Here is a 61,748-nt window from a genome sequence, read left to right on the forward strand (position 1 = left end):
GCAGGAGAGCAATAGAGATCCATTCTCTATTGAGTATCTGATCATGATTCTGTTCTACTCTATGCTCTTGAACCAGATGGGCAAGCTAAGATTTATCAATTAAGACTGTTTGTCTTGATGTAGGCCTAATGAAGGTTCAAAAACATGGGGGGATTCTACAGCCTAAGAGCCATCATGATAGAGCTCCATTCATATAACTTTTTTTAATGCTACATGCTGTACAGTATTTTTTTTAAGTGTTCATTATAATGAGAACAAGATGCATGTTTGTAAGTTAAATGTTACTGTATGTTTATCTTGCATTTCATAACCTAATCCGCAAAACTCCATCAGCAAACATGCTCTCAAATAAAGTTACATGAGCTCATTTGGTTCAGTAAGGAATTTTGCTACTTCCTCATGTTTTGTCTAAAACTCATAGGCGTCCCTTTCTTGTCTGTGCCAAGTCTGTGTCAAGTAAACAAAAAACATACAATTTCCTAAAGCAGAATTAATTTCATGTGAGGCAAGATTGTGTCTTAAAGTATGGATGTGATGTAATGTAAATACAATACATGAAGGTAGAGGCTTTGTGACTGAGGCCAGAGTAGGCTACTTTATTAAAATATTACCAAAAATGTGATGGATAGACATACAGTTATTTTAATTTAATTTTTCAACAAAAAAAATCCAGAGGAAATTATGGGTTGTGAAAATCGGATGGAACCTTAAAACAATAAAACCCACTGAATAGACTATATGTTTATCCCACAAAGCATCACTGTCATTCATGTAGAATGAAAAATGCCATCTACCACTGCAACGTTTCAGAAGCCGTTAGAGATGTTATTTCTTTTCTTTACGGCAGAGGGGGCTGTTCTTGCTAACAACCTCTTCCAGAGCCACATTCTGCTGACAGTTCATTATATATTTTATTTAAATTCTTAGGCTCAGCACAACATGTATCTTGGTTTTTCTATATGTACGTGTTTATATGCATTTATATGATACAAAGAATTACCATGATTTAACACTTCTGCCTTTTACCATGTCAGTCTACATTTTGCATAAATCTTATAGATCATCAATTCAGTTCAATCTTGGAAATATAAAAGTCTCCACTTTTATATCGCTCACTAAATTCAAGATTTATTCTCAACACAAGGAACAAACCAAGCTTCAGGATGTGTAGTATTTTAGAAACCTGCAGGTAGATCTTTCTGAACGTAGTTGTGGCTTGGGATTTGTCATTTTCCCAGTCATGAATAGAAGCCCCTGTATAAAGAAAATGCAAATGGTTGAACCATTTTACATGCATTGCAAAAGAATCTAACTTGGGCAAACTTAATCAGAGTCACCAGTCTAGAATGAATATTTTTTTCCGGTTGAAATAACGTCATGCGATAGGCACTTTTCCTTCCATGGTCAGGCAAAGGCAATAACTTTTCAATTTTCAAATTTCGTTTTGTGATGCAAACATCGATACTTGTATGACAAGTATGCTACTAAAACAAACTTGGAACACAAGTTTGAAACCTGTGACCATTATGCTGATTTAAGCTTTAACAATGTTAAAAGATTATGCTGTTTCAAAGAGAACTCTGAGGTGGGGTTGAAATATTTCACTGGCCCTTCCCATCCCCATAGTTAATTGGACATGTGATAAACACAGCAGTTTGATTTTCTGCCTGAAACTGTTCAGCTCCAATCCAACTGGACTACTACATGCTGCTGAATCAAGTTCAGGTAATTTATATATATATATATATATATATATATATATATATATATATATATATATATATATATATATATATAGTTGTTATCAGGCTATATAAATACAAAATCTGTATAAAGGTCCTGTGTACACTTTATAAGTGTAAAATGATGATTTTGCAGCATTCCTCTAAATCCTTAAGTGTCTTGAAGCAAAGCTTGCCATAGCTATGTATCAGGTAGTACTTCTGTTAGGCTATATATGAAGAAAATACCATGCCTAGAGGGCTGCAGCATTATTTCTTATAGCTTAACAATAAACCAGTTTTCCGTTGTATAAAGACTTTAAGGGCCAGCAGTAGGATATAAGAGCTTAAGCGCAGATGTTCAGTGGAATGGCAGATACAGTGTGAACCCATTCCAATAAATAAAATACTATAATTTTAGTTTGTACAATGTTACAAAATGATTCTACATCACCTCAATTATTATTTTTTAAATCATTTTAATCATTTCCCTAAATATTATGTAGGCTAATGCAATGGACTGGATAATAATATATTTTTCCACAATATGTGTGTTTGAAACTGTGCTTTTTATGCAAAATGTCAACAACCCCAACCCTTTCCTTTAGCAGAATGGCAAATCAGGTGGAAAGACTCCTTGTTGCTTTAATGTCATGAACTATTCAGGAAAGGCAGAGAACTTGAAAACAGTATAACTTGTAGAGCACTGCTGATTAGTTGCCCATGTTGCAGTTGAGAAGGAATTAATGCTTCTTTGAATTAACATTGTTTAACTGAGCATTTTCAACTCATCATTGTAAAGGGAAGATGTTAACATCTTTCTGATAATTATGTCATTGGATTTAAAAATCATTTTCAGCTGCTCGTGAACAGCTAGTCACATGGCTACATAGCGATTCAAGTGTTTAAAGGAAGGACAAATTAAATGACTGATTCTAATAGGCTGATTTGTTTATACCATTAAACAAACTGATGTTGTTTTCTTTTAGGAGGACTAAAAACATCCCTTTATCTGCAAATAGACAATGTCAGACACTTTTTTACCCACAAGCTGCACATTAGTAATAATAATTCTAAGGTTCAGAGATAGGGCGTAAAATGTTTATAAAAAAAATAAACAAAAAATAAAAAACTGTCTGATAATTTTTGTTTTAAACGATATTAAAACCGATATTACATTTTTACAATTTTCAACATTTTAAGACATTTTTACATTTTACTTTTTAAGTTTTAAAGTAGAAAGTATTTTAGGCAGTAGATTCAGCCCATGACAGTCTAATGACAGAATGAAAAATGCAACATAACCATTCCGTTAACAAATAAGCTCACTCCCAAATATTGTTGTATAATAAACCTTTGAAGTGGCAATTCATTCTTAAGCAAATTATCTTAAAATAAACTTTGCAACCTGTGAGAAGTAAATTACTTGTTTAAACTAGCTGGGTGCTAGCATGCAATTAATGAGGCAGAATATTTGTTCTGTCTCTGAAAACTACTCTACACGTTTGGTAACAAAGTGGCACTGTGGTTTGGTTCACTGGCTTCCTGATTCTACCAGATGAGATTCAAGATGATGCCCAGCAGCAGCAATGGGAAGAGTTTGGATCTCTCCAGGCTGACAGATGACGAAGCCAAGCATGTTTGGCAGGTTATCCAGAGAGACTTCAGCCTGCGACAGAAAGAAGAGGACAGACTAGGGTGAGACACCCATAATCACATTTATATGGCATTAACATCCAGTACAACCAACTGTAAATATTTTTTTACTATATGCATGCTGTACTGTATCTTGGACATTAAGAAACAGAATCATTGATCTCATCTTCATATTGTGGATCTGGTAAACCTTAAGTCGTGTGCTGGTTTTTGCTTACTAAAGGTCTTCTGCAGTCTGTTCATCTGTGATTTATAATTTAACTGAATCTGTGGAATGTCTGTCATTAATTTATTTCTGCTTGAAAATATTTATCTCAGGAACAGTTCCACAGCACTTAGCCTTATGTGAACCCATTTAAAATAAATCTGAAATCATTTACAGCGGATAACTTATTATGAAGAGAATATCTTTAAGTACTGTAGGTTACTTTACTGTTGATACTTTATTAAAGAACCTTCAAACCACCAAAAACATGTATATTGGTGCAATGCTCAAGTATGATTATGTTTGTGTAATGTCAACAACAGAGAAGGATATGAGTACACTTCATCTATTCTGGAAGATCAACTGGCTTTAACCTCTCTATAGTGTGAAAAGTGATTCACTAAAAACATTCACTAAAGTTCAGTTAATTGGCCTTTTTTAATCTCTTTTAAGAAGTGACTTAATGACTCAGCTAGCCAAGAAAATGTCTTGTGAATGCAGAAAGTCGTGGTTATATAACGTACATCCTATCTTGTGAGCCTTCTGTCTGGACCATAACCATCCGATTTTTTAATCCTTTTATAATAAGGTCACGGATGTGATCCACAGTCACACTTACAGACATGTGGTACTACTTGTTCACGCCACTTGCATGTCTGTCAAGTATTACATTTATAGGCAATGTTGAAGAAAAAAGCATGTAAAAAGCTATTCCTGTGACAGGCATGATATTCATTCCTATGCTGTCTTTAATTTGTTGTGATGATTACTTTATGTTGTTTGTAAAAAAAAAAAAAAAAAAAGCAGAATTTTTAAGCTTTAGACTCCTCAGACACTTCATCAACAGGCTGAGCCCATGTATGTCTAAATTCCAGTCATTTTAAAATAGGTAATAGGATTTGTCTCAGAATTTTGAATAACATCACATGACTGACATTTTTCTCTCAATTCTTTAACAGTTGGAAGGCAAAGGCTATAGCTCAAAATAGTCCCGTGGAGACTTTGTTGTAATTTGGGGATGATAAAAACCTTGGAAATAGGATGTGGTAATGCAATGTTACATTCACTTATGCATTGCAAACTTCGATTTCATTGAATGTTTAAGAAAAAAAACAAGTGCTAATCTAAGCAGATTAATTGTTTAAGGCAATTAGAACTTTCATAATAATTATGTTGTCTGTTACTATGTTTCTGTTTCATGTTCAAGCACTATGGCTTAATTAGATCTAATTCACATATTCAAAACCAATAACATGATTATAAAATAAGGGGAAATGTGGGGTGAAATATGCATGGGGAGAAATATTATTGAAAAAGATACAAAAAATATATATTTTTTTACAAATTTTAAAAATAGTTCTTCTCTAATCTTCTCTAGTTTCATGTGTCTTTTATGAATTGATTATGCTGTAATGTAAGATATTTGACTTACATGTGGTGCTTTTAACTTTTGCCAAATAAAAGTTGAAAGAGCCACAGGCACATAACCATTCAACATGTGGAGGAAAGCTCTTAGCTGGTTTCTTCTTAAGAAGAGCAGCTTTAGCAGAAATTACTTAAATATCCAATTTTTAATGCTACACAGCTGTGATACAGAGAGGTCATTGTGCTAGAAGGCCATCACTTTGGCCATAAAGCTTGAAACCTGGCACATTAAGAATGGAGGTTTTCAAAAGAAGACTAGAGACCATTGGATAGAATGTGGAGTCATTTCCTCTCTCTCTCTCTCTCTACACTGACTTGTGCTGATGATCTAAAGCAATCTGGGCCTAGTTGTTCAAAAGAAATTCGATCGGATTGATTTCATCTATCGGATTGAATCAAATCTTGAAAATGGGTTGTTTAAAAGGAAGAAAAAAAAGGTTTTTGAAATCGAATTTATAATAAAGTCTTGGTTTCTGAATAAAACTTTCAATATGTGTTGTTCTAAACATTTTAGTAAGATTGGGATACCTTTAAAAAAAAGAAAAAAAAAAAGATTATCCTGAAGGTAGATTCAGAGTGGATTTTAGGAACAAAATGTAATAAAACATTAAAATTGGTCCAATATAACAACATTTGTATCATGTATATAGTCTGTACACTTTTATATTTTGCACTTGATTTGTTATAAAGTGATAAAGTCGATAGACATAGGTGACCTTTTATTATTTCAGTGCAGTAAAGTATCAAACAAAAAAATAATTATTTAACTGTAATTTATTATTACTAGCCTCCAAGCACCACAAGCTACACCCCAAAGCAGAACATCAGAGCGTCGGATTTTGTGGCCTGCTGCCAACAAAGAGTCAGTGTGGCGACAGTTTGATGAAGATGTTGATGCAGCCCTTGAAGCAACAGCCAAGGGTGGTGTGGACCAGAGGCTCCAACCCATGAGCACGTTAATAATCAGCATCGCTTCAGTAAAGTTTGGCGGCAAAGAACAACGCGCCACCAAGACGTCTACTGCGGCATCAATTCCGAACTGACGAGAGGTCAAGATTACCCAACACAGACAAGAGCTGAGGACACTCAGGAGCCAGTACCGAAAGGCAAGCGAGGAGGAGAAGGTAGCGCAGTGCCTTCATTGCAGATCCATTCGGTTTTACAAGGAAGCTGCTGGGAGAGAAACGCAGTGATCAACTCTCATGTCCTGAGGAGGATATCAACCGCTATATCTGCAACACCTACAGCGATGGCATGAGGGAGCAAGACTTTGGTCACTGTGCAGCCCTTATATGCCCACCTGAACCTAGCACCCTCTTTAACGTCGACGAACCCACCCTTAAGGAAGTCAAAGATGTCATCAAATCTGCCAGAACATCAGCACCGGGCCCAAGTGGAGTCCCATACAAGGTCAAACACTGCCCCAGGCTTCTGGAACGTCTTTGGAAGATTCTAAGAACCATCTGGAGAAGAGGGAGAGTACCTCAGCAGTGGAGATACGCAGAAGGCGTGTGGATTCCCAAGGAGGAGAATGCAAGTAACATCGAGCAGTTTAGGACAATCTCCCTCCTTAGTGTTGAGTGCAAAACCTTCTTCAAGATTGTTTCCAATCGTCTAATGGGATTTCTCCATAAGAACACCTACATAGACACCTCGGTGCAGAAGGGAGGAGTCCCAGGGGTCCCAGGGTGTATGGAACACACAGGGGTGGTGACACAGCTGATCAGGGAGGCACAAGAGGGCAAAGGGGACTTGGCAGTGCTGTGGCTGCACCTTGCCAATGCTTATGGATCGATACCACATAGATTGGTGGAATTGGCCCTGAGCAGATACCACGTCCCAGAGAAGATTCGAAATCTCATCCTTGACTATTATAACAACTTTAGTCTTAGGGTGTCCTCTGGGACTTCAGTATCGGAGTGGCATCGTCTGGAGAAGGATATCATTACAGACTGCACAATCTCTGTGTCTCTGTTTGCACTGGCCATGAACATGCTTGTGAAGTCTGCGCAAGTGGAATGCAGAGGTCCACTGTCCAGATCTGGCACCCGACAACCACCGATTAGAGCATTCATGGACGATCTCACGGTTACCACAACCACAGTGCCCGGATGCAGGTGGCTTCATCAAGGCCTCGAACAGCTCATCACTTGGGCAAGAATGAGCTTCAAGCCCATGAAAACCAGGTCCTTGGTCTTGAGGAAATGAAAAGTAGCTGATCAGTTCCGCTTCATGCTGGGAGACACCAGAATTCCATCAGTGTTAGAAAAACCAGTGAAGAGCCTGGGCAAGCTCAACCTGAAGGACACCACTGCACGGCAGGGTACCAGCGATGACCTCAACACATGGCTCTCGGCAATGGACAAGTCAGAACTTCCTGGTAGGTTTAAGGCCTGGATCTACCAACATGGCATCCTCCTTCGTCTCCTCTGGCCACTGCTAATCTACGAAGTCCCAATTACCACCGTGGAGGGCTTTGGGCGGAAGGTCAGACGATTTCTGCGCAGGTGGCTGGGCCTGCCATGGAGCCTAAGCAGCATTGCTTTCTTTGGCCATAACATCCAGCTACAGCTTCCCTTTAGTAGTCTGGCAGAGGAGTTCAAGGTCACCCGAGCCAGAGAAGTCCTGCTCTACCGAGACCCTGGTGGGCACGGTGGCTACTGGGCGGGCCGGGCTTGGTAGCAATCCCAAGCCGTGCTTCAGCAAAGCCAGAGGAAAGGAGAAGCGGAAGCTTATCCAGGAGAAGGTACGAGCCGAGGTGGAGGAAGCTCGTTTCAGCAGAGTGGTGGGCATGTCCAAGCAGGGGGCCTGGACCAGGTGGGAGCATACAGCTGGCTGTAAGATCACCTGGGCAGAAATCTGGAAAGCGGAACCACACCATTTTAAGTTCTTGGTCCAGTCAGTGTATGACATCCTCCCTAGCCCTGCCAACCTGTTCACCTGGGGCCTGGTGGACTCACCTGCTTGCCAACTCTGCCAGAAAAGGGGATCATTAGAGCATATCCTCAGCTGATGCTCAAAGGCCTTGGGAGATGGGCGTTATCGTTGGCGCCATGACCAGGTCCTGAAGGCAGTAGCAGATGCCATCTGCACTAGCATTAACATCAGCAAGCAGCATCATCCAACCAAGTATGTAATTGCCTTTGTCCGTGAAAGAAAGATAGAAAGACCCAAGGGGGCCTGCTCGCAACAGCAAGAGACTGGCACCTCCTGGTGGACCTAGGGAGACAATTGAGGTTCTCAGAAACCATTGCAGTTACATCACTCTGACCGAACATGGTCTTGATGTCCGCGTCAAACAAGCAGGTGGTGTTACTTGAACTAACTGTCCCCTGGGAAGATCAAATGGAGGAAGCCCAGGAAGGGAAGAGGGCCAAGTACGCTGATCTGGTAGCTGAGTGTCGGAGGAAGGTCCGCTGTGAGCCTGTTGAAGTGGGATGCAGTGGCTTCGCAGGCCAGTCTCTACACCGGGTCCTGGGACTCTTAGGGATTTATATTCAAGTACTTACTGTGTATTAGTTTACAAAGACAATCATCAGAGATGAACCAGTAAAGAAGTTTCTAACAACTGCATCCCTTATTATTGCATGTATATTTGTTTGTTTGTATTTACTTGTCATGGGTCAGATGAGGGTCTGACTGTTACGCCTAATAATAAATTGAAAATGGAAGGGGATTTGGGTGAGCCATTCCATGTTGCTTTGAAAAACCGGAACAAAAGTTAAATGGTTTACCTAAACTAAAATGTTTACCTACACCGGTAACACTTTATTTTACAGTGTCCTTGTTACATTATGTTACATATACTTACCATAGTAATAACAGTCAATTATGCATAATTACATACAAGTAACCCCTTAACCAAATCCTAATCCTACCCTAGCCTTTAGTAAGTACATGTAGTTGCTTAATATTACTCAGTACTTAAATATATAATTACACTGTAACAATGACACCTTAAAATAAAGTGTAACCCCTAGACCTACTGATTTCCAGATATATTATTCTAAAATTACACTTTTTAAGAATTGGGCCTTTATCAGCTGAAACCCCACTTTGCCCATTTACAAACTAAAAATCTGTATTTGATTCCAAGCAAAATTTTCCATGTGATGCTGAATTTACAATGCCATTGTTAAATATTTATGGCACTGATTGAATATTTTTAGACAACTGTAATGAATATTTAACAAAAAAAGTTATGTTATGACTTTCAATTACTGATTATAACAAGGATTTTGGATACTTACGATGTTTTCATTTTTCCCCTCTGATCTGAACTGATTCAGAGACTGATTGATTGGTTGATTGACTGATTGATTGATTGATCGATCAACCGATCCAATGGGTGCCGCTAGAACACATTCACACACACAGCAGGATTTTGAATCGCCACAGGTCCAGATATTTAGCATGCCAAATATCTCACATGGGTCGGCAATTCTCTCAGATCGCGTCTTTGATAATTCACTATGTGATTGTCACTCACATGAACGAGCACTGATTTGCCTATGATTTCGTGCTTTTGTCGGCAATCTCACAAAACCTGTCGGCGAGCGAAAATCGGGCCTAAAATTGTTCAGTGTGAACGGCATAATAAATATGCTTTGGCCACTACAAACGATAATGAACGAAACTAAGAAAAACTGAAAAAGTTATTTTTAAATAACCATGCAAGACACCTAGCTGTTATTAAAGGAGAAGTTCACTTTTAAAATGAAAATTCTGTCATCATATAATCCCCCTCATGTTGTTTCAAACCTGTATGAATTTCTTTCTTCTGCTGAACAGAAAGGAAGATATTTAGAAGAATGTCAGTAACCAGTTTTTGGGTCCCATTGACTTCCATAGTATATTTTTTTTAATATTTTTTATTTTTCCTACTATGGAAGTCAATGGGACCCAAAAACTGCCTGGTTACTGATATTCTTCTAAATATCTTCCTTTCTGTTCAGCAGAAGAAAGAAATTGGGTTGGGTTGGGTGCTTGAGCACCTGCCCCTTTGCCCCTTGGTGTCCAAAGTGCCCTTTTGTCAAGGCAAAATGTCCTCTCCTTTTTTTGTAATTAAAGGCTCTTTTGTGGATGCCTGCCCAATCTAACTATTAGTAAAATTAATGAATAATAATTTACCCGTAAATAAAATGACCCACATGATGACCTTTCACCTGACTAACTCACGCTGCACGCACATTTTTTTTTAATTTCGCGCGGCTATGCGCACTACCAGAGGATATCTTCAAATCTGCGGCTGCTGGTAAGTGGCGTTTCATTCTCAGCGAAGTGATTTTGATGTTCCTTTACTTATTATTATTATTTTACAAGGACGACGTGAGCATGCAGAGATGTTGTTTATATTGCTGTGTGTAACGTTAGGCTATAGAAGTAACTGTTTTCCTGAATGCCATCAAGATTGAAACCGAGACTGATTTCATAGCAGGTCAATAAACAAATAGTTAAAATTAAGTCACAATTTTTGTTCTGTTTCAGCAGAGAAAATAGTTCCAAACAAAGATCACAGCAGAACCATCGCGCATCTCACAGCAACACTTGTTGCATTACTGAATGATTCAGCATTTTGAACGAATCGGTTGAGTCAAAGATTCAATTACCCATTCATAAACTGCCTCATTCTGAATAAATCAGCCGTTTGAATGAATCCTTTGAATGAATGACTCAATGACTCGCTCATTAAGATGGTCGCCTGCCGTCTCCTACTGGCGGTTAAGTTTCATAAAGTATCATTCTTTTCAACATTCCTTATTTGTATATTCAAAAATATTTTAAATAATCCAAATGAATACAGTTATAATTTTTCAATGTTAATTATTTAATTTGATTGGTAACAGCCTAGTGTCTTATTATTTTAATTGAATATATTGATCAAATTTGAGAATTTGAAATGAAAGATGGAAAGATGAAAGATACATTTAATAAAATTAGTGGAAAAATGCCCTTTATAAAAGGTACAAAAAATTAGTGTTTTCAAACAGTGATGTAATGAAACATTGACAATTTAAGTTTGAAGGGAGAAAAGCCTCTGTTTAGGCTATTAAGGAAATGTAATTTTGCCAAAAGAAGAACTTTTATTTTAAATAAATGTTTGTTTTAAATCAGCCTACTTCAGTGTGATATGTTACCATATTATCATGCTTAACACTGAGAATTTGAATAATTGTAATGTGATGATTAGATGCAGATATCTAAATCAAAGAATATGGGCGGTTTTGCGGGTGGAATATTTATTTTTAACAGTGGATTCGGGTGACTCAAAGTGCACCAGATTAATGAATTTATCTTTAAAATGTACAAAATTTTCTTCCGGGGGGGCATGCCCCCGGACCCCCCTACAGATACCAAGCTCCACCCACAAAAATAATGTGGGAAACACATTAGGCCATATGATGATCTACAAAAAAATACACATTTAATTATCTTATTATTAAAATACATTATTAGGATTTTTACCACCGCCGCCTCATTTTGAGGCTGGAAAAACCCTGTTACTGTATTTTGATCACACACTCTAAAAAATGCTGGGTTATTTTTTAAACCCAAATGCTGGGTTGAGCATTTTGACTATGTTGCTGGGTTATTTTCTCCGTAATCAGCTGACAATGACCCAGCATTTGGGTTTGTTTTGGAAATTGACCCAGCGCCTTCTCCCGAGTCGCGCGCTTTTGTCCACACTGTTCAAATCACTACGTCAACAGGAGGACAGGAGGTTCAAGCAGGAGCGAGCGTAAAGGTGAGCAACCCTGTTTTATTACAACTTTCCTAATGTTAAGTAACGTTAGTCAAAGAAGTCAGAAAGTCAACAAGAAGTTATGTTGAAATGAACTATGAATTATTGACGACGTCGACGTCTGTCGAACTAGCGACCGTTATGCTAACGTTAACGTTACGTTACACATAACATTCATTATTTTTACACGGTCTGTAATCAATTATTCCACTTATAACACGGTCACAATGTCTAAGTACAGTTGTTGGTGTCTGTTTTATCTCCAGAAATGTTGCGGGTTACTTGATTCGGCGGTGTTGGATGGATGCAGTGTAACGTCACTGGCTAGTGGCTGGATATGCTAAAGAAGCTGTAAGTCTAACGTTACCTATTATTTAACTGTGTTTGTTAGTCATTTTCGAAAGGTAGCTTTACATAAAATATTGAATTATGCTGCAGTATGTTCTCTGTGTTTGGGTGCGTGCGCCTTAATTCAATTTGGCTAAGCATTTCTGCAGAAAACAGTGATGTCATCGTCCAGCTCAGTACAATTCTTATCAAAAACTGTCATTGTTCATTTTAAGTCAGTTCAGTGTTGCTTCAGTTACGTTCAGAAACTATGTAAAGATAATCAAAGTATTTACTGAAGTACAATTTGGTCTTAAACCGGCTCTGAAAAAAAGAGTCATTCAGTTTTCAGTTCAGTTCAGTTCTCATCTGATATTGTCAGTGCGATTAAATCAATAATATTGTTGAAAATTAAGTGCCCCTAACTAAGCAAGCCAGAGACAACAGTGGCAAGGAACCCACACTCCATCAGGTGACAGAATGGAGAGGAAAAAAAATTCTATTTTTAGGAGGAACCAAGCTTATGTATTAAATAGCCTAATACAATTTATTATTTTGGTTTGTCATGCAATTTGGTTCACAGTCATTAAAATAACTATGATGATCATTGAATCGTGAATGATTTAAAAAAAAAACTGCCAGGAAGAATAAACATTAACAACATTTATTTATTATTTTTACTTATCTTGAAACTGCAATCAAATAAGTCAATGGGCGCAATGGGCAATTGTTATACCGATAGACTAATACATTGGAATGAATAAAAAATATTCTATGAAATATCTACAGGTAATTTTATAAAATAGTTTTTTAATTATACACAAAATTAACATTTCTTCTGTTTACAGTCTTGTGAATTAACAATAGTTAATTAAGGTGTTAAAAATTATTTAGTCTATTTATTTTATTTTTTTAATTAAGTAATGATTCATTCAAATTATTTATATATATATTTTTTAAATTAACTGGAGCCAGCATAAAAATTAATTTTAAAAACATTGTATAAGACATGCTAAATTTGTAAAGATATTACTAATCAGATGTTTCCTTCTTTTCTTTTACAGCAATGGACTTTTTTGTTCAACAAATCTCCTCAACTGGAGTCTTGAAAGCCTCATTGAAAAATTGCTGGTAAATATGTGATGAACAATTTTGCATTTCAAATTCTCTTTCTTTGTAGGTAATCTTTTTTTTACAGTTGCATCCAGTGCCAACCCTAACCCTTAAAGGGATAGTTCGCCCAAAAATGATATTTAACCCATGATTTACTCACCCTCAAGCCGTTCGAGATGCGTATGTCAATCTTTTTTCAGACGAACACATTTTCAGTTATTTTAGAAAATGTCTTCGATCTTTCAGTGGTTATAATGTGAAGCAATGGGGTTCACCTCCTTCAAGTCCCAAAATGTGCATGCATCCTTCACAAAAGTAATCCATCCGGCTCCAGGGGGATAAACGAAGGCCTTCTGAAGGTAATCTGTGCGGTTTTGTCGTAAAAATATACATATTTAAAACTTTATAAACGAAAATAACTGGCTTCCGGTAGCGGTCGACGCGCGTTCATGGAGATGGATGCTGGCGTATGACGTAGGACGTAGCGTAGAAAGCGTCGTGACGTAGAACGAACGTAGAGTTTTGTTTTGCTCTGCTCTCTGGCTGCGCTGTCACGTTCGTTCTACGTCACGGCGCTTTCTACGCTACGTCCTACGGATTACTTTTGTGAAGGATGCATGCACACTTTGGGACTTGAATGAGGTGGACCCCATTGCTTCACATTATAACCACTGAAAGATCTAAGACATTTTCTAAAATAACTGAAAATGTGTTCGTCTGAAAAAAGATTGACATATGCATCTCGAACGGCTTGAGGGTGAGTAAATCATGGGTTAAATATCATTTTTGGGCGAACTATCCCTTTAACAAAGTTTGCTACACCATTCACAATAAGCTCAAAAACATGAATGGCCAATTTACTTGTCCAAGTACAAGCACATGACAAGACTTAATGTCAAACCATGTAGGCCTAAGGGTGAATTTAAATCAGTTATATTGTAGGGCTGGCATAGGGTACCACTTCTGTGCCTAGTCGTTGTCCGTGTAATTTCATAGATAGCCGTGCTTGTTTGCCCCTTTCTTGGTTTAAGGCAGTGGTTCTCAAATGTCCTGGGACCCCCATAATTTAGGATGTCTCACCCAATTTAAATTTTGCAGTCTGTACTAATGAGCTGAATCAGGTGTGTTAAATGAGGGAGAGATACAAAATGTGCAGTGGTATGGGGTCCCCAGGACGGGTTTGAGAAGCACTGCTTTAAGGGATCGTTCACCTGAAAAGGAAAATTCTGTCGTCATTTACTCACCCTCATGTTATTACAAACCTGAATGATTTTCTTCTCCTGAACACAAAAGAAGATATTTAAAAAAAATGTTGGTAACAAAACAGTTAACAATAGCCATTGACTTTTATAGTACTTTTTTCCTATTATGGAAGTCATTGGTTACCGTCAACTATCTTGTTACTGACATTCTTTAAAAAATCTTTTTGTGTTCAGCAGAAGAAAGAAACTTCAAAAAAAGTTCCAAAAAAAGGTTTGGAACAACGTGAGGGTGAGTAAATTTGCATTTTAAGGTGAACTATACCTTTAATAACACTAAATGTTTTCAGATTACCAGAGTACATATTTAACTGTTCTATATGTAATTTCACTCATTCTGAGTTGACCTTAGTTAGAAATGCACTTTGCTTAATTTAAAAGCTGATGAACGAACAAGTTCTAATTTGCCATTTTTCTATTCTTAGATTCCAAAGGCATACTAGCACTTACAATCCTGCCTGTGATTCTTCCCCCGCCTGTGTACAAGATTGGCCACAAAACCTTTCGGCCAACTATTCAAGAGACAAGAACCTCATTCATTGATGTACAACCGGTAAGTAAAACAACAGGGGACAAAAAGAGCAGGCTCATTTCTTTACACCTGTTTGTAGGGCTGCACGATAAATCGTTTTATTGCTGCTTGAATCTGACATGCATTTCATTTTCTCACAACTCTTTAAAGGATTAGTTCACCCCAAAATGAAAATTTCCTAATAATTTACTCACCCCAATGTCTTCCAAGATATCCATGTCTTTCTTTCTTCAGTGGAAGAGAAATTAAGTTTTTTGAGGAAAACATTTCAGGATTATTCTACACAGAATGGACTTTAATGACAACCAACTATCCCAACGTTCAAAGAAGGTTCAAATGTCCATCTCAATGCAGCTTCAGAGTCTCTACACAATCCCAGTCGAGAAATAAGGGTGTTATCTAGCGAAACCATCAGCCATTTGTGGTTTAATAGTATATAAATGTTTTTGTTTTTAAATGACCGATCGTTTCGCTAGATAAGACCCTTATTTCTCGACTGGGATTGTGTAGAGACTCTGAAGCTGCATTGAGATGGACATTTGAACCTTCTTTGAACATTGGGATAGTTGGTTGCCATTTAAGTCTATTCTGTGTAGAAACATACTGAAATGTTTTCCTCAAAAAAAACTTAATTTCTTTTCCACTGAAGAAAGAAGACATGGATATCTTGGATGGCACTGGGGTGAGTAAATGATTAGGAAATTTATATTTTGGGGTGAACTAATTCTTTAAGTTAATTTAAGATGGTATTTAACTAATTTAAGACTGCTCTTATAAAAACCTAAGACACACTTTTAAATAATTATGTGTCTGATACTGTCTTTCCCTCATTTAGTCTGGAACCAACATGGTGCTTTACCTGGAAAGGCAGAGAGAAGCAAAACCCTCCCCCTTTGTCTTGGAGCTTGGAATGGCTGGACAGTTTTTGGTGAAGGGGAAACTCTGGAAAAGTTGACTCAGTTTTTTTTTAATCATTTTGTGAAGATAATTTTTAGCTAGGCTATTTTACAATTTATAAGTATAGAGTTTCATGTTTTTATTTTGCTACACAGGACTAAATGATTGCTTATTTAAAATGAATTGCAATGTATGTACTTACTGTTTATACGCAGAGATGTGCCTCCTATTTGTGCAGCACAGGACTAAATGATTGCTTATTTAAGTGAATTACAATGTATGTACTTATGTGTTTTTTATTGTATTCTTTGTGAATAGAATCTTAAGCTGTAGGCTATTTTACAGTTTATAAGTGTAGAGTTTTGAATTTTGAGAATCTTACCATTTTATAATATTTTAACATACCAACATTTTAGCACAAATGATTTTTGTGGGCCTCCGTTTATGTTGCAGATGTCTGGTTTTTTTTTTAACATGAATGTATTTATGATTATATTAATTTCCTGGAATAAACACTTTAATTGAATCAATAAACAGTAGTGTTATTAATATTTTTTTATTTTTTTATTCGTTTTTTTTGCAACCTGTAGCATGAGGGTTGTTTGACCCAGCACTGATTAAAAACAACCCAGCAGATGGGTTAATGTATAAAAACCCAACCTGCTGGGTCAAAATAACCCAGCATGTGTTCTGTCCAATATTTACCCAGCGCTGGGTTGCCAAATAACCCAAATTGGGTTGTTTTTAACCCAGCATTTTTTAGAGTGCAGCCCTATTTAAAGCCTTGTTCCATGTGCCCCCTTTTATACTTTGAGCACCTGCCCCTCCAGAGGTCTCTGCACGGCCCTGGTTACGAGTTGGAAAAACACGGGTTACAGGTTGCCTGGAACGCGGCATAATATCAGTGATATTCTAGCAGTTTCGTCAAACGATATTTCATATTTAAAATACGTAATTTTACTTCGTCGATTGCAGTTACGTTACGATTTGGACAAGAGACCACAACTTAGTTTTACACACCTCAATGAAAAGAATCAGCATGTAAGCCATGTGAATCTCTCTGTATGCAGGGAACTCAAGACCAAAATACTGAAAGAGGATACAAAGAGAGAGCTGCTGGAAGATCAGCCTAAACTCAGTGATTCCCTCTGCATCCGCTGTCTGCAGCCCTTCAAATTCCTTGTCAACAGCAAGCGCCAGTGTCTGGACTGCAAACTATTTGTCTGCAAGTCCTGCAGCCGTTTTAACAAAAAGGACCGCGGTTGGGTGTGTGATCCATGCCATATGTCCAGGTGAGCACCTGACAGACACATGCCTGTGATTTCTGATTTGTATCCTTGTATAAAGGAGCAACACACAGGACATAAAACAATCATTACGAATACGTAAAAAAAAAAAACGTGTAAATTGTCACATTCAATACAGTGGGACAATTTATGTAAGAATGGGTTTTTAAACTATTCTGCTTATGTTTCATGTAGGCTATAAGGCCCACGTTTTATACTGTTTTTTTAATACATATTGTTTGAATGCTTTAATTGATGACTCATCTTCACCAGTTCTGCTTGCACTTAACTAAACCACAACCATAAAAAAGTTCACTTCCTATAAATAAACTTTATTAAAAAACTTTATTAAACTTTTATGCATTTTCACTTATGCTGTATATGTACTACTCTAGCAAACTCTATTGATACAAATGTGGATTTGTGAATATTGTTGGCCAGTGTTGGTGGGTTAACAACATTCTTTAGTCTTACATTAACACTATTAGTTCACAATAAAGCATGACCTCTCATGTCTTATTGCTTAAGTAAATTATGTTGTATGTAGAAGAAACAGAAGAACCAAGTAGAAATTACATCACAATACTGGTGGTAGATCCAGCCTATGAAATGACAATATTTTTTAATGATCATCACACTCTCATGGCAGTAACTATTTTATATTATGGTGAATTGGTCGAATTTTGGTGAATATGATCTCATTTGTTCTTTTTCGTACAATCCTCTTATACCCCACCGACGGTTAGGTTTAGTAGTTGACCTTTATGCTTATGTTTGTTTTCTAAAATAATCATACGTTTCAATACAAATTACGTCATACAAATTCATATAAAATCACCACCTCTTAAAATAGTTATGTTTTCTCATGAAATCGGGTTGGATTGACAGAATAAATTTTGTTTTTCTTGTTTTTTATCTTTGTTTCTACAGAATCCTTAAGATTGGAACTCTGGAATGGTTCCATGAGAATGTACGCACTCGCTTCAAGCGTTTTGGCAGTGCAAAGGTCATGAATTCACTTTTCAAGAGGCTGAACAGCGACCGTGCCTGCTCTCAAACTGACCTGAGAGGTAGCCTGTTTAAGGTCATTCCATGAGACTCGAAACCTTCCCATTATATACTGACCCTAAAAGTGGAATCATGCGCATCAAGCAATCTTGATCATCACATATGAACTTAATTCTTTAGTTTAATGAACAAGAATTTGCTCATTTGTATGTACTTATATACGCTAGGGTCTGGGGATCCGATTTTGTTTCACAGAGCTTGGACTATCCTGAGCTGAGATATTGAGGTTTCCATAAACATCCGTAAAACCCAAAATTTGTTGTGGTCCATGACACAAAGATGGTCCCATGTGGTTAAACCAAGTAAAAAGAAAAAAAGGTGGTTTTCCAATACCAATACATAGTAGAGGTAATCACTCCCAAAAAAGTCAAATTAAATGAAAAATGGTCAAGCAACCTCCATTAGACCACTTAAGATGGATTGACCCGCAACTTTATCCTCTCATTGTATGCTGCATTCTATTTATTTCTACAGATTGAATTCTAATAGAAAAACTATCCGTTTAGAAAGTCAGTTAGTTATTACAAAATGAGATTTGATTCTTACTGTGTCATCTGTTAATGGAAAACAATTTTTGAAGCAATGTCTGACAGATGACTTACAGCGGAACACTGAAGGCAGAGCTTAGAGGAGAGAGGCCCTCATAACTTTGAGGGATTTAGTGAGGGATCCAGGCGGAGAGAGAGAGAGAGAGAGAATTGGCTGGGCCGAATCATCCATGTGATTTACTTTACACAGTCACATGTCTTCTTTTTCTCAGTGCCTGGACCCGAGTGTCTCTCTTTTATCCAATTTTCTATCTGTCCTGAATACAGAGCTCAGCAAGAAAACATTGCTGTTTGGGTGAAATGAGATTAACAATGTTCCATACAAATATGTTACAAAAAGATGTTCTAATTATATAATGTTTAAAGACCCACTCCGATGAAAATCATGTTTTTCTAGGTGTTAACATGTTCTTGTGGCATTTTTCTGATGTTAGAGGACATATCTTGAGAAAAATAAGTTCAAAGTTGTATTTCTGAGTATTTTTGCATTCAAATGGCTGTGAATCAGTAGCAGACGCTAAAATGCCAGCTAAAATAGACTGGAGTTGTGACGTAGTAACTCCACTGGGCGGTGCCACAAGCTCATACTCCCCTCCGCCCCCGCCCGCGCGGCTCAGGTTCTGAGGAGTAGAGAAGACGATGGCGGATCAACACCTATGTGCGGTAGCTGGTTGCAATGCTAACTGTACGTTCACACCGCCGCCGACTTGAGCGGCAAAGAAGCTCTGGCCGCCCTGTCAAGGACGCTTGTCAAAAAGTACGAGGAAGCTTGTTGACGCTTTGGCCTCTCTGACGTAGCAGCATTCTTTGTTCGATCATGGGAGAAGAGAAGTGTCACACCATGAAAAGTAAACAAAATAAACAAGCAATACATTGACACTAGAAACATTTTATAATGACAGCATTTGTATAACCGTTTTGGTCACATTATTATTTATTATTATTAATAGTGAGTGCGCGCGCGCGGCCGAGGCTCTCTCTCTCTCTCTCTCTCTCTCTCTGCTATCTCTCTGCGTTCTTATATGCCCTGTCAAGCGCGCCCTGTTAAACTGGCAGGACTTAAAAACACATGCAAATGATAAACTTTCACTCTGATGGTTAAACTGCAATTAATCCGATAATGATAGGAAACCCAGCAACGGCGATGATCAGCTTCTCCTCCGTTTTCTCGGAAGCTCAAGTCGGCGGCGGTGTGAACGAGGGGGAGGGTCGTCTCCGTGCCAACGGCTCCCCCCACAACGCAGAGGCGAATTGCTAATGAGCTACTGCCGCTCTGCTGAAGCAAAGTCCCAGAAAACGGCACAGGTTTTGTGATTTTGGCTAAAAACGGCATAATCATCATTTAAAGACCACTGAGAATGTTTAAAAATAGCTCAAAATATGATCGGAGTGGGACTTTAAGGGTGGGTCACACTGGTGAATAAATGCCAACAAATACCAACACAATACTTGCTGTTTGAATTGAAATGTTGGGAAATGTAGGCTAAATGTTGTGTTCATACTACTCCAAAAAACAACAACGTGGTTAAAACACCGATCCAGCAAAAGCCCAACAGCCATTGATATTTGGTGTTTGGTAACTAGTGTAGTGTGGCAGTGTGAACTAGCGTAAGTTGAAGCCACTATTTAATTCCTGTTTTGCTTTCTGTAACCAATCACAGCTCATTTTCTTTCTCTTGTCTCTCTCTCCCCCACCCCCATCACATAGAGCCTCGAGACGATGACACGCACAGCATGCCTGAAGTTCACAGTGAGTTTAAAAAAAAGTCCTCTTTCTTTGTGAAATAAACATTATTAAGTTGAACACTGATGTCATGCAAGAATCTAAAGTAATCAGTGAATGTCTTTCATCTGTCCAAACAATACAGCAGCCATCTGCTCTCACATTATTTTTAAGGCAGGGAACAGGGGTATCCATATATACAATACAATTTCAAATAAATGTATTATGTTTTAAAATAATAGCTGTACACAGTAGTTTTGTGAGTCCATGACTATAGCTATATGACATTTTAAACTAATTTTTAATTTCAGGAAACATGCCATAGGATTTCAATTTATTTATAATTTACAACCCATTCTAAATGATGCATCAAGGATTTACTTTGTCATTCTCAGTAATATAGGTAAATCTGATCAGTGTTATCCAGCAATATAACAGTACCTGAAAACATATTAAATAATTCCCTAATTCTTCTCTATTAGAGGGTACTTCTCTATCTGACAACTTATATATTTGGAGCTATAATATATACCATCACTTATATATACCATCCCTTAAACATCAGAAACTGATGTTATTAGAGCACAGGGAAAACCAGAGGCAGGACCAGTACGCATTATAGCGTGTTAGCAACAGTAAATCTTAAACAGTAGTGCAAGATCGCCCTCTGCTGCTCAAATCTTATTTTAGTTTTAACGGGTTAGTTTAGTTTAGTATTTGAATATGGCCTGAATTTTCCCTTGTTCTCATTATATGATTTTGACTCTTAACATTGTCACCTGGAGGTGGTTTTGTAATTCTACAGACAGAAAGCTAGTTTGAAGGCCATGCTCAGTCCTTGTTTAAATCTTAATCTCTTTGTTTAGTTTTATGGGCCTTTGAGAGTAGGCTAGACAGGGAAGTAAAGAGAGAACAGAATTTGGGCATGAAGCAGGCCAGATCCGAACCTGCATGAGCACATTTACTATCCACTCTGCCAGACAGTGAAACCTTTTGTATAACCCTTCTGTACTAATCATAGTACAGCTATTGCTTATAGAGATTCTGTAGATCTGCCTGTGTTTAAGATGGATGGATGGATGGATGGATGGATGGATATTGGAACTACACTGTTACTGTTTTTATGGTTGAGTTCAAACCAAAAACAAACCATTTTCTTTCTCTCTTAAGATGAGAAAAGGCAGACGGCTTCTTCCTGTTGATCCTCTTGAATTTAATATTGGCTTTGAGAACTCCGCTTATTCCCAGCCTCCCATACTTCTGGTTCGTATGTTCTGTTCTTGCACATCTGATGTCAGAAATAAGCAAATATTGTGAACATATAATATAGCAAACACTGAAATACTGAAGTGTGCAAGAAAACACTACCACACTCAGTTGCCACAAAAAGTACCTTAAATGGCAGTGCCAGCTGCTTTGAATTTTAAATTGTTAGGAAAATTACATTAGATAGGCAAATAAAGAATAAATGGTAGCAGTGGTGTGAGAAATTTGTGATTTGTCCAACCAGTGTGCTAAACAAATGCTGTAAAGTGCACCTGCTGAGTATTTTCTGATTGTTAACAGTGATAAGAGTTGTGTTTAAATATTGATTGTTTCTTCACTGAAGCAAATCATCACAAAATTAGTCAAGCCAAGGTTAAAATGACAGCTTCTGGGTTTGTTTCCTTTTTATTTCAGTACAGACTCTTGTGAACTCTACTGAATTGTATACTAGACAGTATTTAGGTAAAATAGTACATTTGATTTAATTTGGTAAAATATGTTAACATTTAATGTTTTTTTCCTACTGTCAGTGAGGTTTAGGCTACTTTGTGCTGGGAATATAAACCTAAGACACTATAAACGCAATACTACATTTTAAAAACAAACAGAAAAATTCAGGAATTGAACAAACAGGACAAAATCTTTGCCTGGACTGGTGGATAGACTCATAAATTCCTCTTTATTTCATTTCAGTATTTACATTGAAAAAAAAAAAAACATGAGAAGAGTTTTGTTTGCTCTCTGTAGATGACTGCACACCATACCTAGAACAGAAGATGACAAAATCTCGTTCCCTCTCCAAGATGAGCCTCTCTTCAGCTGGCAGCTATGGCAAGCCATTTTAACATTTAAAAGCTAATTTTGACTATCCGGAATTAACATTGTAGATATCAACAATGTCTTTCTGACTAGTCGTAATTACATTTTGGATAGTTGGAATTGTCATTCAAGATATCTGTAACGTAATTGTGACTAGTCGAATCGACAGATAGAGATATCTGTAATTCAGTTTTAACTAGGCAAAACTGAATTACAGATATCTGCAATGACGTCATTGAAAATGACATTCAACTCGTCACACATCTTAAATGACAATTGCAGATATCTGTAATTCAGTTTTGACTAGGCAGAATGAAAGTTAAAGATATCTCAAACGTCATTATGACTAGTGCAAATTATTGTGCATGACGTTGCTCTATTTTAGATATCCATTTCCCCTCCCCGCCATATTCAAAGAAGTGGGTTCATTTCCTTATTTCTATGAATGGAAGAAGAAAGAAGCAGTCATGGCGTTGGCTGTAATCGGAAAAAAAACACCAGAAAATGATTTTTATATACAAAAAAAAAAAAAAAAATGTTGCAATACTATGTTTATGATCATGCTTAAAAGGTTATTGTTGCCGTAAGATTTATGCGTGAAAGAGATTCACACTAATTCACTTTAATAAAGATGCTGACATGCATGCTATTCTTGCCATGGAAGTACAATAACATTAACTTCCTTAGATGAGAAAAAAAGTTCTTAGTTCAGATTAGTTCTTATTTTTTATTTTATTTTTTCAGTTTGAAACAGTATCTAACAGCATTAAAAAGACGATTAAAAACTCTGGTTGCTCCGACATGGTGCTAATCAGTGCTAATTAAAGTTAACAGTTAACAGGTGCTATGTGATTTGATGATTTGAACAACATACTCTGCTCCCGCCTAAAGTGTGATGCATACAGATATCTGCAACGTCATTTGGCCTAGTCAAAACTCTAATTCAAGATATCTGTAATTACATTTTGACTAGGCAGAATGAAAGTTACAGATATCTCAAATTTCAGATATCTCTAATCAAAATTAATTTCAAGATATCTATAACTTGATAATAGATATCTACAATTAAATTATGACTATCCCTAACTCCAGTTTAAGATATCTACAACGTCATTTTGACTAGTCATAACTCCAGTTACAGATATCTACGTCATTTCGCCTAGTCAAAACTTAATTTAAGATATCTGAAAAGGAACATGTAGATATCTTGAATTGAGGTGAATTAAAGATATCTTGAACTGGAGTTATGACTAGTCAGAATCAAATTGAAGATATCTCAAACTAGAATTACAGATATCTACAATTCAGTTGCAGATATCCGTAATTCACATAGTGGATATCTGCAACTGAATTGTAGATATCTGTAATGATAAACCCCATACAAATGAATGGCAAAAGTGACGTCATTTGTCCTAGGAAGAATGTCTTTGTGGATATCTGAAATGTTCTTTTTGACTAGGCAAAACTGAATTACAGATATCTGCAACACATATCCAGTCTAGCTTTTAAATGTTAAAATGGCTTGCCATAGGCAGCGCTAACTATCCAACGTGATCTCATGAGAATACGTGTGTATTTTTACGTAAAGTGTAGCCTAGTTCTACCATACGTACATTTATTTACGTTTTATACACACAGAAACGTATAATACTGACGTATTTACAGCACTAAAACGTATAAAATGCACGTAATTGACAGCACAAAAACGTATAAAATGCACGTATTAAACAACTTTACCGACGTACAAATTTGTAGCAGCTACGTATTCCTATTTAACTTATACATATTCAAATCGTGACATTAATGTTTTGACTCGATTGCATTCAATTGTCTTATCAATTAAATTTTCAGTCGCATTTATTAGTTTAACGTTACTCATATAATAACGTTAGGCTACTCATAAATAATAACATTTCGCTCTGTGTTCGTGCCTTCTGCTGCAAACTCGTTTTGGAGGATTAGCCTACATGGTGTTAAACAAGAATAACGTTACACTTTAAAACCTTAAGAATACCTTCTTTAATCGTTTAACCATTTTGTAATATTTGGTTTATTTACCGTGAGACACAAAAGGCGTTTTCTCCAATAGACCCATAATACACTAAAACACAACATAAATTCACAAAAGACATCAATTTTATTAGCTTGATGTAATCCAAATCTTTAGAATCCATACATTGTTTGCAAGAAACAGGTCCAAATTCAGCCCTTTATCCAGCGATCTTCATCTCCATTCTCAGCAGAGACCGTAAACGTCAAATCCCGCGCTCGTAGTGAATTCAAATTCAAAAATTCTTCTTCTTCTTCTTCTTTGTTTCGTTTAATGGCGGGTGGCAACCAGCATTATGGTGCATTACCGCCACCTACTATGTTGGATTGTGGGCCAGAGTTTTCCTTCCCTTGAAGAAAAAATAAAATAAAACTAATAATAGTAATAATACTAATAATATTTCCTGTCCCTAAATTCTATTTATCAATCCAGTTTCTCTCAAATAACAGAATAACTTCCCTACTTCAATATCAAAAACATTTTTTAAACTTAATTCTTCCTGATCAAACTTTCTACTTTCCTCCCTTAATACTTCCCGCTCCCGATAGAATTTTTGACAGTGAATAATTACATGCTCGACTGACTCCTCTATTTGGCAGTGTTCACACACTCCTGAAGGGTGCTTATTTATTAAGTGCAAAGTTTTATTAAGCCTAGTATGTCCTACCCTTAGCCTTGTCAAAATGTTCTCCTCTTTATTGTTTCTTCTGGCTATCCTTCCTGTACCCACATTTTGCTGTAATATATAGAGATGTCGCCCTGTGTTTCCTGAATCCCAACTGTTCTGCCACTCCTTAATGATGTTTCGTTTAATTATTCCTTTTGCTTCAGACTTACTGAGTGGAACGCACCAGACCTCCTCCTGCATCAGCGCCTGTTTTGCTAATGTATCCACATCTTCATTTCCTTTAATCCCTCTGTGTGCCGGAATCCACATAAATGTTACCTGCATGTTCATATTTTTAATTCTGTACAATGTTTCATAGATCTCATTTACTATATCTTGTCTGCTGTTAGATGTAAATGACTGCAGTGACATTAATGCAGAGCATGAATCAGTACATAAAATAACTTTTTTAATTTGTAATTCTTCTACCTTCTCTAATGCTATTACAATTGCCAACATCTCGACTGTATACACTGATAGATGATCTGAAGTCCTTCTCTTACCAGAAACATGCAATGTAGGAATACTAAAACCAAAACCTGCTTTCCCTGTACTAGGATCCTTGGATCCATCTGTATATATTTGAACATATGTTTGATATAGTGTTTGTATTCTATCTTCCACCAGTACTGCTATATTTCCAAATCCTTTTTGACCCTGCATTTTTTCCAGGAAATATAAATCTACTGACACTGGAGGAAACAACCAAGGTGGTGTCACTGATAATGGTACTGTCGGGATATATCCACCTTGATTTAATGTCATGTCTCCAGCTATTTCCTCACATCTCCATGCAAAGCATCCCCGTTTAGCTCTTTCACTCTCCCAACATGGGAGAAGTATCTTAGTTGTAGGATGTCGTTCCCCAGAATGCCCTTGTAAATTTATCAAGTAGTGCATCATTAACTGCTTACGTCTAATGTGCAACGGCATTTCCCCCATCTCAACCTGAAGAGCAGCCACAGGAGTTGTTTTCATAGCCCCACAGCATAGTCTTAGAGCTTGAGCTTGCACCACATCCAACTTCTTTAATTATGTTTTTGCTGCCGATCCATAAGCAATGCACCCGTAATCTAATACTGATCTTATCAATGCTATATACACATTTTTACTTGCAGCCCTACTTGCCCCCCATTCTGACCCTGTTAAGCATCTCATCACATTTAGTATCTTTTTACACTTGGTATTTACCCTTCTGATATGTTCATTCCATGTTAACCTATCATCAAACCACATACCCAAAAACCTAAAAACTTTTACTTGCTCTATATCTTGCCCATACATCTTTACCTGAGCCTCAACCCCTCTCTTTCTAGTGAAAAATACTGTCTTGGTTTTCCCAATTGCAAACTTAAATCCCCATGCAATTGACCATCTCTCCACCACATTAATTGCCTCTTGTATTTTACCTTTAATATGATTAATGTTCCTTCCCCTTTTCCATAAGGCTCCATCATCAGTAAACAGTGACTGTCCGATATCCCCCTGTACTTGTGAAAAAACATCATTAATCATTATGGAAAAGAGTATAGGGCTAATAACACTGCCCTGAGGAGTACCATTCTCTACCATGTATCTTCTTGAAACAGCTGTCCCAATTCTTACTTGTATACTTCTCTCATCCAAGAATCCCTTAATCCAATTATATGTCCTACCTCCTATTCCTATCATTTTTAATTTTATCATTACTCCCTCCTTCCAAACCATATCGTAGGCTTTTTCTACATCAAAGAACACTGCCATTACAGATTCTTTATTAACTTGAGCTTTCCTTATCTCTGTTTCCAAACACATAACAGGATCCATCGTTCCTCTACCCCTCCTAAATCCACTCTGATGAGGTGATAAAATTCCTCTACTTTCCATATAAAAAGATAATTATCTGTAATGATCCTTTCCATTATCTTTCCTACATGTGACGTAAGTGCTATTGGTCTATAATTCATTGGGCTTAACAAATCTTTCCCTGGTTTCCTGATAGGAATAATTACTGCTTCTTTCCACCCAGCTTGCAATTTCCCTAAATCCCATACTTTATTATAAAACCCCAGCAACTTTGTAGATGCTAAAACACCTAAATGTTCTATCATTACATAACAGATATCATCTTTACCCGGAGATGTTAATCCAGATCTTTTTATTGCCCTTCTCATTTCTTCCATTGTAATTGGCGCATCCATTATATTGTTACTATCCTCCCTTCTTTCAAGTAAATCTCCATATGCTAATCTTGTCATTGTCCTTCCTCTCTTGCCCTCCTCCGTTAAGTTATCGGAACTATGAATAAGAGTAAATGCCTTCGCTATCATCTCTGCCTTCTCCTGGTCTGACACTGCTGCTTCCTCCCCCATCTTCAATATTGGATACTTCCATTCCCTTCTTATTCCTCGCATACTCTTAATCATGTTCCACACATCACCAACAGGTGTTGCTCTACCAATTTTGTTACAGAAAGTCTGCCAGCTTTGCTTTTTTGCTTTTCGTATAATTTTCCTAACCTTTGCTTGTGTTTCTTTATATTTAATCAAATTATGAAAATTATGTGTTTTTCTTAATAATCTGAGTGCTTTATTCCTTTCTTTCACTATTTTCCCACACTCCTCTGTCCACCAGGGAACTGCCTTTCTTTTCATTTTCCCTTTGCTTTTAGAGATCGATTCTTTGGCAACTTGTAGTATTGTTGTTCTAATATTTTTATCAATCTCCTCTATTTCCTCATTTAGATCTATTTTGTCCATTTCTATCTCACACATATATTTAAATCTTTCCCATTTTGCACTACTAAATATCCATTTCCCACTAATTCCCTTTGATCCTTATTTATTTCCAACAAAACACTACACCATACTGGAAAATGATCACTACCTACCGATGATTCTTCAGATAGATCCCACTCACATATTCCCGCTAAATTCCTAGAAACTAAAGTTAAATCCAATGCTGAGATGTTCCCTGTATGTACATCTATTCTAGTCCCTCTCCCATCATTTAAACAAACCATGTTTCTCTCTTCTAGCAATTCTTCTATAACCTCACCATTTACATCTGTTTTTACTCCTCCCCATAACGTACTATGTGCATTAAAGTCACCACATACCACCACCTTATTACCATCCAACCCTACTATTTGAGTTATCTGCCCCAACTCTAATTTCCTACATGGATTATAATAATTTATAATTACACACTCTCCCTCATTTGCCCATATCGCTACACTAACATATTCTTGATCTTTCCCCCCTACACTCACTTCTCTGAATGAAATATAATTTCCAATAAATGTAGCACATCCTCCCCCTACTCCATCCCCCCATCACACCTTACAGAGGCATATCCATCTAACCTGAATTCTAAATTTGGTCTCAACCAAGTTTCCTGTACACAAATAATGTCTGGTTTATTGGGAAGATCATCAATGTACTTTTTAAATTCCTGTCCATTGGCCATCAAGCTCCTAGCATTCCATTGTAGCAAGAGGACCATTATTAATACTATCCAGTCCCTACTTGCTCCTGGCTTGCTTGACTGTTTAGCTCATTCCTCACCTCCTCCCATGTCAGCTCCCTGATATCTAGGTGATGAACTGCTGCTTTTACGATTATTTGTATTCTCTCCGTTTTTGATTTAACCTCCATAGTTGCATTTATCACCCCTGCTATGAAAGTGACTAACTTCTTTAGATCCACCGTTACTATCCCCACCTTAGCCAGGTCTGGTACTTTTGTATTTTGTCTTTCATCTCTGTTTCTTTCATCACTCTTACTAACCATTTTCACAGCTTCCGCATATGAGATCTTATTTTGAATTTTAGCTCGTTGTACTTCCATTTCCCTTCTCATCACCTCACATCCACCGTAAGCCACACTATGACTACCCCCACAATTACAACACTTTGGTTGCTCGTGATTACAATGGCCATACTCATGATCTTCTCCACATCTTGCACACCTTCTTCTGCCTTTACATGTTATTGCTGTATGTCCAAACCTTTGACAGTTATAACACCTCATTGGCTTTGGAACATACTCTCTTACACTATAACTCAAAAAACCTAGTGTTACATTCTTTGGGAGCACTTCCTCCTCAAACTCCAGAATCACAAGCTCACTGTCCTTCCTCACTCCCTCCCGAGTTATCTGCATCCTTCTGACCCCTTTTAGACGTCCTCCTTTAAGATTTGCTTTGATTTCCTCCATTGTAACCCCGACTGGTACCCCCCATATCACTCCCTTACTCCACTTGTTTCCTTTTTCAATTTGACTTGTACTTATTACTTTAAACCTCCCAATTTCTTTAATCCTTCCAGCCCGCTCTCTCTGTTCTTCATTTTTACAGCCGATCATTAGATTACCATCTCTCAACACCTTGGCTACTACAATATCCCCGATCTGGTTTCTCAATACAGTTGTTAATTTCACCGGACTTATTGACGAAATTCCCCCCTCCTCACCAAATTTCAATATGATTTTAAACTCTAGTCCTTCCGTACCGTTATCTTTTATTACTTTCCCATAATCCTCATTACTCCTCGCCCTCTTTGTACTGATCCCAGCAAAAGTATTTCCTCTTTTGTCCCTCTTTTTTTCACCTTCTTGACTTATATCCATACCCCCCTCACTATCACCCATATCAGTGTCCTTCCACTCTGACCCATTCTCAACATAGTTGTGCCTACCCGCTGCCTTCTTCATCTTCTCCAAACTCCCACTTCCATACGCTCCTTTCTCCCAGGATCATCCGGCAGTTCTTTTTTCTTTTTTAAAAAAAACGTTTGAACCATTCGCCCGAGCTCGCAAAGTTCCAGTGTAGCTTCACTTCCGACTCCGTCCGTACTAGGATGCTAGTTCAGAGAGCCAACCTGCTAACCAGCGACTCTCCGTGTGCCAACCAAATTCAAAAATTGCGCCCGAAGTGGAAATGTTTTACGGCAGTGATATCAAACGCTCATTGGCTCTCGCATGCTTCGTCACAGATTGCGACATGCTGTGTTTAAGTTGGTGTGCTACATTTGAAATGGAGAAGCGCGCCTTCACAGAGCGAACAGCGAACCGAAACCGGATTAACATTTTCATGGATTAATAACTTAAATTCTGCTCTGTAACGTTACCTCATACAAAACTATTATCTACTGCCAGAGAGGACTGCGACACATCGTCATGTGAACGACTTTTGGTACCGGTTTTGACATTTTCTCAATAAATAAATTACTGTGATTATACGTGTCTGTCTGTTTTTCTTTATAATTGTAGCCTACGTAGTTTTAAGTAATTGTTAGGGGTAACTTAGGGGTAGGATTAGTGGCTCAAACTATTTTTGAATGCTATATTGTTAATAAAACTCCCATTTCCCTACACATATCTGTCCATTACGTTTTATCCTTTAAATATTGTTAATAAAATGGGTAGGCTATGTTTAGGTGTGGGAGTAGGGTTAAGGGATCTTAGATTTATAATCTATAAAATGGTAAAAAGGAAATTATACAGATATCTTTATGATATGAAATATTCGTAAATAGTTTACGTTTTTTAGCTGTAAAAACGTAATAATACGTACGTTTAAACGTTGCAGATACGTCCATATTATACGTTTCAGCATCCAAACGTACAAAAAAGTACGTTTTCTATCTTTGAAAATTACGTATTAATACCTACGTATTAACAATGAGACCAGGCTGAACTATCACCTCCACCGTGAGCTTTCTTACAGCCTGGAAGACTCGGAGGATGATGATGAATCTGAGATGCATGTCATATACAGTCCTGCCCTACTTAGAGACCCCTCACCACATGAAGTTCCTCCACAGGTAGTAAAAGAAAAATCATGACAAACATCTTTGTAATGATCACCTGTCAAACTGATGTGACATTTGTTGACATGTGACACTTTTACATCTTTGTTCAAATGCAAAGCTAAAGAGACTTAACATCCATTATACTATTATAACCTAATGTGGCTTCACAGTTTTCTTTTAAATGCAACACATACAGTGCATTTTGTATCTCTATGACACTAGATTTTTGAGCTCAACGAGCGTATGTCAGCAATCGAGACTCTTCTGAGCCGTTTGGAGCAGAAAATTACCTTACCGGTAATTGGGGGATCAGCAGAGCTGGTAAGTTTAAAGTAAATTTGCGTACCCAACAGGTTATTATTTTAGGTTAATGAAGTGTCTTATGCTTGCCAAGACTGCATTTGTTTGATCAAAAATACAGTGATTTTGCATATTACATATTGTAATATTACAAATAACTGTTTTATATTTTATTGTAAAGGTTACATTTTCAGCATCCATTACTCCAGTCTTCAGTGTTACATGATCCTTCAGAAATCATTTTAATATGCTGCTTTGGTGCTCAAGAAACATTTCCTATTATTATCAATGTTGAAAACAGTTGTACAGCTTAATATTTTTGTAGAAAACGTGATAGATTTTTTTCAGGATTCTCTGATAAAAAGAACATTCAATTCAATCATTTAAATTCATTCAATCATTTATTTGTAAGAATGTAAGTCTTTACTGTCACATTTGATCATCCTTGCTGAATAAAAGCATAAATGTCTATAAAAATTGACCCTAAACTTTTGAATGTGTGCATTTATACATTGCTATAAAAAAAATAAAAAAAACATTTAGTAGCATCCTTTATTGGTTTCACCCACAAAAGGATAAACGTGTCATCAACATTTCTGAATAAGTCCATGAAATATAACTTAGCATCTCTGAAACACTTGTATCAAAAGGGCCCTCCTGACTTTAAATCCTCATGTAGTTCTTCTGCTCTCCCTTTAGGTTGAGCAGAAAGAGGAGGATCTGTCTCCAGCTGACTTAGAGGAGCTTGAGCTAAGAAAAAAGCTTGATGAACTTACTGAAAATATAAGTGACAAAGGCCTATCGTCTGATGAGGAGGATGCAACGAAATCTTCAGAGGACTCCCCAAAGAAAGGGGCCCTTTACCATACTTCAGCTATGAGAAATGTCAGGCATGAGTGGCCTCTTGAGGTTGAGTGGGTAAGAGAATGAGATCTAGCAGCAATAATAGCCTGTTAAAAATGGTGTGAATTTTTATTTATATTTCCTTACAAATGTTTTAGTTCAGCTTTGACTTGAACCCACTCTGCTGTTCTTAATAATTTTGATGTGTTTCTAATTCTATACTCTAGAAAGCAAAGCCGAATTTACATAAATCCTTTAAAAAGCAGAAGCGAGTGAATTCCTTTGAGTTTAGTAACACGACCAGCAGTGAACTGTCGCAACTGGAGGGTAAAGTTGCAATGGCAGCCGCCAGTGTCCAGAGCACTCAAAGCGGGGTACGCCACCCAGTCTAAACATCAAAATGTACTCCAAAATGCACTCCAATTCAAAAACTTCCCATATCTTGCCAAAGTTGTCTGTTAAAAGTTGCTTATTTCTTACTTCAAGGTTACAGACATTCAGAAAAGAATTGCTGCTTTGAGTGCTGCAGGGATGACAGTGGAGACGTCCCGTAGACGGGTATGTGGAGATCCAGCTGCTCACAGTCACATATTCCTGTTTAGATTTGCATGACCTTGTATATATATAATTAATATATTTTTTTTTAGTTATCTTTTTTTTTTAACACAATCGAGCAATATATAGCAACTTCAGAAAGAGGCTAAATATAGTTTTCTGTTCTTCCCTTTTTCATTCAGGCTCCTCAGCCATCAAGGATGTTGCATGAATTTCCAATTAGTAAGAGCAGTTTTATACTGCATTTTCGATAACATGTAATCTGTCATTTACTCAATCATCTTTGTATTGTATAAAATGCAAAGAGCTATGATTTATTTTGCTCTTCTTTTGCTACACTTGAAGGGATAGTTCACCCAAAAATGAAAATTGTCATCATGTACTCATTTACTCACCCTCAAGTTGTTCCAAAGCTGTACGAATTTCTTTCTTCTGCTGAACACAAAAGAAGATATTTTGAAGAATATGGGTAACCAAACAGTTGATGGGCCCCATTGACTACTATGGGTTCTTTCTCTTTTTTCTTTTTTTTTCTTTTTTCTTCAGACTATGGAAGCCAGTGGGGCCCATCAACTGTTTGGTTACCCATATTCTTCAAAATATCTTCTTTTGTGTTCAGCAGAATAAAGAAATTCATACAGGTTTGGAACAACTTGAGGGTGAGTAAATGATGACAGAATCTTCATTTTTGAGTGAACTATCCCTTTAAATATGTTGCAATTACATAACAAAATATAAAACCAAATGGCATTTATTTTAAATATAGCACAGGCTTTTTAAGCAAAACATTTCACAAACTGATTTTTGTCCAGTTTTAGATTATAAAACAATAGACATATTGTTTAAAATGAAAACACATAAAGATGGTTACCACAGTTCCTAGATACAAATCCCAGTATTTGTGATATTAGTTTTATTTCTCGATTCCTCATAATATATTCTGAACCACACACAGTGATTTTAACGCATAAACTGATAGCAATCAGGTCTGCTGCTCAGTCTCTGGAACAAATGGACTACCCATCTCCTGTGGTCATGAAAGGGCCTATCAAGAATGCAACATCCCTTTCTCCACCTGAGGGACCTGGTATTGCAATCTCTGTGAAAGATTAAAAAAAAGAAATATCAATACAATAAATACAATAAAATGCTTAAATATCTACAAGAAGTTACACTGTACATTTCTGAATACAAAAGTGAAACACTGTGAGTGTTAAAAAATAGAGAGGAGCAAAAAGTAATTTGTATATGTTGACCAGAGGTGTTCTTTATATTATATTATAATAAAGTAATTGTTTTGTATTATTCATTATATAAGTCTTAATTTATTAACTAAAACATTATTCAACAAAACTGAAAGATTTTTTGTCAGCATGATTCAGCTTACCTGTTGTTGATATATCCCCAACAACAGTGATCAGTGGTGTCATGATACTGTCAACAACATTTGGCAAATCAGCAAAATTTCTTCTGTAGTATGCCAAATCTTCAACAAAAGCAACAGTTTTAAGGAAACTCTCTTCCACTTGGCCAGCTCCAACAGTAAAAGTCAAAACACCCTCTATAGCTACACGGTCAGCAATCCTCTTGACTTCATCTTGAGATGGTCCTCCTGTTATTAGCACTAGTACCTGCTGGATCCTCTCCCTCCTACGAGACCCAACTGACTGCTGGAAGTGGGTGGTTAGGGCATACTGTAGGGCTGCGCCAGTGTTCAATGCACGTCCTCCCATCAACCTCAGCTGAGCAATGGCAGAGAGAACATCCTGTTTGGTGTTGTGAGTGTTCAGATAAAATTCAGTTTTCTGCCCCTCAGCAAACTGCATTAGTCCAATGCGCACTCGCTCAGGTCGAACGTCTAGTCTATTTACCACGCCAGTGATGAAGTCCAGCACATATTGAAAGTTATTTCCAACGTAGGTAGATCCATCCACCAAGAAGACAATGTCTCGGACAACTTTTTGGGTGTGGACTGTAGTAACTGTAGTGCCTAGAAGATTTCATATGACCACAATTTTAGATGTCTAAGTACCTTTAAAATGAAGTTCAAGAATCTCAATTTGTATAAGACAGCATCAATGGGCAAAAGTGCATATATATATATATATATATATATATATATATATATATATAGTTTTGTACAGTATTTTGTTTATCTATATTTATCTTATTAATTTAAATTAATAACACAATTTGCATGTATGTTTGTAGAATATTACCCGTTTCAGTTAGGCCCTCTGTCACAACAACACCAGTCAATGTAGAGAGATGGGATATAATATAATAAGAAACAGTCCCATGGATCCAGCCCCAAACCCCATTTCTTAAAAATTAATAAAGGCTGGTTTCTAAAGTACTTCTTCCTGCCTCTATGTATTAATGCTCATGGGTAGCCTAAATGGGTTCCATTCAGACCTTAACATTAAGTATTTTACTGTTATATGTCAACAAGATTCAACAAGACATTTTCACCTGGCTACACCCAATGTTTAGATCTGTTGTGGTATTTATGCAAATTAGCACATATACGTAATTAGATTATGCACCGTTTGTCCATGTTAACAAACAATAAAAAAAAACTTGTAATAAATTTTTTGTTTGTCTTGATGTAAGTAATCAACTCAGTAATTTTCATGGTGATATCTAAAGGTTAAAATTTTTACCCAATTCACGTAAGAAAAAGAATGAATAGGCGTATGAATAGGCTATATTTGGGTCTTTTTCTAAACTTTCCCCTAATGGGATTCTTTGGGGGTTTTTTTTCCTTACTCAGGACATATTGAGGATACAAAATCAGTTGAGTTTGCTTCTGTTGCAATTTGTTCAAGGTTGACCCCCATTTTTGCTTAAAATGACTGGACTATAATACAAGGCTCGAAATTGCGACCATTTTGGTGAGCAGAGAGAGAGAGAGCCCCGGCCGCGCGTGCGCCCTCTCACAGTCTTCAAACTGTCTTGATTTTTAACATGTTAGCAGCTACTGGATTTATTTGTATCTTTGTAGAGATTAGTAATGCAGTGCAAAGGTGCTTAAAATATCACCTTCCATCTATATAATAAAATAAAATCTAATATTAGATTTTAAGCATTTCACTGACCTACATTGAGAACGTGCAATACATTTTTTCTTTTTTCTTTTTTTTCTTCTTCCTCTTGACAGATTTCAAGAATGTTCCCTTAATGAAGTGGAGATGTAAGTTTTGTGCATTCTCTACTAATGGTCAGGGAAGAATACTACAGCACTACAAAGAGTGTCATGGGCATCATCGAAGGAGTTCAGGCCTCACCTGTATTCATAAAGACTGTTTAAAAACTTTTCAAACCCAAGCCGAACTTAAAAATCATTTAAAAGAACGTAAAAAAGGATACAGGATTTTAACCAAATTATCAGTGGATGGTCGCATTGAACATTTATTTATTGAACTGTTGTATGGCTTGGAACATCTAAGGTGTTACCAGCTCGCCAAAAAAGACCCTGCAGTAACAATGGCTGTCCAACCTGAACAGCTGAATGACTACATCCCCCTCGTCGCATACCTTGTTGATGGAAAGCTGCTCATTACTCCAAGGACATTCATGTTACAATAAGGTATAATAAACATATAAATCTTTAAAATCTTGCTGTTTAACTTCTTTACTCACTGCAAGTCTAATGCAATCACGCAACAAATTTAATGCAGACCATGCTGTTCTTTGAGTACAATTTCATGGGCTTTGTCTATATTGCTGCTTCTGATGTCTGTTACTGTTTTTATTTATTTTTTCACAGTTACGCTGTTGATTCCTCCTCGAAGTTGTCACCTCAAGGCGTGTCACCCTACAGAGTGTTCCTGAGTCAGCCAAGAAGCTATATGAAGGACATTCATGATAAGATAAAATAAGGTAAGGTGAACTTTTTAAAATATTTTAATTTTTTACTGTTTTATTTGTGAACTCGCTGCTGGCCTAATACAATGACATAATATGTTTAATTCAGTCCTTGCTGTTCTTTATTCATTGTACAATTTCATGGCTTTTGTCTAGGGATGTGCACGAATAGTCTGAATTGATCTGTAATTAGCTATTATTTGAAAAATAAAAATACTATTAGATTTTTACTACGTTGCTTTGCTAGCCGTTAATGATAATGAACCCATGATAAATCACAAGCACGCAAACGAAAGATTGGATATAATCAAGATATGTGATGTAAGAAAATATATTTACACATTGTTAACATACTAATGATACTGAATTCATTGCAGAGCAGTAGGGATGGAGAATAAAACTGTCATGATTTTGTTTTTGTTATATATATTATTATTATTATTATTATTTATTTATTTATTTATTTATTTATTTATTTATTTAATTCCGGAGTCTATAATAATAAATAATTAATTAATTTGCTTCATTTTAGTCTTTGTTTATAATAAATAATTGACCATACACTGGCTTTTAGCCTAATTTGTGCTTCTCCAGTGGCTTGTTTTGACTGTCATCCCAGCCTTTTAGAGCATATATTGAAATAAAGTAAAATCATGATATGGCTTAGTACAATTGTCATTCTTTTATTGGACCATTTCTATCATTTTATAGAACAAATCTATTACATGCCTTTTGAATTAGGATTGATACTGTCCATTTGTTTTAGGTTCATGGTGAAACCCTGGATGTCGTTATGAAGGGAATGCGTGTTGGACTACTGATTGGACACAAAGGTGTCCTGAATGATGCATTTCCTCTTGATGTCTCCAACGTGGCTGTGGTGGTAGAAGAGACAATTGTTCTCCATAATCTCAGAGACATACCCACTGGCTTTGCTCTGTTAATGGGCACAATCTACACTGTAAAAAATATTTTTGCAATTTAGTTATTTCAACTTATTTTTGTGAGTAGAGATAACTAGATTGTCCAGACAACAATAAATTTTAAGTTTTCTTGTCCTCAACTAGACTGAACGTTGAATGAACAACTTAAATTGTTATTTTAACTTAAAAATGTATGTTTAAACAACTGCACTAGATTTTCTGTTGAATTAACAAGTATAATTGTTATTTTAACTTATAAATGTAAGTTAAAACAACTGCACTAAATTTTCTGCTGGTTTTACTTCAATTATACTCTAATGAAGTATAAATGACTTTAATAGAAGTAAATTTACTTTGTAAACTAAACTTAGTAAACTAAACTTAATTTATCTATATATCTTGCTGTCTGGTAGACTGCATTAAAACCTAAACTTCAATTTTATTTTAGTGTGTAACGATAGCCTACATTAAAAACATTACTGTTATTTAAAATTATGAGCACAAATTAATTAAATTACACAAAAAAAATTGTCTAGCTGTTTCAGTTTTTATTCATGGTCAGAAACGAGCGGATTTGAGCGATTCATGAAAATGAACCTCTCAAGATGATTCGGTGAATAATTTTTTTCTCTCTGAGAATTTTCGAGAAGCCCGCGGAAACCGGATCATTTTCCCTGTTGGACCTTAGCTGCTACGTGTCTTCAGAAGGAGTGATACAGAGTAAGTGAAAGTGGATGCAAGTTTTTAGTTCGTTTTAGAATTATATTATCCATTTCGAGTCAGAGTGTTTTTGCACATCGCTGATTTTTTTTTTTTTACTTCCTTGTGTTCAAGCTTCAGTCAAGTTAAAAGCTGCTCGTTCACCAACCGGACCAAACCGGATTTTTTTTTTTTTTTTTTTTTTACCTCAGTTTCTCAGTTGCAGAGCGCCAGATATAGGTAAGTTTTCACCAAAATATTTGAATTAAAAAAATTAATACGCCTGTGGTTTGAAATGTCACGGTTTTCATTATTAGGCTACTAAGTTATTCAGTGTTTGGAATTTGCCGGCCTCGCGCCATTTCGTTCATGTTTTAAGAAATATTGATAATAGGGTGAATTACTCACGATGTTGTCACGAATTTAAGATTATTGAGTGTATTTCTGCACATAGAAGATTCGCTCATTGTACTTTCTCGTGTTGACTCACAGATTCAGTCAAGTACTTTGACTAAAAGCTTGTTCACCAACCGGAATTTTTTACCTCAGTCACTTCAATTCAACTCAGTTGCAGAGCGCCAGATATAGGTAAGTTTTGACCACAATCTTTGAATTACAAAAGTAAATGTCAAACTGAATCGATATGGGTGATGTACAATTAATACGTCTGTGGTTTGGATGTTTTCATTATTACTATTCTTCGGAGTTTGGATCTTGTGCCATGTCGTCGCGCATGTTCATGTTTTAAGGAATCTTGATAATAGGGTGAATTAGTAACGATGTTGTCACGAATTTAAGATTATTGAGTGTATTTCGAATCAGAGTGTTTTGCACATAGAAGATTATCTCATTGTATTTCCTCGTGTTGACTCACAGGTTCCGTCAAGTTGACTAAAAGCTTGTTCACCAACCGGATTTTTTACTCCAGTCACTAACTTACATAACAGTTGCAGAGCACCAGATACAGGTGAGTTTTCACTGTAATCTTTGGGAATTCTTAAAATTAACTATCAATTTGAATTGATGTGGGTAAAATAAGTAACTTATTATATCTGTACTTTTAAACTTGACTGTTTTTATTAAGATGGGAAATGGTTGTGATTGACACACACTGCATGTTTCAGTGATGCGTGTTTGAGTCACTTGTAATTTGAGAACACATTTCAACCATCTTCCTAAATTCATCATGTGAATCGTTTATAAACCTGTAGTCTGAAGTTTTAGGCATTTGAAAGCAAAAATATTAAAGGGTTAGTTCACCCAAAAATGAAAATTCTGTCATGCATTAATCATTTCTTGTAAAATAATTCAGTAATTACTCATCCTCATGTTGTTCCAACCCCATAACCCCTACTTTCCACCAACTGCGGAATGGCTGTGGATCCGCTCCGGAACGGCGGTGGAGTCAATAGGTTTCCATTAAAGGTGCCATGTGTCAGAATTGAGGTAAAAATGTCCAAAAAATGAGCTACACGCATCAAAAGAATGAGAAGAAATAAGGGCGATGATGTCATTAAAAAAATGACAAGTTATAGTGCTGCAGAGATATCAACCTGAATTAGCATTAGCATTATTAGCCACGGCCCGACAGGTGTCGTAATACCAGTTTCGGCCATGGGAGGCGGTATGCGGGCAACATAACCACCAGTCAAACATGCAATACACGAATAACTCGCACGGCTTGTGGGCGTACTTGAACCTGATGTCAATCGTGTGGAAAGTAGCCTACTGCCCACTACTACATTCAAATAAAATCTGATAAAAAAAAGGAACAGAACCAGAGTAAACATTGGCACTGCTTTCCATCGCTGGAGACAACTAATGGACATGAAAGAAATGAGGTTCGACTCCAAACTTGCAACATTTCTTTTGGATTGGTAAGTAAGATGCTGTTAGTATTTCGTTAGAAGTTTGTTTTATATGTTTGTGTAGTTTTTTCGGGAAGTTATAACAGAAATGTATCGAAGGCTGTTCGATAAACGTATATATAACGTACATAAATATAGTATTGTAATATAGTACACATGTATAGCACAATCTCTATAGCTCTTTTTTTCTTGCCAACTACGTGACCTATATTATGTTTATTAAATGGCTTTCCTGAGGTAAATCTGACATAATTGTTCTCCAACTGTGTTATTGACCTCTTCACGCTGATAAAAAACACTGATTGGTCGATATTATGTATGAGGAATACATTTTGGTAAGTTGTAGCCTACTGTATCTTTCAACAGTGTTTGTGTTTTTTACTATTAGCTAGTAGAGATGATCGGTTCACATGCGCTAGGGATCTGTCGTGTAACATTAACAAGCGCCAAAGCGGTATTTATTGTTTGAATTGCGTAATAAAATTGACAGAATCTGAGAGCTGAGATTTTTTTTATATCATAACTAACCTGCTCTGTCTAGTCTGTCGGTCTCCGTGTCCTCTTTGCTTCGCGATTTTTCTGTGCGTGAGAAAATTGATGTGTGGCGTGAGAGCGTGTGAAAAGTGTCAATTGCGTGTGTCTCACGGTGAATGCGTGAGAGTTGGCAGCTCTGGTTACGTTGGCGCTAGCTTGGTCAACATCAGCGAATGCTGTCTGTCAAATTAATGTAATTCAAACTAACAATAAAAATGTAATATGAACAAAACGAATATGAACATATTCACTGGTGAAGGGGAGTAGCTTGAAGATGTCATATTCATACTCTAGAGTAGACCAACTCACTTTCTGGAGGTATACTGCCCCCATCTGGTATGGAATGTGGAGTATGAATTTATTTGTTTTGACACAAGGCACCTTTAAAGTCAATGTGTGTATTTTCACTGAATGCGGAACGGCTGCGTTCCAACTCCGGCGATCCGCAGCCCTCCGGAGCAGATACGCAGAGCTTCTATTTTTGCCGGATGCCGGAGAGCTCCGCAACAATTCAGCACTTATATCGCGCGATCATATACGTGAATCTCGTGGGTCCTTGTGACCTCAGCTGTCAGTCATGGCCGCAGCCATTCCGCAACAAATCCGGACCTGGTGGGTATTGAAGGATGATGGAGCACAGAGCCGACACGAAGCGGAGCCGATCCGCAGCCGTTCCGCAGTTGGTGAAAATCCGGGTTAAGACTTTCGTTCATCTTTGGAGCACAAATTAAGATATTTTTGATTAAATCTGTGAGCTGTCTCACTTCTCCATAGGCTTCTAGGCAATTTCATTCTGCCGGTCCAGAAAAGTTAGTACACACATTGTTAAAATAGTCCAAGTGACTAAAGTGGCTCAACCTTAAGTTTATCAAGCGACGAGAATACTTTTTGTACGCAAAAAACAAACAAAAATAATGACTTTATTCAACTTTTCATTTTCTTCCATGTGGGCCTCTGACGTGAGTTCACGAGAGCGCCACGATGCATGCGCGAGAACTGAGAAGATGACGCAGATGGGTCTCAATGTAGTGTTTTAAATGGTTCTAAAGTGTGCATTTCCTGGATGTCCAAATCGTGAGAAACCAAGAAGAAAACGTAAAAGTGCCTTACCAGTGCCGCAAAATTAATGGCTTACCTTTCACACTTTCCCATCAAATGATCGCGAGCGTCATCTTCTCAGTTCTCACACATGCGTTGTGGCACTCTCATGAGCTCATTCAGAGGCCCACACAAAATAAAATGAATAGTTGAAAATAGTCTGGGGTTTTTTTTGTACAAAAAGTATTCTCGTCGCTTGATAAACTTAAGGTTGAGCCACTGTAGTCACTTGGACTATTGTAACAATTTTTTTTAATAACTTTTCTGGGCTGGCAGACATCGATTACCCAGCAGTCTAGCCAATTCATAGGTCTTTAATGTGTTTAACAATGTTTAAACGGTTTATTTTGGAACAAAGGATGTTTCTATATTGAATGCTGTGGGTTGATCTTGTTTAATGTTATTTAACAAATTAATCCACAAGACATGCATTGAGACCGGTGTAAAACACCTTTCCATGAGGTTGTTTTCTGCAATTTCATTGCAGTTCATTGCAAAAATTTTTTTATTGTTTATAACACCTTATGTACTCGTTACATCATAAGAAGAATGGCATCTATGCTAATGTTAGTCTTTGTTTATTCCAAGGTTTACTGAAGTCAGCCGGATCCGGGCCGTATCCAGATCAGGTGGTGGACCTGCGCCTGGACTCATCCACAACGCATCCCTGAAGTGCCAGCCTCATCAGCCCTGTGAAGGCCTCATCGACACTACAGCCATCAGCACTGATCCGCAACAAACTCGTCTACATACCGGCGTGACTCTGACTTCCAATCAGATGGAACTGGATAAATATTCTGAATGTTCTGATCCAATCTGACTTCTGATCTGTAATGCTGCCTGAATCATTATCATACACTGTTCGTTCTTTGCCCAGAGGAGAACTGAGCGACTGAGCCTGGGTTCTCCCAAGGTTTTTTTCTCCATTCTGTGACATGTCACCTGATGGAGTTTTGGTTCCTTGCCACTGTTGCCTTGGCTTTTGGCTTGCTTAGTTGCGGACATTTAATATTCAACAATATTATTGATCTGCCTTACTTAAGGTGGAAGATGACGCAATTTTCTTCTAGAAACAAACTTTGTTGTATTATTTATGTTATCACTGTAAAGCTGCTTTGATACAATCTGTATTGTAAAAAGTGCTATGTAAATAAAGGTGACTTAACTATTGTAAATTGTATCAGTGATCGTTAATTTTCCATATATATATTTTTTTTAATCAAATGTATTTTACAAATTAATGTTCTAGTAGTAATTAATTATTTGGTACTGCTGCAGGTTTCAAAACACTACTTTAGTTGGCTGAACTTATTGGATGTAGTTTAGAAAACTTAACATTAGTTTGCTGAACTTATTGGATGTAGTTTAGAAAACTTAACTTTAGTTGACTTAACTTAAATTCGAAGTTAACTTAACTAAATTAAATCAGTTCATTGAACTTCATAACTTGTCAGGTAAACTTTTCCAAATTTGTCAAGTACACTTTTATAAATAAGTTAGTTTAACTTAAAAATATCCATGCAAAAACATAACAAAAAATAATGAGTTAAGTCAACAAAAGAATTTTTTACAGTGTACTGCCTTAACCTTGAATATCCCCGCAGTATGAGGTACTCCTTCGAATTCCTGCAGAAAGTAATCATGAAGATTAAAACTGACCACTGTTCTGCCAAGATACATGGACTTCGAAACAAACTGCTGAGATATAATTTATAGACTGGTCTTAAACCATACATAGGAGGGAACATGTTACATTTGCAGTCTTTGTCTTCAGTTACTTGACACTGTTCAAATTTGATATTACCGACCATTTCAAGTAAAACCCAAGTACTGCTGAAAAATATCTGAATTATAAATTATTATAGAATTATTATAATTATAAATGTTGTTTTTAATGCAAGGTTGTTAATTTTGAGAATTTCTGAAGCTTTTGCTGAGGGGACACTTAATGTTACTTTGCATTCTGTTCTTTAAATTTTTTTCAACACAGTTGCTCTGCAAGGGTAGAAACAACATGGAATTGTTCTTAAAGCGTTTTGGCATTTCTAAGTTTAGCTGATTCTAAGTGTTTTAAACTAACTGCTGGTGTTGTCATTCACAATTGCAAAGACTCTTTGTTCCTATAAGAAAGTATGTGAAAGATGAAATGGTTACAATTCTAGGTAACATAATGAAACTGTTAAATAATAATCCTTTACTTAGAACCTTTTTTTCCTAACATGAATTTTGATATTACCGACCATTTCACCTAAAACCCAAGTACTGCTGAAAAATATCAGAATTATAAATGTTTAGATGTGTTTTTAATGCAAGGTTGTTAATTTTGAGAATTTCTGAAGCTTTTGCTGAGGGGACACTTAATGTTACTTTGCATTCTGTTCTTTAATATTTTTATCAACACAGTTGCTCTGCAAGGGTAGAAACAACATGGAATTGTTCTTAAAGTGTTTTGGCATTTCTACGTTTAGCTGATTCTAAGTGTTTTACACTAACTGCTGGTGTTGTCATTTACAATTGCAAAGACTCTTTGTTATAAGAAAGTATGTGAAAGATGAAATTGTTGTGAAATTCTGTAACATAATGAAACTGTTTAATAATAATCCCTTACTTAGAACCTGTTTTCCTGACAAGAATTGTATCATAAAACCAATGTTAAATTTATGCAACATTGAACTATTTACAATAAAAATATTTTTGAGCAGATGATTTGTTGATTATGAGTTTTCAATAATGTAACCTAGTAAGTTGTCTTAACTTGGAGAATCAAGTTGAAACAACATTTGACAAAAATATTTTGTGGGTCAGGATGTGAACAGCGTTGAATAAGAAAAAGCTCTTGCAAGTACAGTTCAAAAATACTTCCATGGAATGAACATCTTTATGTGCAAAAGATGTCAACTAAGGACATGGAAGAACATACTTAAGAAGAAAGATTTAAGTAAGAAATAATTTTTAGTTCCACGCATCCTAAAACATCATATATATAGCAATTTATATGATATTTACATTTAAGGTTTGTAGCAGACTCAGTGCCTAACTTAAACACAACTAATTGTTTATGTATTGCTTATAGTGAAAGCTCTTACCAGCGGAGTCTATAAAACTTCTGTTTTAGGAATTTGTCCAGATTCTTTTGGGATATTCTTAAGAGTTGAAACAATGTGTGGCTCTACTAAAGGAAAATCATCAAATCGATCAATATAATGTGTGAATTTAGACTGGATTGATACAGTCTTCAGCTCATTTAGATCTGCATTTTTCACACCAATGCTTACTATCCCTATTTTAAGATTTTTCATGGCAGGTCCTATTATTTCATCACTAGATGGTCTGCTACTCAGCAATATTAGTATTTGAGGAATTCCATGAAGTCGTCTACTCCCTGATGAAGAAGTGAAAACCTGTTGCCTCACAAATTGGAGGGCTGCACCAGTGTTAGCTATTTGTCCACCTTTGTGTTTCAGGACCTTAATGGCATTTAGAACCTCCGTCTTTGTTGAGTAGGTTTTGAGAAAGAAGTCAACCACTGGACTGTCACTGTCCTGAACCACAGATACTCTGTATTTTCTCTCCTCCACATTAAGTCTCTCAACAACTCTTTGAACAAAATCACACACTGCACCAAATCCACTTTTAGTACCATCAGAACCATCCAAAAGAAACAGAATATTTTTTTTGCAATATCTTTGGCATACACGAAGATACAGTAAACCAATGAGAAATATTTAGAAACAAAGAATAGCACAGCACCCAAAAAAAGAAAAGAAAAAAAAAAAGCATATAGAAGGCCACAGCAAAATAAAAAGCTAAAATGTTCTTACCTTTCTCTAGAAAGACCTTCAGTTCTTGATCTGGAAGGTTCACATAGTTCTTGAGCCTTTCCTGAACTGTGTTGAGCTGGCTGAATTCCTTCACATTGAAAGCAAATGATGGATTGTGAGAGATGGCCTCAATCTGTTTAGGATCTGCATTTTTCACTCCAACACCAAAAGGTACAACTCCATCAGTCTTTAGGGCTACCGCAGGTTCTCTGACACTATCTCTTGATCTTCCCCCCGTCAAAACGATCAAAAATTGGGGAACATTTTCGCCAGATCGACTACCATATGCTGGTGACAAGATGGTCTTTTTCATGTAAGTCAAGGCAGCACCAGTATTCAAACTTCTGCCACCTGTCAGAGTGAGTCCACTTACAGCTCTCAGCACCTCATTTTTGGTTTGGTAAGTGTTCAGGTAGAAGCTAGGACTTGGTCTCTCGCTATGCTGGACCACAGAAACTCGCACTTTATTAAAGCCTATATCCAAAGGCTCAATTACTTTGGAAATGAAGTCACGGATATAGGGAAAGTCACCTCGGACATCATCAGAGCCATCGATCAAGAATGCAACATCCCTTTCTCCACCTGAGGGACCTGGTATTGCAATATCTGTGAAAGATTAAAAAAAAGAAATATCAATACAATAAATACAATAAAATGCTTAAATATCTACAAGAAGTTACATTGTACATTTCTGAATACAAAAGTGAAACACTGTGAGTGTTAAAAAATAGAGAGGAGCAAAAAGTAATTTGTATATGTTGACCAGAGGTGTTCTTTATATTATATTATAATAAAGTAATTGTTTTGTATTATTCATTATATAAGTCTTAATTTATTAACTAAAACATTATTCAACAAAACTGAAAGATTTTTTGTCAGCATGATTCAGCTTACCTGTTGTTGATGTATCCCCAACAACAGTGATCAGTGGTGTCATGATACTGTCAACAACATTTGGCAAATCAGCAAAATTTCTTCTGTAGTATGCCAAATCTTCAACAAAAGCAACAGTTTTAAGGAAACTCTCTTCCACTTGGCCAGCTCCAACAGTAAAAGTCAAAACACCCTCTATAGCTACACGGTCAGCAATCCTCTTGACTTCATCTTGAGATGGTCCTCCTGTTATTAGCACTAGTACCTGCTGGATCCTTTCCCTCCTACGAGACCCAACTGACTGCTGGAAGTGGGTGGTTAGGGCATACTGTAGGGCTGCGCCAGTGTTCAATGCACGTCCTCCCATCAACCTCAGCTGAGCAATGGCAGAGAGAACATCCTGTTTGGTGTTGTGAGTGTTCAGATAAAATTCAGTTTTCTGCCCCTCAGCAAACTGCATTAGTCCAATGCGCACTCGCTTAGGTCGAACGTCTAGTCTATTTACCACGCCAGTGATGAAGTCCAGCACATATTGAAAGTTATTTCCAACGTAGGTAGATCCATCCACCAAGAAGACAATGTCTCGGACAACTTTTTGGGTGTGGACTGTAGTAACTGTAGTGCCTAGAAGATTTTGTATGACCACAATTTTAGATGTCTAAGTACCTTTAAAATGAAGTTCAAGAATCTCAATTTGTATAAGACAGCATCAATGGGCAAAAGTGCATAAATATATATATATATATATATATATATATATATATATAGTTTTGTACAGTATTTTGTTTATCTATATTTATCTTATTAATTTAAATTAATAACACAATTTGCATGTATGTTTGTAGAATATTACCCGTTTCAGTTGGGCCCTCTGTCACAACAACACCAGTCAATGTAGAGAGATGGAATATAATATATCTGGGGTTGCGCAGCAACATCCTGAAGTCCTTCAGGATGAAAACCACAGCTTCATCAAAAGCTATTTGCTTGAGCTCAGCCTCATCAGCAGCTCTGGAGCCTGCAGCCAAAGTTAGAACACCCATTTGACGAAGAGCTTCAGCTGGCTGTTGAACACTGTCTTTAGATTTTTTACTGGTCAGGAGCAACACAAGCTGTGTCACTTGATCTTGAATGCGGCTCCCACTCTCAGGTCTGAGCATGTTGGTTCTCACAAAATCCAGGGCAGCCCCGATGTTGACTTCAGCCGAAGGTTTGGGTTTTATTCTTCTGAGAGCAGAGATTAGGGATTCTTTTGAACTAAATGAGCTGAGGTTGATCTCCGACCTTGGGGTGGTGGAAAACATGGCCACTCCGACCTGCACCTGATCAGGTCCAATTGGTATGGTGTCAACAAACCTTTTGATGAATTCTCGCACTGCATTGATTAAGGTGGCACCCATGCTACTGTCAATGAGGAAAATGATATCTCTTTTCCCAACAGCCAAAGCTAAAAGAAAAAAAAAAGAAAAAATTCTACTTAGTCCTTCTGCAAATTCAAACCAAAATCAGGTAACCTATGAAGAAGTTAGCTATAATTAATTTAAAATGTATGATGTTTTACAGAAACAATGTATTAACTATCACCATTTTTTTACTTGCCATAAAGCTAACATATATAAAAGTAGTAAAAGTTGTAATATATCAATTATGTAACATATATTACAAGTAGTAAAAATAATGGAAATCAATTAGCATGAAGTGATCATTTATTTAAAATTGAAATAGATACAAATGCTATGACCTAAATGTATTAATATCCTGAATATAAACATACAAGGAGTGTTAATGGGTTGCATGATGTGCTACTCTTGGTTTAGTCTAAATATTGTATCTTATAGGACACACAAACTCTGAAAAGAACAGTGAACTAAAACAAAATTGTTTGTATGGCTCATTTGTAAACACAGCATGCGTATGTTGTTTTAAAAAAAAGAAAGAAAGATATTTTGGGACACTAAAACCTTTCACCTAAAAATATTACGTTTTTTTTATTATTATTATTTGTTTAGATGTCCACGCCCGTGACAATGTACTGATTATTATTTCCTTTTTCTTCAGTTTCTCTATGGAATCCCTCTCATACGGTAATTACATACCTTCTGTGAAATCTGTTTGAATCACAATGGTGCGCTCGACGACCCCAGTATCTGGTCACCCATGCTTGCCACTGTTCTGACATCAGGAGCAGACAGAACAAAGCTTTTGTCTGTAGCAATAGCTTCCAGTTGGGCAGTAGCAGAATCACCCACAGCAATACCAAAGGTGTACACACTGGCCTGCTTTAGGGCCTTCTCACCCTGACTGACATCATCAGTGGACTCCCCAGCACTGATTACCACCAGTGCCTGGGGCGCCCCTTCCGCTGCCCTGTCTCCTGCATCTTGGCCCAACAGACTGTCTACCACCTCCTCCAAGGCGGCCCCCAGATTTGACTCAGTCCCGCCAGGGTACTCAAGCTCCCGGATAGCACTGAGGACACTCTCTTTGTTGTCATGGGTATTAAGATAGAATTGAATTTCGGGATCTGCACCATAAAGCACAAGGGCTACACGGATTGTGTCCCTGCCCACGGCAAGCCCCTCAATCACTTGGACAGCCAAATCACTGACGAGGGGGAAGTTGGCAGCTCCAACGCTCTCTGATCCGTCAATTAAGAGTATAAGGTCGGCTGACCCGGGGACTTTGAAGGAGAAGTGGAGAGAGGACAGAGAAACAAACAAAAATATAATGCAAAATGTGTGGGTTAAAAAAAAAAAAAAAACGGAAAGAGGGAGACAGGGGAGGGTGCAAGCGTAAAGCATAATCATGGATAATTACAATCCATCATAAAAACACAACAAACACATTATACTGCATGTCTGCTGAACCAAGGAAGATGCTCTGCAACTTTCTAATTTTCATTCTCTGAAATTGTGTAGAATTATGTTGTGGGGATTTAATTTACAGTGTATTTAGAATAATTGTGTGTACATTACAAACTTTCAGTATATTCGGGCACCTCTGGCTGCCTGGGCAATTGAATCTTTCCATCTTCTTGTGTTCAGTCAGAGCATGCAGACTCATGTTACAGTATTCAGTGATAACAGCACCAGTCATGACCCTTCTGTCTCATCTTTGGACTTTTTTAAAATCACTTTTACTGTTACTTGTTTCAACTGTACTGGCTTTTTCACACATATGATTAAAGACTCAATGAAATCACTCAATGAGCACAGATTTATTTCTCGTGATAACATAATTCCTGTTGAAACAAAAGGTTTTTCCAGGATTTTTAAATAGCCAATAATCTTTAGTTATGTCACAGACATGAGCCATAATTTAGGCTACTGCTTGAGGATCGGTTGCAACAGATATTAAAGTGAGGGACATCAGTAAGACAAGTCATCAATACATTAGGCCTGATTTTCAAGAAAAATATTGATGGCTAAAAGGAAAGTGCATACTAAGTAAAAGTGACAAAACTTTATTCTACTTCCAAACTAAATTTTGATTTACGGGGTCTTTAATGTTTGAATTTAGTGAAAAATGCATAGCAAACATTTCAAAGATGAAAACATATGGGTTCATCACTGTATCAATGGTGGAGAAACATTTTTTCTTTTTTTATATGGTTACACAGTGAAGACAGTCAGCACACACATACGTATCAGACATTAAGCTCTCAAGACATAAGCTGCACTGGGTGGTTAGCCATCATCAGCTGCTGATGATCTCTAAAGTCTCAAAGACATAAATCAGTGACACCTTGCCATACTTTAAAGAATTTAGGCATCCGATTTGAAGTGAATCTACTTTTTTTATTTTTTCAAGAATTTAGTACAGAAATGATGGATAAATTAGTGAACGGATGATGAGAGACAGAAAGACAGTTGGATGGATGTTGGTGGTTTTGAAAATCTGTTACACCTAAAATCCATTATCTCACGCCTCTTTTCGCGAAGGCACTAAAAACAGAGGAGTCACAGCAGGCAGAAAATGTGAATGTGACAAAACTAGTCTTGTTATCAGTGTGGGGGAATGTTAATTGGGTTATTTCTGGGAACGTTTTGCATGAATTACCCGTTGCCAATATTAACTGGCTGTGGCCATTCCCAATGCTGACAGTAGCTCTTGAGACCCTTCAGGATTAGTATAAACTTGAAATTCAGTGTTCTGTTGAATTCTTCTTGATCATTGGGAGCTCTAAACAAACTACAGCACACCACTCTGAATATCTTTACAGTATTTAAATCAGTTATTTAAATACGTGCTCAACTCCCTTTACTGAAACTGTAGATGTTTTTCTTCACTGTCTTTATATTTCAAAATTTTAACTCAAGTGACCAGCATTAATGGGGGGTCTAATAAAAACTGAATATTTAACAAAAGCTTTGCAAAGAAAAACACCTAATTTTAAGGTCTCTTTCCAATCAAAGGAAACATTTATGATTTTTACTTGTGAATTGTCTGCAGCACAGTAAAATTAACATGTCTTCACTCATAACTGGAAGTTTGCATCTCAAAGAAAAATTAAGAAAAAAAGAAAAAAAATGCTGAACTTAACTTACCATCCTGAGCTTCAAGTTTTGGGAATAGACCAAAAGCCATTATACCCAAAAGGGCATGTAACAACCGGTTCTTCCCCATTGTCCACAAAAGCATCGGAATAGACAGCTGAAAAAACAAAACAAAACTGCTTTTAAGTTTTTGGGAAGAATTTACACCATACTATATGGAGTATATACACCTCTGAAGCTTTGTTACTCTCACTCATCATCACTTTATGCCAGAACTTTTACTCACTTCCAATGGCACAAACACATATGACTGTTGTTCATCCACAGTTCTGTCATAACTTGGACAGTTTGATAATGTTTTGCTATCAAATTATAGGTCTCAAAAGATCAATATTCTAAAAATAGTCATTTATTGGGTTGTTTGTGTTCTCATCTTTACTCATAAAATATGACATAAACATTCTCTGAAATACCTCAGGACTGTTTACGCTTATTTTTAGGAGGAGAGGAAAAGTTTTGGCAGCACAGTGAGATTTATGTGACCTGTTTCCACCCCATGAGCCAAATCCACACAGCTGTCAGATTTCAGGATTTCAGGAGGAAAAAGATTTCTTCCCACATCAACTGTCCTCACTTGCCAGTAAATACCACAAAGCAATAAGAGGTCCACACATTAAGAAAAAAAAAGCATCAGAGTACTGGACACAAACAAAAATGCAATAGCATGTGGACAGACAGATGCCAGGACACAGAATGTCCCCTCCTTGTTGAGCTCAGAATCACACTGAAAAGTACTGTTGTAAAACCTTTTAGACTGGACTATAGGAAAATGACATGCTTTCCATCACATCAGTCTCAGATTTGCTGAACTGAATCCTTGAGTCATAGTACAAATTAATTAGTTTTGGTGGTTGGCTGCCATGTTACCATACACGCAAATGTGATAAAATAAAAAAACCTGAGGAATACATATTAATTTACAGTGCATGTTAAGAGGCTCTCAGAGTTAGACCTATAAAAAAATCACTGTTAACGTGACCAAAGCCATTTGGGACAGTTTAATTTGTTCTGAAAAATCATTTATTGGCCCAAGTCAAACATTCCAGTTTTATTTAGTTCAATATTGAATGAAATGTGCCTTTAAATCATAGTTTTAATTAATTTATTAGAAATTCACCTGCCATTTTACAACACAAAGAATGAATTGCAATTATGTTAATTATGTTGTATGCTACTCTTTAAAAACATAATTGTTTAAAAACATCATTGTTAACAACACAAAGAGTTGCTAACAACATTTTTACTTCCATAAGTAAACTTCTATCTATCTATCTATCTATCTATCTATCTATCTATCTATCTATCTATCTATCTATCTATCTATCTATCTATCTATCTATCTGTCTGTCTGTCTGTCTGTCTGTCTGTCTGTCTGTCTGTCTGTCTGTCTGTGTGTGTGTGTGTGTGTGTGTGTGTGTGTGTGTGTGTGTGTGTGTGTGTGTGTGTGCGTGCGTGCGTGCGTGCGTGCGTGTGAATAATTTAATTACAGTTTTTTTTATTCGCTTTGGTACTATTTTCACAAGTAAGGTGTACATTTTCAAAACTCTTAGTACAAAAATCCAAACTGATCACACTTTTAACACAGCTAGTCATTCTTTCAAACCCTGATCTCATGCTTTCATTACAGTTATACACTTTTCAGTCCACATAATCATTGTTTCAAACACAAGATTATTGTAATATGTAATGAGAACATTTGGTTTAATCACAGAAACACAACAGTATGACCTTCTTTCAGTTTAGTACTTTTACAGTTTTTCTCAGTCGCTTTGGTGCATTTCTCACATCACTATTTACATTTGCACAACAGTTAGTTCAACCTCCACAACATTTAGTCATTTGTGCACATCATAGTAGCAGTTTATCATTCCTTCCAACAAATTGCAAATGCTTTTGGACATGCATCAATTGCTTTCATACAACTCTCTTCTGTTTTATAACATTATCATTTGCTTATGTCATGTCAGTCAAAATTAACTATACTTGTGAATGCTGAATAGTCATTCCATATAAAACTAATAGTCCTCATTTCATTGCTTGAGTCATTACATACAAAAATGTTGAACTAGTTGTCAAAATCTGTCAAGCAAATTTTACACATTTTTTTAAATCTTTTTTTTTTCCTGAAAATGTCTCCTAAATTGAACAATTTCTCTCAGGTGAATCTCAGCTTTCACTGATGAGGAACGTCTGGATGTGCATGAATGATTACAGTACTATGTATGTTGTATGTTCAGTTCCAATATGTACTGCAATATTGTTTACAGTTGTGCACAGCTCTACCCAAAGGGAGTTTATGTTTGTTGTAACTAAAGGGTGTATTTTTTTCTTTTGCACAATGCTGTGAACAAATTAGAATTGCAAAGAGCATAATGCAGTAAAAATGTGAAACATACATATTCAGTGTCTTGTACTTAGTTACCTCACTAATACAGTAATGTGTAACTTTACTGTATTTTTCAAATGGCTGTGCAAATAGTATATAGTGCTGTCTTGAGCATTTTCAGGTAGTGTCACCAAGATCTGACTTTTTTTGCAGTGGAAAACATTTACAGAGTAAACTGTCATAATGAAAACATGACAAAGCCATTTGACTATCTTGTTCATAAACAATGGTGTCAGGACTTTTCATCTTGATGACACTGACACTTTCATCGACATGAATACTTGCTTTTGAGGAATGAGCTATCCATTTTGAGCAAGTGACACGCTTTCGCAGGTTATCAACTAGGTTTTGCAGTTTGTACTAATTGTTTTGAGAACTGCATTAACTGTTGTGCAAATGTAAATAGTGATGTGAGAAATGCACCAAAGCGACTGAGAAAAACTGTAACAATCAGCTCATTCAACAGCAAACAATGCAAGATACATGTTTCAAATCACTGTTGTTGCTGAAATAATTACAGTAATACAGGCTACAGTTGCCACATTAGAAGTAATTGAATCCATAATGTTTGTAATAGTATCTATCCTGTGTGTTATCAAAAGGTGTGATGAAGTACAGCCATGAGGTTCTGTGCTAACAGAGTTTGCTGGCAATACAGTAAATGAGTTCACTCTATACCATTTGACTGAATCTATACTGTAGTGGACCTTTACAGATGAAGGTTGAGTTACAGTAATTCGGCAGTCTCTACCATGGTAATCTGTTTAGAACTGATAAGAATGTAAATGTGTACCTTGAAATGCAATGTATGTCGTTTTGGATAAAAGCGTCTGCCAAATGCATAAATGTAATATGTAAATGTTTACAGTATTGCATACATACTGAAATGTAAAATGCTGTATTTGATGCCATCTGTCTCCCTTCTACTGATACATCTCTGATCAATCTGATGTTTTACAGTCATTGACTGTTTCCTCTCCCTTATACTCTATTCTGCTTTACAGTATTTGCACAAATGGCAAATCTCTCTCTCTCTCTCTCTCTCTCTCTCTCTCTCTCTCTCTCTCTCTCTCTCTCTCTCTCTCTCTCTCTCTCTCTCTCTCTCTCTCTCTCTCACACACACACACTCTCACACACTCTCACACACACTCTCTCACACACTCTCTCTCTCACACACACACACACACATGCATGTGTACACACTTTGAACATCGTGGTGGTTATTATCTATAAATCACTTATGTAAAAATAATTCATTACATTTGGTTATCCATATCAGAAATTGCAAACAAGTTCCATAGATATAGTATAGAATCAATATCTATAGAAATCTATAGGTGTACCAAATGATTCATTGATTAACCATTAAGATCAGTTGGATTAAATAATAGACACATGTATTAAACTGAACAAGAAGAGATGCAAATCAAACGTTTGATAGTAAGAGCTTTATGAAAGGCAGTGACTGTGAATGAAACATTTATGAAACACTTATTTTGTGTTGTGAAAAGGATACTTTGTGATTTTGTGTATTGTGCTTACACAATTGAAAACATGATGAAATGTTTGAAAAAAGTGCACTTTTGATGATCTGTTGTGATATTAGCATTAAGAGTTTTGAAAATGTACACCTAACTTGTGAAAATAGTACCAAAGCGAATAAAAAAAACTGTAATGAATGAAGCATTTATATAGCACATTTTATTATTGTACACCCACAGCGTTTTACAATCAGGGTCTCTCCTTACCCATATATATAGTTTAAATGAATTACGTGCATTGTGCACAAAAGACCAGGAACATAAATAAATAGCATAAACTGCAACATAAATTTCTACTAAATCAATGCTAACAGAACAAAACTTATTGATCACATCTATCACAGCTAAAACCTAAAATAAGAGGTCCATAAACAAGATTACTTTGTGAGTTCTTTCGGTTGGCATTTAGTTCATTTGGATGCAGAATAATTAAAAATATTTTCAGACTTCAGCACACAATGGTCTTACATGGAAACGTTCACTATATAACATTATGTGAACTGCATGTGCTAAATAGCAGTGTGTCAGAGAAGCAATAACTACAAGTACAGCCATATGAAAAACTTGGCATTTCCATGTGAATTGTTGTCACTGTACAAAGAAAGAAATAACAAATAAATTTAATTAATCACAAACTCTATGAATCAGAGGCAAAAACAACAATAAAAGCAACTGCACACTGCAAAAATATTACACTTTCAAATCATGGAAATCTCTCACAGGATTTTCCAGCATGATTTTGCTGCCTAATTCATTAAAGGTTATTAAAGGTTTCAATGCTCAAGGAACAGTAATGAGATCAAAAACATACGTTTGAACCAAATTCAATCCCTGCCCCCTTAAACTCAGCCTGAAAACCAAAGCACCAAATATTGCAAGGTATTTTCGAGTATTGCAAGGTGTCTCAACATTGGCCTCTAGTGGTCTAAGTGGGGATAACAACCTCTCCATGTCAATCTTTCATAAAGCTGGCCCAACATTTGAGAGGCAACACTTCGGGGTTTTTTTTTCCTTTACCTTTAGCTTGTCACCGGGACAGTACTAGAAGTAAACCTTTATACCTCATACATCTACCCCTAAACGGTGATTATTAGTACCCTACGGTGTTGCATGTGTGACAATTATGTCTGTATTGTATGTATGTCAGTGGGAAATAACTGTAATGAATCTAATTTTTCTGGTGTTTTCAAGGATCCACATCTGGTTCTGCTTCACTTAAGTTTAATGTCTGAGCTCTAACTCTCCCAGCATTCTTTGTCAATCTGGCAGGGACAGTGGAAAAAGTGTTTCACATCACCCTGTCTTTACAGTGCTGGGCAGAAGCTGCAATAAAAAAAAATTTAAAAATCTGAATAGTGTCTGCAGTGGTAGAAAAGTGCAACATAGCTTCCTGACTTGTTCTGCTTCTTGCTTCTGTTTAAACCATCTCATAATTAGTATTATCCTCATCCGGTTGTGTTAGATATCATCTCTATAAACAAAAAGCAGCATAGCAACTCAACCAAACAGTTATGGTGATAATTCTACAAAACATCCTTCTAGTAAAATGTGGATTTTACACACCAGAATCAATTAGGTTATGTGCAACCATATCACAAACACTTGATTACATACTGTAACAGTTGTCTCAAAAACTTTGCTGAAGTTCTCACTCTGAACACACCCTTAGCACACAACCCCTCCTCATGTATTCTATTATCTGAGCACTTTGCTCTGCCTCTTCTGCAATGCCTTTTCCTGTGGTGCAAGAAAAATTCCCTGTTTCTCCCAAAGCTTTGGAATTTACAGTACCCAGTAAATTCTTAACATTAAAGGTCCCGTATTATGCCCCTTTTCACAAGATGTAAAATAAGTCTCTGATGTCCCCAGAGTGTGTATGTGAAGTTTCAGCTCAAAATACCCAACAGATCAGATTTTACAGCATGTTTAAATTGTCATTTTTTGGGGCTCAGAAAAACGCGCTGTTTTAGTGTGTGCCCTTTAAATGCAAATAAGCTGCTGCTGCACGGCACAGGGGGCGGAGCTTCACGAGCTCGCGCTCAGTCTCTCAGGACAATATCATCTCACGGAATGATGATAATATCAGAAACTCTCAGTAATGGTGTTCATTTCGAGTCGGACAATAATGCCTACAGAGTCAGAGTGCTGTATAGAGATGAAACAGGTATAGTTTAGTAGTTTAATTACGGTTATTATAACGTATTTGTCATCTGTTTGTATGTATCCATTATTTATTAATAGCCTACAAGTCTGCTGTCTGAATGATGATCAAACATATACTGATGAGTTTAATAAAGTTTATTGTACATCACACAAAAGATGAAGCGTCAGTTTTACTTCAGAAAATCACCGTAGAGCTGAGTAAACACAGTAAGTTAGAAGAAGTGCGCAAGTACATAAACGAATTTCGGTAGAGTTGAGGGAGCATTTCTGTGGGCGGAGGTTAGTCAAAAAACGGTTCTAGTGATGTCATTAAAGAAGGAAGTAGAGGGATGTAGTCCAAACGGGCCGTTCGATGTAGGCGACTTCTGTTAAATAAAATATCTCGCTTGGCATTGAACTTTGAGCTTTATAATTTTACAGATATTATTTATACTCTAACAACAACATTACACACTAACTAAAGTTTGAAACATGGGATCACGAAGAACGGGACCTTTAAAACTATAATTAATAAGTAAAACTGCCTACACAATGTGTTCATTGGAATAGCCATACAAACAAACCAAGCTTTATAGGGTAAAAAAGGCGTATGCAACGGCAGATTTTAGTAAAATGGATTTTAGCACATTTTTTAGAATGCATGCCTCAAAACACATTAAAAGCCACACCATCTTGCACAGTCTCACTCATGCACTTAAACGCTCCTTTTACAAAGATGTATTTGCACAATTAAGCCACTTACCCCTGGAATACAGAATTCAGAGTGCTGTATTCCACAGTCTTTCTATGGAATTTCAAATATCTGCAAAAAGACAACTCTTAGGTCATTATCTTCTATCTGGTATCTTCCTTCTGTGAACTGTTCTGGATGGGTCAGACACAGATAATGCTGATCAGCTTGTGTGCTTGAGCTTTGCTGTGAGACTCTCGTCCGTTGAGCTGACTGTGTGCTCTCCAGAGGAGCAGTGCCAATCACTCCAGCCTGGGACAGAACACACAACTCAGAGAATCCTGGAGAAAAGCCACACAATGTTTCCACGCCTCCTACTTTCCTCCGCAGAAAGAAGAAGGAAAAAGCACAAAGAGGAGAAAAAAGAGAGTGAGAGAGTCATAAATGAAAAACAGACCCAGGCCGTATTTGGTATGGCTGTTCCTTATTGGGAAGGTGATGTAACAAACCAAAGCAAGTTTTTCTTTCTCCTTACATTGCTCCATCTCAACTTGTATCCATGGCTTATCACAAACACAATATATGAACTTTCTAGCAAGTCTCTAAATAAAAAGGTGTGGAGCATAAACGTAGAAGAAGAAGAAAAAAAATCACTTTCTGTTTTGGACTTATTTGGGTAACTGTGACAAACAGAGCTCTGGGTGGTGGGAGCATTTGTTTCTGATTCTGAAGAAATTAACCCAGCATAAAAAGATAATATTTTTGCACTTATTATATGGACAAATAACACACAAAGACATGTAAATCAGTTACAGTCACATCAGCTTCAATAGTAACATGACCAGAAAACACATCCAGATAATGAATAACATGTTAACATGTTATGTGATATATGGGATGTGTCAAAACGATGTAACAAAAGTTCAATAACAATAGCGTATTCCACACAATGAAGTTATTTTCTAGTTGATGTCAGTACGAGCTGACCTAAGATGGGTGGATCAAAGTGAGGGGTCAGTCCTGTTGTAAAGTTTTCTTTCAAAGAAAGTTTTCTTTCAAAGCAGAGACCAGTGAGACAGTTGGGATCGCGTTCAACAGAAGTTATTCTTTATTGAGAACTCTGCTGTACGCGGCTGTAGAAACTTCCAACATGATCTAATCTAACATAACTTTACATGGTATCTTATAGGCATTTTAGGAGGAGGGACTTTTGGGGGTGGAGACAAATTCAAACAAAGCATGTAAATGAGTATACAGGTTAAGGTAACACCCTAGACTGAGGGTCTAGTCAATCCTAATTCAATCAGCATAAGGCTCCAAGGGCCATTTGGGTTGGATTCTCAGTGAATCATTCGTGTGCTAATCCCATCAGTTCTGAGTGATACTGGGACTCAAAGAGCCATTAAAGACAATGAGGAGAAAACAGGAAAGGCAACTTTGCTGAGCAGAATCATTATCTTACCCTTAAACACTAAATACAATATTCTTTACCGTGTTATGTAAGGAAGCATATTTGAAATAGATTCTTAAATTTGAATCCTTCAGTCCTGAGAGATCAGACACTTACTGCTGTGTTTAGTCTAAAAAGTAATATTAGAATACACATCTAATTTAGCCCAGATAACATCTGTTTCTGTTGCTGGTAATCCAACTATATTTCAGTGTTGTAACTAGTCTCACTGTGTACTAAGTCAGAAAGAGGCGTGCACAACTGATGCCTGTGATTAAATGCAGTGATTACCTAACACAATAAGAGATGTGTTGACAAATTCAGCTCCACTGTGTGCAATTATAACAGATCAATGTCAAAATCAAGAAATTAAAAGGCAAGATATGGAGAAATGAGACCTAACAATTTTGACAAGAGTTCCCATTTATATATATATATATATATAATGAAAAAAATAAACAATTAAAATATACTATACACTCTTCCTATGAAACAGTTGAGAGTCTGAGACTATAAGGCAATCAATTTAAAGGTGCTACTTCAGGACCTGTATTGTAAACATACTGTATGTCACAGAGGCTTCATCCTTTGTGCTGGTACAGCTCAGTTTAAATAGCAGATGTCAATTCAATAGGAATATCAGATATCAGGGTTTGTTTCATATATTACTGAAAGCAGCAGAATGGAACTTAAAAGTAAACGCAAACAATGGTTTGGGTTTTATCACAGTCTTGACACACTGGACTATCTGAATGTTGGAAGTATTGCTTGACTTAAATGCTTGTATAGTTAAAACATTTTAATGGTGGGTTTAAACCTCCATTTACCTTTTCATATAAAAGTGATGCGCCGAACAAGACTTTCCATAACTGGATGGATATTGTGGAGTTCAGTGAAATTCCCTGATCAGAGTTTCCTCTGCTTAGTCATGGACTATGCTGAATCACATGTTTGCAAACCAACCTGCAGGAAGTAAAACTAGATAAAATGATGATTGATGTGTAGTTTATTATTGGGGCCATTTCACGGTAATTAAAAGAACAAAAAAAATACAGCAGAGAGAAGACTGGAGAATGGGAAATGATGTCTTGCATGAACACATACAGCGACTCAATAGGTGCATGTGCTCTAACCGCTAGGCCATGACATTCTTTGAGTCAGTATCAGCATGTTTGTGTGCACATACTTTTAGAAAAGTTTTTGCCAATACCACATCAAACGGCAAGAGTCAAATGATTTCCCTTTACTTCCTAGTCTGTCAGTTACTCTCTGCTCCTTTATATCATAAAAATACATTTAATCAGCAATATGCATGCTTTGATATGTGCATTCTGTTTTTGAGAAAGTAATAAAGATACATTCACGATTGCAATGACAATGTTACATTTATTTGCAGTTTTCTGTCTGTTCTGCTGCTACACTGACATGGAACCAGGTGGAATTCAGTTTTTCGTTCTAAACTATTATAGCCTGCTAGATCCAGTAACGATAAAAAGTAAATAGGTACAATCATTGCCAATTTTGCAAATAGCTTGTTTACCAAGCAGTGTTGGCTTGCACTATAAAATTCACCAATGTTCGTCCAGCTATAAGAACTACTTTAGCAAAGAATTTGAACAAAGGTGTCAGTGTACTCTTGAAATCAACAAACTCTTTTGAATGCCAAATATTCTAATGTGAAAACAGCAAATCTGTTTCAAAGGAAAAATATCAAGCTACTGTCACGGATACATCAGCGTCAGCGCCAGCTCTCTACACTCCGCCCACCCGATCTGCATCCCTGGAATACTAATCACCTGCACCTGTCTTCACCACCTGTCATCAATCTCCTGCCACTTCCCTCACTCCTTATATTCACCACCAGTTCCCTCAGTCCTTCGTCAGGTCTCGTTGAAACCTACTCAACATTCTGACTCTCTCATGCATATACTAAGACTCAACTTACCTTCTTCAGCTACTTACCTGCCGTCAGCCTGTTCTCCGACTCCTCCGTCTTCATCTGCTATCCTGCTTCCGATCGTCAAACCTCATCCAGTCATCTACAACCTGAAACAGATAAGAGACTTTGTCAGATCCATCACATCCATAAACTCTGCAAGATTAATTCACTTCTCCTCAAACTCACCTGCCGTGACTGTTCCTTGTGTTAATAAACATCCTTGCAACTTACCTGTTTGTTCTGTGCTGATTTGTGACAGAAGACCTGACCAAACATGCACGAACCAACAGCTCACGGCGAAGAGGAAATCTCCAACCCGAACGCCGGTGTTTCTCATGCCATTCCACCTCCACCCGTCATCCATTCTTCTTCATCTGCCTCTGTCAGTCCCATGGCCCGGCCTGCGCCCTTCTCAGGCGAGGAGGGGGAGTGCAGCGGATTTTTACTTCAATTCGAGCTGTACATGTAAATGAATGCTTCTCAATTTCCCACCGAGGTCGCTTTTCTCATCTCTCTCCTCACAGGACGCGCTCTGCTTTGGGCACGGGCGCTTTGGGATGCAAAAGG

General features: G+C 36.9%; 4 protein-coding genes and 1 long non-coding RNA gene across 8 annotated transcripts; 3 read left to right on the plus strand and 2 right to left on the minus strand.

Moving 5' to 3' along the window:
• The first annotated feature begins 1,647 nt into the window (after window positions 1-1,647).
• LOC311087904 (melanophilin-like) lies at window positions 1,648-24,021 on the plus strand. 2 transcript variants are annotated; one of them, XM_084121410.1, is made up of 7 exons: window positions 1,676-1,725; window positions 3,280-3,419; window positions 16,948-17,169; window positions 18,094-18,233; window positions 20,488-20,529; window positions 21,673-21,765; window positions 22,516-24,021. In XM_084121410.1, exons 1-6 carry the CDS (start codon window positions 1,705-1,707, stop codon window positions 21,702-21,704), a joined length of 597 nt encoding a protein of 198 aa, XP_083977536.1. In that variant the 5' UTR covers window positions 1,676-1,704; the 3' UTR covers window positions 21,705-21,765; window positions 22,516-24,021. The 2 variants fall into 2 exon arrangements, with proteins under 2 accessions (XP_083977535.1, XP_083977536.1); XM_084121409.1 differs by having other exon boundaries at window positions 1,648-1,725; window positions 21,673-24,021.
• LOC311087905 lies at window positions 11,662-16,405 on the plus strand. Its single transcript, XR_014607373.1, has 5 exons — window positions 11,662-11,752; window positions 12,016-12,100; window positions 13,141-13,207; window positions 14,874-15,001; window positions 15,816-16,405. It is a non-coding gene; the product is annotated as an uncharacterized lncRNA (long non-coding RNA).
• Window positions 24,022-24,519: 498 nt separating the features above from the next.
• On the minus strand, window positions 24,520-30,798 carry LOC311087901 (uncharacterized protein). Of its 3 annotated transcripts, XR_014607372.1 has the most exons (3): window positions 29,980-30,432; window positions 26,714-26,789; window positions 24,520-24,986 (listed from the first exon to the last, which is right to left on the minus strand). XR_014607372.1 is itself a non-coding variant. In XM_084121405.1 (2 exons), the coding sequence occupies exon 1, from the start codon at window positions 29,993-29,995 to the stop codon at window positions 28,796-28,798; it is 1,200 nt and encodes a 399-aa protein (XP_083977531.1). In that variant the 5' UTR covers window positions 29,996-30,798; the 3' UTR covers window positions 24,520-24,986; window positions 26,714-28,795. The 3 variants fall into 3 exon arrangements, 2 of the variants coding, with proteins under 2 accessions (XP_083977531.1, XP_083977532.1); XM_084121405.1 differs by having other exon boundaries at window positions 26,714-30,798; XM_084121406.1 differs by having other exon boundaries at window positions 25,475-30,798.
• An 84-nt stretch (window positions 30,799-30,882) lies between these two features.
• On the plus strand, window positions 30,883-33,611 carry LOC311087861 (melanophilin-like; the record flags this gene model as incomplete). The annotated part of the gene is made up of 8 exons (XM_084121334.1): window positions 30,883-31,107; window positions 31,318-31,416; window positions 32,095-32,313; window positions 32,466-32,612; window positions 32,725-32,796; window positions 32,976-33,015; window positions 33,340-33,434; window positions 33,606-33,611. Exons 1-8 carry the CDS (start codon window positions 31,045-31,047, stop codon window positions 33,609-33,611), a joined length of 741 nt encoding a protein of 246 aa, XP_083977460.1. The 5' UTR covers window positions 30,883-31,044.
• On the minus strand, window positions 31,784-58,111 carry LOC311087898 (collagen alpha-3(VI) chain-like). Its single transcript, XM_084121399.1, has 7 exons — window positions 57,865-58,111; window positions 51,024-51,129; window positions 47,330-47,923; window positions 46,498-47,100; window positions 45,604-46,209; window positions 34,181-34,783; window positions 31,784-33,892 (listed from the first exon to the last, which is right to left on the minus strand). Exons 2-7 carry the CDS (start codon window positions 51,115-51,117, stop codon window positions 33,810-33,812), a joined length of 2,583 nt encoding a protein of 860 aa, XP_083977525.1. The 5' UTR covers window positions 51,118-51,129; window positions 57,865-58,111; the 3' UTR covers window positions 31,784-33,809.
• Between the last annotated feature and the right edge of the window lie 3,637 nt (window positions 58,112-61,748).

Source organism: Abramis brama (genome assembly GCF_963993115.1).
Source record: "Abramis brama genome assembly, chromosome: 8".
Taxonomy (NCBI): domain Eukaryota; kingdom Metazoa; phylum Chordata; class Actinopteri; order Cypriniformes; family Leuciscidae; genus Abramis; species Abramis brama.

Excerpts from the sequence above, each read along its gene's own strand:
- LOC311087904 (XM_084121409.1), top strand. The coding sequence starts at position 1,705 with ATGCTGCTGAATCAAGTTCAG. Across the intron at positions 17,170-18,093 it reads GATCCATGCCATATGTCCAG|AATCCTTAAGATTGGAACTC; the intron begins GTGAGCACCTGA and ends TTGTTTCTACAG. Across the intron at positions 20,530-21,672 it reads CAGCATGCCTGAAGTTCACA|ATGAGAAAAGGCAGACGGCT; the intron begins GTGAGTTTAAAA and ends TTCTCTCTTAAG.
- LOC311087901 (XM_084121405.1), bottom strand. The coding sequence starts at position 29,995 with ATGAAGAAGGCAGCGGGTAGGCACAACTATGTTGAGAATGGGTCAGAG.
- LOC311087898 (XM_084121399.1), bottom strand. The coding sequence starts at position 51,117 with ATGCTTTTGTGGACAATGGGGAAGAACCGGTTGTTACATGCCCTTTTG. Across the intron at positions 47,101-47,329 it reads AGAGGGCCCAACTGAAACGG|GCACTACAGTTACTACAGTC; the intron begins GTAATATTCTAC and ends AAAATCTTCTAG. Across the intron at positions 34,784-45,603 it reads GAAGGTCTTTCTAGAGAAAG|GCACTACAGTTACTACAGTC; the intron begins GTAAGAACATTT and ends GAAATCTTCTAG.